At 43.4% G+C, this 72,089-nt stretch overlaps 1 protein-coding gene across 1 annotated transcript; it reads right to left on the reverse strand.

Annotated features, from left to right (window-relative positions):
* Positions 1 to 21,776: 21,776 nt before the first annotated feature.
* LOC124040353 (capZ-interacting protein-like) lies at positions 21,777 to 43,358 on the reverse strand. Its single transcript, XM_046357479.1, has 7 exons — positions 43,103 to 43,358; positions 32,617 to 32,703; positions 30,429 to 30,509; positions 28,839 to 28,907; positions 27,866 to 28,104; positions 26,012 to 26,575; positions 21,777 to 24,087 (listed from the first exon to the last, which is right to left on the reverse strand). Exons 1-5 carry the CDS (start codon positions 43,106 to 43,108, stop codon positions 27,988 to 27,990), a joined length of 360 nt encoding a protein of 119 aa, XP_046213435.1. The 5' UTR covers positions 43,109 to 43,358; the 3' UTR covers positions 21,777 to 24,087; positions 26,012 to 26,575; positions 27,866 to 27,987.
* Positions 43,359 to 72,089: the final 28,731 nt, after the last annotated feature.

Here is a 72,089-nt window from a genome sequence, read left to right on the forward strand (position 1 = left end):
CACGGCCAGGTAGCTGGGGACAGCAAGGAGTCATCATGTCAGGTAGTCCTGAGGCATAGTCCTAGGGCTCAGGTCCTCCGAGAGAGAGAATGAAAGAGAGAAAGAGAGAATTAGAGAGAGCAGGACAGGAGAAGTACTCCAGATATAACAAACTGACCCTAGCCCCCTGACATATAAACTACTGCAGCATAAATACTGGAGGCTGAGACAGGAGGGGTCATGAGACATTGTGGCCCCATCCGATGACACCCCCAGACAGGGCCAAACAGGAAGGATATAACCCCACCCACTTTGCCAAAGCACAGCCCCCACACCACTGGAGGGATATCTTCAACCACCAACTTACCATCCTGAGACAAGGCCGAGTATAGCCCACATTCTGCCTGCCTTGACCACGAGCCTGTCTGCCACTCTGTACCTCCTGGACTTTGGATTAATAAACATTGTAAGACTCCAACCTTCTGCCTCCTGTGTCTGCTTCTGGTTCTCGCCTAGTGTCATGATAGTTTGTAATGAAAATTTGTTTCGCTCATTATTTGAATATGTTGGTAACCCGTTGTATAAAAATGATAATGCCCTCGATGCCGGTGTTTGTTAGATATATTGACTTTGTCTCGGGCCTAACAACAACCGTGCCAATTTAAATAACAAACACCGGCTTTTCAGGCACGGTCACTTAAGTAGACACCGTAGCCTTTAAAAAATGTAGCAAGGTTTATATGGTGCAGAGAAATTTTTTTATTCATTTGTCTACTCTGGTCAAACAAGAATACATGGGTCTGCCCAATTTCCAATTGTGTTATTGGTCAGCACAAACTCGTAATTTGCTGTCTTGGACAGACAGGACTCACTATGGGTTCAGATTGAAGCTCAATTTAGCCACCTTTTTCCTCTAAATAATCTTATGTTTGTGAATCTGTTTCAACATATTTGTGATTACCATAAGACCTTTTAGTATGTACAACACATTAATGACATGGGCAAAATATAGAAAGCACTTAGGTATTTCAAACACGTATTCTTTACTTGTGCCTATCTCTGACCTGCCCAATGTGTTCTTAAAGGTCAACCTCTATAGATGGTGCTTGCTGGGTCTTAGGAGATTTGCTGACCTGATCCATAGTGGATCGAATACAATGAAGTAATTTATCGAAATCCGTACTAAATACAACATCCCTGTTACAGATTGTTTTGAGATATCTTCAAATCGGAAATGCTGAGATCACAGTTATCACAAGTTGAAGAATTAATAAATACATCTATACCTATCAAAGGAATGATTGCTAAGATGTACCTGACATTAAGACAATGTGAATCCGATTTTATCCCTCTTCAAAGGATGTGAGAAAACAATTTAGGTAAGGAATTTGAGGAGGTCTGGCTTAAAATCTGTAATAAGATACACTACCCACTTAACAGTTTGAATATTTTGATTTGATACATTAGGATCCACATTAGCCGTCGCCAATGGCTGTAGCGGGGTGCGTAATTGGTGGCAGAGAAGTCAGGTGCAGGAGTGCCTGTAACCTCCTGTTCCGAGGACGTGAGGGCGACGGTCCTACGTCAGAATGGTTCAGATAATAACTACAGAATGAAGCCAACATCAGCGTGAGCTTTGGTTGCGAATGGTATGAAATTTGAACTCTTATTCACTTTAGAAGTGATACCTCCTAGCCGTAGAGTTAGCAACAGTAGATGCAAACGGAAGGAACAGAACAGACAGAGTATCCTGTCTATCACCCAATGACGTTACTTCAACATTTCCAATTGACAACCAGAGACATTCTTCAAATCTACCACCAACCTTCCGAAGCGCAGCTCAGAGTAAATATTTATTGCATTTTCCTTTTCCAAATGGGCGGTAATTTAGAATGCATAAGATACTGTATTTACGATAGCACAGCTTCTTCCCTTTGTTCCCCAGTCTTTCCGCTCTTTCACTCATCCCAATCCCTTTTCTTTTGTGTAGCAAACTGTCATATCTGTTCCGCCCGCTAGGGAAGTTTTCCTTTATGACGGAATTTGTAATCAAGTTATGATTTAATTATGTGTATGTGTAATTCTGTGTGATTAGTTAGGTAAATAAATAATTAAACCCAATATTGTATTGCTGATTCAACTTGTTAGCCAGGGTTCGTGCAGATAACCAATCATTTACCACTTTCAGATGAGACTGAATTAAGATGACGATTAATATTGACTGCTATTGATGTAAAATTTTACTAGGTCTTTAAGAGTTTATTCGAAAGATAACAGCTCTATAAATATTATTTCATGGTGCCCGACTCTAGTTAATTACATTTACATGAATAGCTCAATCAGGTAATATTAATTACAGAGAAATTATTTTATGGAATAGCATGTCATATCACTTAATCCAGCATAGCCAAAGACACGACACTCTCAACCTGCTCCACTACAGCCCCGTCGATGAGAATGGGGGCATGCCCGGTCCTCCTTTTCCTGTAGTCCACAATCATCTCCTTTGAATTGATCACGTTGAAGGAGAGGTTGTTGTCCTGGCACCACACTGCTAGGTTTCTGACATCCTCCCTACAGGCTGTCTCGTCGTTGTCGGTGATCAAACCTACCACTGTTGTGTCGTCGGCAAACAATGATGGTATCGTGCTTGGCCTGGCGGTCATGAGTGAATAGGGAGTACAGGAGGGGACTGTTCACACACCCCTGAGGGGCCCCTGTTTTGAGGATCAGCGTGGCGGATGTGTTGTTATATACCCTTACCACCTGAGTTTGGCCCGTCAGGATGCTTAAGATCCAGTTGCAGAGGGAGGTGTTTAGTCCCAGGGTCCTTAGCGTAGTGATGAGCTTTGAGGGCCCTATGGTGTTGAATACTGGTGGGTGTTATTTCATAGTTTTGATATCTTCACTGTTACAACACTCCTTCCTTGGCCTCCAACTGCTCTTAAACGTTAGTAAAACCAAATGCACGCTTTTCAACCGTTCGCTGCCTGCACCCGCCCGCCAAACGAGCATCACCACCCTGGACGGTTCCGACCTAGAATATGTGGACAACTATAAATACCTAGGTGTCTGGTTAGACTGTAAACTCTCCTTCCAGACTCATATTAAACATCTCCAATCCAAAATAAAATCTAGAATCGGCTTTCTATTTCGCAACAAAGCCTCCTTCACTCACGCCACCAAACTTACCCCAGTAAAACTGACTATCCTACCGATCCTCGACTTCGGCGATGTCATCTACAAAATAGCTTCCAATACTCTACTCAGCAAATTGGATGCAGTCTATCACAGTTCCATCCGTTTTGTTACCAAATCACCTTAAACCGTCCACCACTGCGACCTGTATGCTCTAGTCGGCTGGCCCTACATATTCATTAGCAGACCCACTGGCTCCAGGTCATCTACAAGTCTATGCTAGGTAAAGCTCCACTTTATCTCAGTTTACTGGTCACGATAACAACACCCACCCGTAGCACACATCCCAGCAGGTATATCTCACTGATCATCCTCAAAAGTCAACACCTCATTTGGCCGCCTTTCCTTCCAGTTCTCTGCTGCCAGTGACTAGAACGAATTGCAAAAATCACTGAAGTTGGAGACCTTTATTTCCCTCACCAACTTTAAACATCAGCTATCTGAGCAGCTAACCGATCGCTACAGCTGTACATAATCCATCTGTAAATAGCCCACCCAATCTACCTACCTCATCCCCATAGTGTTTTTATTTACTTTTCTGCTCTTTTGCACACCAGTATCTCTACTTGCACATCATAATCTGCTCATTTATCACTCCAGTGTTAATCTGCTGAATTGTAATTATTCGCTACTATGGCCTATTTATTGCCTACCTCATGCCTTTTGCACACACTGTATATAGACTTTATTTTTTTTCTACTGTGTCATTGACTTGTTTATTGTGTTATTGGCTTGATTATTGTTTACTCCATGTGTAACTCTGTGTTGTTGTCTGTGTCACACTGCTTTGCTTTATCTTGGCCAGGTCGCAGTTGTAAATGAGAACTTGTTCTCAACTAGCCTACCTGGTTAAATAAAGGTGAAATTTAAAAAAATATATATATATATAAACAATTCTACAATGTAGAGATTTGTTTAAATAAAGAAAAACCCTTGAATGAGTAGGTGTGTCCAAACTTTTGACTGGTACTGTGTCTATACAGTATTTGATTCCAAACTAGCCTACAAATAAATGACCAACTTCATCATAACGAATCAGTAAACCGGTAGAGCACGATACATAAACCGATTGTTTCCCTCAATAAATGTGGCTCTATGGCTTAGTTGGTTAAATCATTTTGTTGATTACAGTCACTTATTGATGTTTTGATATGTGACGTTATACAAACTGAAATAAGACATAGTTTGTCCCTACAGGCTCTCACTAATTAACGCGTGGGAGAAAAGATTGTAGCACTGTCTGTAGCCACTGAGGTCGGGATATTGAAGATATCAGTAATTGATTATATATATTTTTGTTGACATTTAATTTACAGAAACCTACTACATGGAGTTTCATTCGTCAACATCTTCATGTGGAGCCAACACTACTTTTTTTCACAAGGAACAGCTTTGAATGAAATCTTGTTTTGGTAATATAATTGATACTTTTCTTTGTGAAGTTGAGTAGCCTGACTTGTTTGCTACCTTTTTTTGCATAATTTCTTGGAACCATACATTTTGTCAATTCATAATCGATCCAGGGGGCTCTAACAGTTCTCACAGCTGGTGTATGCTTGTCAACAGTTGGTGCTCCTCCTTATACATATCAGACCAACATACATTTTTGACATCTTCAACAAAAGAGTCCTTAGAAAAGTCTCCACTATAAAGGATGTCATCCTGCTTGCTTAGCGAGTACCGCTTCCCCCCGATTCAAACCCCGATTCGACTTGGGACCTCTGCCTTAGTAACACATGACCGTCCTCCCTCAAGTGTCTTAGCCGATCGCGCCATCTCAAAAACGAGCTGCTTCTGGTAATAAGGCACATGGCTCTCCTCTGTTTGTCTCCATCATCTTCGACATCACTCTCCTCTCCCTCCTGAGGTGAATCCTGTCCCCATGTTGTTTTCTCTCAAAAGGAGCAAGCTCAATTTCCACTCACATAAAGGATACTCTGCCGCCACCCTGTGGTGAAGTGTGGAGTTTCATGGTCTAGAACTTAAAATAGCGCCAGTTGAGCTACTAGCACAAAAGCTCATATAAATCGCTAAATACGTATATGTAATATCGGCAGATACAAATATTAAACAATACAATGTATGTCCCAACTCTTTTATGCTACCAGGAGCCTGTCTATGAATACCTGAGAATGCAGTTTGTGCAGGAAAGTCATCACAGCTAATATGCACACACTAGGCCTTGAGTGTGCATCAGCAACCACAGTACTTCTTGAAGCCAGATCGCGGGTCCCTTCACGCGACGTCCAGCTCAGACAAGAATACTGGTCTCCAGTGTTATCGTACATTCTGAGGCCTGAACACACATTTATCATACCATCTTCTCTTTCCCACTTCCTCTTCTCTCTCATCCCTCTCTTTAATCCATCTCTCTCTCTCACATGCCCTCTCTCTGTTGGCTCTCCTTTAAATTGCCTCTCAACCCTCAATTAAATCGCTCACCCCCCCCCCCCCTCCAGGTGGGTGTGTCAGGGCAGGAGAGGGTGTTTGCGTTCAGTGTGTCATAGACATGGCAGTCAGGGTGAGCGATGAACAGGACGTTCATGGGTATAGCGTAAATGTTTAGACAAAACTGTTGTAGTCAAACCAGGTCTCTAAATAAGAAAATAGTTAGGAGCACAATAATATATACTTGTTTTAATTGATTGACTTATAGCATATTGGGCCGACATGAATTCCAGCTCCATTTGAAGCACGTTGTGCTCTAGCAACTAACGTGTAATGTCATCACCGTGCTTCTACACCTTGCTGTTTTGGGGTTTTAGGCTGGGTTTCTGTACAGCACTTTGAGATATCAGCTGATGTACGAAGGGCTATATAAAAGAAATTTGATTTGATTTGATGATCATGTCAACCTAACTAAATCCAAACTATTCAAACCAGAAACTCAGTGGAACTGATGCAAGCCCTCGCCGCCTCACCGCCATACACGTTTCGACTGTACAAATGGTGCTACAGAATTACCTGCCAGTGACTGTTGGCCTACCATCTCACAGCCCTCTCTCCAGGACCAACTCTGTAACTTTGTAACACCCTCCCCCCCTTTTTAATTGATTGTCATAGAAACATAAAAACAATAGCTAAATATTCAAAAAAAGGTCTGACCAACATTTACAACATTTGATTTGCATTAAAAGTAGAGTTATGATTAAAAGAATCATCAATCAAATCATATGAAAATGGATTTAAATATGTCTCTCATCTCTAGGAGACAGAACATGTCTCCTCCTGAGTGGAATAACGGCTGCGTGGTCCCATGGTGTTTGTTTGTACAGATGAATTTGGTACCTTCAGGCATTTGGAAATTGCTCCCAAGGATGAACCAGACTTGTGGAGGTCTACAATTTTGTTTCTGAGGTCTTGGCTGATTTCTTTTGATTTTCCAATTATGTTAAGTAAAGAGGCACTGAGTTTGAAGGTAGGCCTTGAAATATATCCACAGGTACACCTTCAATTGACTCCAAGCTGTTTAAAGGCACAGTCAACTTAGCGTATGTAAACTTGTGACCCATTGGAATTGTGATACAGTGAATTATAAGTGAAATAATCTGTCTGTAAACAATTGTTGGGAAAAATGTCTTGTGTCATGCACAAAGTAGTTTGTTAACAACAAATTTGTGGAGTGGTTGAAACGAGGTTTAATGACTCCAACCTAAGTGTATGTAAACGTTTGACTTCAACTGTATCAGCTTAAGCAAATACAGCTCTTCTTACACACTAATCATTATATTGTTGGTCTCATTGTCATCTACAACACAGAGTACTCACAAATGCTGATGTTAAAAATGAAAAATGAAAGTCACTCAGGAAATGCCCAAGATGAACAGATTTATGTTCAAATATATTTTATAGAGCTTTGACTTAAAGTAATGAAGCCCAGTTCATATATAACAGCAGAGATGAGAAGAGACGAGATACATAGATACATTAGATGTCACGTTCTGACCTTTATTTCCTTTGTTTTGTCATTATTTAGTATGGTCAGGGCATGAGTTGGGGTGGACAGTCTATGTTTGTTTTTCTATGATTTTGGGATTTCTATGTTTCGGCCTAGTATGGTTCTCAATCAGTGGCAGGTGTCATTAATTGTCTCTGATTGACAATCATACTTAGGTAGCCTGGGTTTCACTGTTTGTTTGTGGGTGTTTGTTTCCGTGTCTGTGTTTTTCACCACACGGTACTGTTTTGGTTTTCGTTCGTTTCACGTTTATTGTTTTTGTATCAGTTGTGTTCATGTTGAGTATTTCTTATTAAAATAACCATGGACACTTACCACGCCGCATATTGTTCATTTCAAGCGATGAGGAGGAAAACCTTTACATTAGAATGTTGTGTTGTACAACAGCTGACATTTCACATTCTTAAAATAAAGTGGTGATCCTAACTGACCTAAGACAGGAAATTTTTACGAGGATTAAATGTCAGGAATTGTGAAAAACTGAGTTTAAATGTAGGTGTATGTAAACTTCCGACTTCAACTGTATCTATGTATCTATATATCTTTAGAGTAGTCGGGAGATAGTAACTTGTTAAATAAGTTTTCCCGTGGTGCCCCAAATTTTGAATGAGTTAGTTGTTACATGATTAATTTAATTCAGTAACAATTAAACGTAGTTAATTGATTTAAAAAGTAACAGTCATCACATTAATGATAGTTATGTCGTGAAATGCATGCAACAAACAGGGTACCCCAATTTGGTGGTATCCAATTGTTTTTAGTAGCTGCTATCTTGTCTCATCACTACAACTCCCATATGGGCTCAGGAGAGACGAAGGTTGAAAGTCATGCGTCCTCCGATACACAACCCAACAAAGCCACACTGCTTCTTAACACAGTGCCATCCAACCCAGAAGCCAGCCGCACCAATGTGTCGGAGGAAACACCGTGCACCTGGCAACCTTGGTTAGCGCGCACTGCGCCCGGCCCGCCACAGGAGTCGCTGGTGCACGATGAGACAAGAATTTCCCTACCGGCCAAACCCTCCCTAATCCGGACGACGCAAGGCCAATTGTGCGTCGCCCCACGGACCTCCCGGTCACGGCCGGTTACGACAGAGCCTGGGCGCGAACCCAGAGTCTCTGGCGCCACCCGGGAGTCCCCAGGGTACGCTTTTTAACATGTCAAATAAATATCAGCAAGTCAGGATAGCTATGTACAGCAAAATAACTAACTAATGCAGGGCCACCACTTACCTCTTCGATTTTTGTGGTAATGATGCAATTAGTTGGTTATAATTTTGGGTAGAGCAGACATTTCCATATGTCTGTGCTAGCTGCATGTGTGACATAACTCCACCAGTCCTATTTATGATATCATTTTCAAAGATTCTACCTTTTTCAAATGTTATCAAAAATATGTTTTTTTTAAATCAATTAGTATATTTGATATACTAATATTTGTTGTGTTATTTGTTCTATCTTTTCAGGTGGATTAAACTGAAATTGCAACTAACTTTCTAAGGCTTGTTTTTTAAAACTATATTTTGGAGAGTTAGAGTTTAAATAACTGAAAGTGAGCAGTTGTAATCTGAATAAAGGGAAAAGGGCCATTCTTGAACATAGGGTGAGCCATTTTTACTTATTTACTAGAGAACCAACTTTTGTATAACTGATGCCTTTAGTGAGAGATCTAATGCTTTAATATGTAATAAGTTCTTCCCTCCGAATTCATATTTGTTATATAAAGAGTCCCTTTTAATTTTATCTGGCTTGCCATTCCAAATAAAATTTGAATATTTTTTGTTCAGATAGTTTAAACAGCAGGTGTCGGCAAAACCATATGCAAATAGGTCAACTGTGATTTGAAAAAAATAGTTAATCAGGGGGATTTTACCACAAATACACAGGTATTTTAATTTACATGGTAGCAACATCTGATCTATTTTTGCAAACTTTCTATTAAAATTTATTGGAGTGAGATTGTTTCTTTCGAGATATGTATACCGAGTATGTCCACATCTCCGTTAGACCATTTTATTGGTAAACTACACGGTAATGTAAAAGTATATATTTTTTTGTGATCCAATACATCATATTTGGTTTCAATCCAGAGAGGTTAGAAAAAATATCTAGATCCTCTAGATCCTCTATGAGGCTGTGGAAGGATTCTAATTTTGGTTTAAAAAGAAAACATGAATCATCAGCGTACAATGACACTTTTGTTTTTAAACCACTGATTTCTACTCCCTTAATATTATTGTTGGATCCCATTTTAACAGCTAACATTTCAATGGCAATAATAAATTGATATGCCGATAGTGGACAACCTTGTTTTACTCCTCTTGAGAGTTTTAAACTTTGAGATGTAGCCATTATTTTCTATTTTTCACATAGCGTTACTATACTTAACCCATGTTATAAGAGATTCTCCAAAATTGAAATATCCCAGGCATTTATATATAATCTTCAGTCATATTTTATCAAAAGCCTTTTCAAAATCAGCTATGAAAACCAGGCCTGGTTTCCCAGATATTTCATGGTATTTTATTGGTATTTTATTGTACTTGTTTTATATTATCTCCAATGTATCGTTCATGTAAAAAACCTGTCTGATTAGGATGAATAATATCTGACGATCCTTTTTAATTCTATGCGCTGAGCATTTAGCTAGAAGTTTTGCATCACACACTGAAGCATAAGAGGCCTCCAATATTTTAATGGACTGGATCTTTATATATAGACCACTTGTATCCTGGTTCAGTAATAATGACATCAGACCTTGTTGCGTGTCCAATAATCTACAGTTTATATAGGAGTGGTTAACTTTTTATGCATGCAGGGGCAGTATTGAGTAGCTTGGATGAATAGGCACACATTGTAAATGGCCAGCTCCTCAGTCTCAGTTGCTAATATACAGTGCCTTGCGAAAGTATTCGGCCCCCTTGAACTTTGCGACCTTTTTCCACATTTCAGGCTTCAAACATAAAGATATAAAACTGTATTTTTTTGTGAAGAATCAACAACAAGTGGGACACAATCATGAAGTGGAACAACATTTATTGGATATTTCAAACTTTTTTAACAAATCAAAAACTGAAAAATTGGTCGTGCAAAATTATTCAGCCCCTTTACTTTCAGTGCAGCAAACTCTCTCCAGAAGTTCAGTGAGGATCTCTGAATGATACAATGTTGACCTAAATGACTAATGATGATAAATACAATCCACCTGTGTGTAATCAAGTCTCCGTATCAATGCACCTGCACTGTGATAGTCTCAGAGGTCCGTTAAAAGCGCAGAGAGCATCATGAAGAACAAGGAACACACCAGGCAGTTCCGAGATACTGTTGTGAAGAAGTTTAATGCCGGATTTGGATACAAAAACATTTCCCAAGCTTTAAACATCCCAAGGAGCACTGTGCAAGCGATAATATTGAAATGGAAGGAGTATCAGACCACTGCAAATCTACCAAGACCTGGCTGTCCCTCTAAACTTTCAGCTCATACAAGGAGAAGACTGATCAGTGATGCAGCCAAGAGGCCCATGATCACTCTGGATGAACTGCAGAGATCTACAGCTGAGGTGGGAGACTCTGTCCATAGGACAACAATCAGTCGTATATTGCACAAATCTGGCCTTTATGGAAGTGTGGCAAGAAGAAAGCCATTTCTTAAAGATATCCATAAAAAAGTGTCGTTTAAAGTTTGCCACAAGCCACCTGGGAGACACACCAAACATGTGGAAGAAGGTGCTCTCAGATGAAACCAAAATTGAACTTTTTGGCAACAATGCAAAATGTTATGTTTGGCGTAAAAGCAACACAGCTCATCACCCTGAACAAACCATCCCCACTGTCAAACATGGTGGTGGCAGCTTCATGGTTTGGGCCTGCTTTTCTTCAGCAGGGACAGGTAAGATGGTTAAAATTGATGGGAAGATGGATGGAGCCAAATACAGGACCTGAGACTGGGACGGAGATTTGTCTTCCAACAAGACAATGATCCAAAACATAAAGCAAAATCTACAATGGAATGGTTCAAAAATAAACACATCCAGGTGTTAGAATGGCCAAGTCAAAGTCCAGACCTGAATCCAATCGAGAATCTGTGGAAAGAACTGAAAACTGCTGTTCACAAATGCTCTCCATCCAACCTCACTGAGCTCGAGCTGTTTTGCAAGGAGGAATGGGGAAAAATTTCAGTCTCTCGATGTGCAAAACTGATAGAGACATACCCCAAGCGACTTACAGCTGTAATCGCAGCAAAAGGTGGCGCTACAAAGTATTAACTTAAGGGGGCTGAATAATTTTGCACACCCAATTTTTCAGTTTTTGAGATGTTAAAAAAGTTTGAAATATCCAATAAATGTCGTTCCACTTCATGATTGTGTCCCACTTGTTGTTGATTCTTCACAAAAAATACAGTTTTATATCTTTATGTTTGAAGCCTGCAATGTGGCAAAAGGTCGCAAAGTTCAAGGGGGCCGAATACTTTCGCAAGGCACTGTATGCATATTATTAGTAGTATTGGATAGAAAACACTCTAACGTTTCCAAAACTGTCCAAATATTGTCTGTGAGTATAACAGAACTGATATTGCAGGCGAAACCCTGAGGAAAATCAAAACAGGAAGTGGCTTCTATTTTGAAAACTCCATGTTCCATAGCCTCCCTTTGCTGGATTTAAAGGGATATGAACCAGATTCCTTTTCCTATCGCTTCCTCAAGGTGTCAACAGTCTTCAGACATAGTTTCAGGCTTTTATTTTGAAAAATGAGCCGCATCTGACCTTGTAAATGTATGCATTGTTCCTTAAAGCTAGCCACATCAGTTTTGAGCTTCTTAAACATGGTTTGTAGCATAGTCGTGTCGTCCGAGCATGATGACAAGCCTTGTTCCATGTCGGAGACGGTTTTCTTAACCGTATCCAGTTCAGTACGAACCTGCATGCTTTGCGAGTTCATTCTTGTAAGTCCTTACTGAGTGCCTCCTTGAGTTCCGACCTGCGTATAGTTGAAATGTCTGCTCTGAGGGCAAAAAGAATCTCGGCCTTCAAATCCTCAGTGTTCATTTTTCCCGAGTTGAGTGGAGGAGCCGCTGCTCCCATTTGTTGAAGAACTCTAGCTCCTCGTCTTGGGGCCTAGTCTTTTCTCTTTTGTCAGTGACTCCGCTGAACTTAAACTTTTGCAGGTAATGCGCCATTTACACATTAAAAATCAAATGAAAGTTTAATCAAAGTAAAGCGCGTCATTTCCTAGTTCTTTTTGGGTTGAAGCACAAAGAAAATATTAAATAAATGCAATTTTAGCAGGAGCTCACAAAAACATGACCTACTCCATGGCTTGCTCACCAGCGCCCCTAAGTACAAATGATTCTAACAATATCTGACCTACTTTTAAAAACTTTGTTTTGCATTAAAAGTAAAGTTTTGATTGCATAAAAATAATCAAATAATATGAAGATGCATTTAAATCTTGTTTGCAATAACTTTTGCATTGATTGCCGTAGAAACATCAGGAAAAAGTGCAAATTATTCAACAATGGTCTGGTCTACTTTTACAACCTTTGATTTGCATAAAAATTATAGTATTGATTTCGTAGAAATAATCAAATGAAATAAAAATGCATTTAAGTCTGTTGTTCGCAATAACTTTTGCAATGATTGTCACAGAAACATTAAAGCAAGGAAAAATGATTCCAAACACATTTGGCCTACTTTTACATCCTTTGATTTGCATAAAAAGTCCATTTTTGATTCTATAAAAATGATCAAATAATTTGAAAATGGATTTAAATCTCTTTTTTTGCAATAATCTTTGTATTGATGATCATAAAACGTGAAAACAAGTGTAAATTATTCTAAATAGGTCTGTCCTACTTTAAAACCCTTTGATTAGCTTAAAAAGTCAAGTGTTGATTTGATAGAAATAGTCAAATCATATGAAATTGCTTTTAAATGTATTGTTCACATAATTTTGCATTGATTGTCAAACATACCTCAAAACAAGTGCACATTATTCCAAACACATATGGCAGACTTTGACCTTGTATTTGCATAAAAACTAGTGTTGATTTGAAAGAAATAATCAAATCATACGAAAATGCATTCAATCTGCAGAATGAATAACATAAACACATAACACTGACAGAAGCATTATTTAAACAGAAATGTTACTAACGGCCATCATATTTGACATTAAACCATTGAATAAGATGTTAGAGTGGGTGCATTTTGTCATACCCAAGAATACGTGATGCTGTAATCGCTGCCAAAGTTGCTTCAACGAAGTACTGAGTTAAGAGTCTGAATAGTTATGTAAATGTAATTTACATTTTTTATAAATTAGCAAACATTTGTAAAAACCTGTTTTTGCTTTGTGTGTTGATTGATGAGAAAAAAAATATTTAATCTATTTTAGATTAAGGCTGTAACATAACAAAATGTGGAAAAAGTTGAAGGGTCTGAATAGTTTCCGAACTGTATACAATATTCTGCCTATATGAACAAATACAATATTTCTAGCTATACTTGATTTAATGAAAAGCAGTAAACATCCACATTTAATAACAGACTCGTGAACACAATAGTAAACACACACATTGTTTCACATTCTTTAATAACAGACTTGTAACAAACAAACCAGCAATAGGCTACAGCTCGCTTCCGATTCCATTTCACAGCTACCCCTGGAAACTCAACCTATTGTAGCCTCATGCGGACGGAGGAGTAGCGGAGGAAGGAATTCACTGCTGCTGCAATGTAAGCAGTAAGATACACGTTGTGGCGGTACTTTGTGATTTTATTTTACAGTGTGACTCTGTAGTTCACTGCTTCCTGTACGTAGTCAGTTATCTGTAATACTGTTTCCAGAGCCACTGTGGAAGGAACCAAAAATGTCACAAGATTTTGTGAGCGGAATTTAATTGAATTCTGTAAGTTTTGTTTAATTTGTCTCATATGTGAGATATATGGTCACCTTTGTCATCTCTAGCTAATCATTTACTTATATTAGTGTGGTTGTGGTGGTTTTCGGCCAACAGAGAGGGCCGTTTGCTCTAGTGGTTGCTTCAGTTCACGAGCTCTCGCTGCTGTAGTTCTCACGCTGTGTTGTCAGTCGAATGAGTGACAAGCCAGCAGTGGCTGTACTAAGAGCAACCAGATATAAACTCATTGATTTCCACGGTGAGTGAGTTGTAAAGCACATAATAAGAAACACATAGTTAAGAGGAGTGTAGTTATGTTATTGTTGTATTGTTTTCGTAATGTTTTCTTAGTTAACCCTTTGACACGTACATTGACGTGTTTGTGATCATTGTTGAGTGGTCCCTGCGGCCTATGGAACTGTAGCAACAGAACGTATGACACAGCAAACGCGTCTAAACAGCATTGTTGTCTGAACAGCATCAAAATATTTTTTTTGCACGGATGGAAAATAAAGGTCTTAAACTTTATTCCTCAATTTTTCCATTAAAGATAAATGCGAACTTCATCATCCAAGCATCACACGGAACACATCCACAGCCAAACTCATTCTATAAACCAGTCTAAATAACAGGTTGCGCTGACAAAAAAAACAAAACATAAGTTAGCGTCCTAGACTAGTTTACAATGCATCACATCTCTGATGAGCACTAAAGACTAATGTAATGTTGTTTAGAAAAAAAATGTGTGTCAGCTAAGCTAACAGCAGCAAAATTCTTTATGATGGCAGCCATGTTTGTTTACGTTTGCGAAAACTCCATAATCACAGAATGCGAATTCACTATAATGCCGCATTCAAAACAACTGGGAAATTGTACATCTCCAAATTCCGACTTCAGTGTATTGAAAACCACTGGGAACTCTGAAAATAATGAGCCCTGGTATGGAAAAATATATATTTTGAAAGGTCGTCCAACTTGGAATTACAACTCGGAGCCTCTTCCTAGAGCTCTGACTTTCCGACGTGAACATCACTGATGTCATGATTTTACCTTGCATTTTTCCGATTTCCAAGTTGTTTGGAACGCGGCATAAGACACAAATAAACAAAGTCAAAGATGGTTGCGCCCATTGCCCGGAAATACCAACTTAGTTTGGCCACTTTTCAGCATATTACAAATCTGCATGAGCTTGTTATAGTGTATACACGAACCGGAGCACATGACTTGACAAGTTGTTTACAGTTTTTGACCAATCCCAAAGCAAATAAAATATTATCGACTCACAGATTCATCACCCAAATACAAGCATACTGCCTTACTTTGTGGGGGATTTTCAGGTGCATGGGGGAGGAGAAATGGGGGAAGGTATCGTGGGAGGGATATGATGGATGAAATATTACTATGATTGGGGATTTATCAATAAATGGGGGGCAAACACAGCATAAGTTTATAAACTAAATAAAGTCTAAATATACTGTATAGTTAGTAATACTTGACGTTTATGTAAATGTAACCACGTTTTGGAAGGAGAGCGATAACTGGTCCACCCACGTAACATTCAGCCCCTTAAATGGCGCCAAAGCATAAACCTAGATAATCATGTCTCGCTCCATAGTTTACGACAACCCATTATATCTAAAACCTCGCTTCACTCACGCCACATTCTCTGCATATAATATATCTGGTTAGACGCACGCACCATTCAATCTGATCACCACACGTGCAGCCCAGGCTAATACCAAAGCCTCTTTCAGATGATAATACATGTGATATAGATGACGATAATTATATAATGATCAATAATACTATAGATACTCACCACTACTACTACTACTACTACTACTACTACTACTACTATAGGAAGAAAATGTTATAAAGCCTCATATGAATCAGACATTGCGGTATTGATACAATGTGGGGTGTAGAGAATAGAGACAAAATGCAACAATCAAATTCTAGAACAGAAGCATAGAATTCTGGTACGTGCTAAAAGAACGCGGTACCGGTGACAAACCTAGTGTCACTGACATTAGAGGGGAGAGGTCTGTGCGGAATCACACAGCAGGAAAACTACCAGAGGTCACTATCCGTAGGGATTCCCATATCAGTGGGCAGATAGGGGAGGGAGGGAGGGCAGAGGGACAGGCTCTCATACACCAACCTCATGCACCAGATAAACGGGGGGCTCTGTAAGGGTCACAGAGAACCAGACATCATTGAAGCAGTCATCAAAGCCATCAGCCCAGGGCTGAAGGTGAGGGATATGTTAGAGATCAAGTGTAACCTCACACTTCTAAAACTCAGAACGATCTTAAAAGGGCACTACAATGAGGAAGACACCTCTGATCTATGTCAGAGGTTGCTGAGCATCTCCCAAGAACCCAGAGAGTCAGAACAAAACCTTCTCGCTCTGGATAAGAGCGTCTGCTAAATGACTTAAATGTAAATGTAAATGTAAGGCCATAGAACTAAAAGACAGGCTGCTATTTGCATCAAGGGAAAGGATTGAGAGGAGCAGTACAGCCCAGATGTGATTATGAAGAAGATCCTGAGGTCAGGGTTGTCGTGTGGCAGTTTCAGAACAAGCCTTTCCTGGATGACCTGACAGTCAACAATGAGATGCTCATTAGAGAACAGGGGAATGAGGCTGCGAGTCAGAGGAACAGAACAAGCTAAAGAAAACAACAGTCAAGACAACCCGAGTGAAAGAGCTATAAACAAATGGGTCCGAAAGGCATTCATTCATTCAGCAGGTGAACCCCCCCCTCCAAGACCCATCAGCAGCACAGCCCACCAGAGGTGCCATTGGCTGGTGAGCAGAGGAGAGACCACTGAGCGAGCTCCACACCATTGTGAGGGAGCTGAAAAAGGAGGTGGCCGAGATGGCCGAGATGAGGAAGAGATGAGGAAGATGTGGACGGCATCCATTACCACCATTGACACCAAAGAAGCCTACCAGAGACAGCCAGCGGCAGAGAGAGGGCCACAGAGGAGAGGCCAGGACGAGGGGAAAGGAGACAGCTGTATATCCTGTGGGTGTCATGTATCCCGTGGGTGTCTAGCCCCCAGCCACTTGTAGGGAAACAGGAGAGGGTTGCTGTTGAGTGACCAGCTATAACCCAGCCAATAAAGTCCAGACGCTGTCACTGCTGCCTACAAGGAGAACACAACAAGAACAGGCTGGTGAAATGTAAGGGGTGCTCTGCAGCTATGTACTGTTCAGAAACATGTCAGAGGTCAGTCAGTCATCGAGAACAAAGAGCAGCAGAGAAAGCACTAAAACACCAGACCCAAGAGGAATGTAAGGTCAACTACCTCTCCACAAAACAAAACACCAGGCTTTTAAACCTAGTAGGTAAAAGGGTGTATGGTGAAATGTCATTTCAACAACATACCTGTCTCACCGGGGCACAGGCAAGCCTCATCAACGACGACTGGTGACGCCACTACCTGAATCACACCATCATCCGAGAGATAGACAAGCTACTAGGACCAGGACAGCTCACAGGTATGGCAGCCAATCAGACAATACCATTCATTGGTTGGAGAGCTGTAGAGTTCAGCTAAACAGTTCAGGTGTTTCCAGTCCCATTCTCCAAATACCAGTTATTGTGTCCAGTAATCTTAATGTAGCAGAGGAACCTATCATAGGCTTCAATGTGATAGAGAAGGTAATCAAGGGTCAACAACAGCAGGGAACAAAATCAGACCAATGTTGTAAATGGGGCTAATGCACATATCAGTGAGATAATGAGGGGGTCGTAGTGAAAAATGGCAGACGGAAGACATTTCCTCCTTCAGGGCAAGCTACCACTCTTAGGTGTCGAACACACTTACAGACCTACAGAGAATATGATGTTGGCCCTGATAGTAGCTCACTTCGTGTGTCTGAAGGTCTACACATAAAGGAAGTGCCCGTGTGCTAGTTTGGGAAACATACAGACTGTTAAAGTAGTGTACCCTGATGCAGTGGAGCCAGTGGTGAAAAATCTTGACACAGACACAGAAATATTACACATACAGTACCAGTCAAACGTTTGGACAACCCCCTCACATATGTGACCACCTCTACGTCGAAATCAACAGCATGGCATCAAGCTCACTGCTAAGAAATGTGAACTGTTCAAGGAAGAAGTGAGGTTCCTAGGATGGATTGTGTCAAAAGACGGTTATACCATGATCCAGCAGAGGTGGCTCCTGTCCAGGCCTTGAAGGAGAGACATCAAGCTACAGCAGGGGAAGTCGGGCAATAGGGTTCTTATCCTACAACATGTTGTGTATATGGAGGACTTTTCATTGTACGACCTGCTTGCCGCTCCTCTCACTAACTCACCACCACTGCATGAACCCAAAGACTTCAAAGCAAAAGCAAAAGCATCCAATGGACAGAGGAGCACCAGGATTTGTTAATTCAACAACCTCGCCGACAGCCTGTCCAACCCTCCAGTGTTAGCCTACCCAGACTTCAACCAGCTGACGCATCACAAGTAGGACTTGGAGCAGTCCTATGACAACGTCGAGAGGGCAAGTTGAGAGTAATAATAGCCTATTGGTCCAGAACGCTCACTCGTCCAGAGAAGAACTACAATCTGCATTCGGGCAAGCTAGAGTTCTCGGTGCTGAAGTGGGCTCTGTGAGCCCAGGAGAAAAAGAGAATGACTGAGGCCTATAGAGATAGCATCCAAAAATGAAGTCAAGTCAGCTGACAGTAGAAAGAAGCAGTACGACAAGAGAACCTATGGGTCGGATCTTCAAGAAGGCAGCAGGGTCCTTGTAAGGTACATGAGAGAAAGGTGGAGGGCCAGGCAAAATCCACTCCTACTGGGGAGATTAAGAAGTCTATGTCATCCAGGCGCGCAAAGGTAAAGATAGTCCAGTTTTTGAGAGTGGGAGAGGTGAGATAAGAGTGCTCCATAGAAACCTGTTGTTGCCATGTGACTTTCTAACTGTAGCTGAAACTCCGGAACAACCTCAGAGCAACGACAGAGTAAAAAGAAGACTGTGTAACGGAACAAAACTTAGACCCCATGTGACACAGAACCATCAACACACAGACAGCGAGGAACATTCTGATGAGGAGTTCCAGACAGGACAACTTACCTGGTCACCCACCGAGCCACCATGTCCACCCACACTGAACCACACAGCACATGAGTTCCATCCTCAGAGCACACCAGAAGTACAGAAGAGGTGTCAGTCGCCACAAACAGGTGCAAACTCAGCTGGAGAAGGAGTGGGGAAGGGGAAACCTAGTCAGTTGCACAACTGAATGCATTCAACCGAAATGTGTCTTCTGCATTTAACCCAACCAACATTAACCCGACAAACATTGGTAGTAGCATTGGTAGTAGAATGGCCTTACTGAACAGCTGAGTGACTTTCAACGTGGCATGGTCATAGGATGGCACTTTTCCAACAAGTCGCTTTGTCAAATTTCTGCCCTGCTAAAGCTACCCTTGTCAACTGTGAGTGCTGTTATTGTGAAGTGGAAACGTCTAGGAGCAATGGAGCAGTGGAAACTCGTTCTCTTGAATGATAAATCACGTTTCACCATCTGGCAGTCCGACGGACAAATCTCAGTTTGGTGGATGCCAGGAGAACGCTACCTGCCCGAATGCATAGTGCCAACTGTAAAGTTTGGTGGAGGAGGAATAATGGTCTGGTGCTGTTTTTCATGGTTCGGGCTAGGCCCCTTAGTTCCAGTGAAGGAAAATCTTAACGCTACAGCATATAATGACATTCTAGACGGTTCTGTGCTTCCAACTTTGTGGCAACAGTATGGGGAAGGCCCTTTCCGGTATCAGCATGACAATGTTCCCGTGCATAAAGCGAGTCCATACAGAAATGGTTTGTCGAGATCAGTGTGGGAGAACTTGACTGGCCTGCACAGAGCCCTGACCTCAACCCCATCGAACACCTTTAGGATAAATTGGAGAGCCGACTGTGAGCCAGGCCTAATCGCTCAACATCAGTGCCCGACCTCACTAATGCTCTTGGGGCTGACTGGAAGTAATTCCCCACAGCAACGTTCCAACATCTAGTGGAAAGCCTGCCCAGAAGAGTGGAGGTTGTTATAGCAGCAGGCGTCCACATACTTTTGGTCATGTCATTTTTATCCGACTCGGTCACAAAGCTGCCTGCAAGCCCCCCCCCCCCCACCAAAATGTAATTATTATTTAAAGTATTATTTATTTACAAAATCAGTCTCGCTTTTACAGTTGCTTATGTCTTAAAGACATTAAACAGGGCTTTCATTTCATTTTCAATAATTATAACGCAAGTCTTTGTCATTGATCTATTTTTCCAGCAGAAAGAAAAAACAAGGTGAGATTTTTGGCTAAAAATACAATTCTGATCTTTGGCACACAAGCTCAAAAAGCAGCATTGAAGCAATACTGTTGTCTTATATAGTATATATATATATATAAGACAACAGTATTGCTTCAAAGCTGCTTTTTGATACAGCAGGCTCTGCCACCTAGTGGGGAACAACTGTACATGTGGTGGTGACAGACATAACTAAACAGGTCAACATGGCTGCAGGGCCAGACGGATTACCAGGACCGAGTGTGCACTGACCAACTGGCAACTGTCTTCTCTGACATTTTCAACCTATCCCTGTCTGAGTTTGTAATACCAACATGTTTCCAGCAGACCAGTCCCTGTGCACAAGAACACGAAGGTAGCCTGCCTAAATGATTACCGACCCGTAACACTCATGTCTGTAGCCATGAAGTGCTTTGAAAGGCTGGTAATGGCTCACATTAACACCATTATCCCAGAAATCTTAGACTCACTCCAACTTGCATACCGCCCCAACAGATCCACAGATGATGCAATCTCTATTGCACTCCACACTGCCCTTTCCCACATGGACAAATGAAACACCTACGTGAGAATGCTATTCATTAACTACAGCTCAGCGTTCAACACCATAGTACCCCCAAAACTCATCACTAAGCTAAGGACCCTGGGACTGAACACCTCCCTCTGCAACTGGATCCTGGACTTTCTGACGGTCTGCCCCAGAAGGTAAGGGTAGGTAGCAACACATCTGCCACGCTGATCCTCAACATGGGGGCCCCTCAGGGCTGAGTCCCCTCCTGTACTCCCTGTTCACTCATGACTGCATGGCCAGGCACGACTCCAACACCATCATTATTTTTGCAGATGACACAACAGTGGTAGGCCTGATCACCAACTACGACAAGACAGCCTATAGGGAGGTCAGAAACCTGACCGTGTTGTGCCAGGACAACAACCTCTCGCTCAACGTGATCAAGACAAAGGAGATGATTGTGGACTATTAGGAAAAGGAAGACTGAGCACGCCCCCATTCTCATTGACAGGGCTGTAGTGGAGCAGGTTCCGAGCTTCAAGTTCCTTGGTGTCCACAACAAACTAACATGGTCCAAGCACACCAAGACAGTCGTGAAGAGGGCACGGAAAAACCTATTCCCCCTCAGGAGACTGAAAATATTTGGCATACAGCTGCACCATCAAGAGTCCTCAGACTATTTGCATTAACTCCCCCCTCTTTTACACTGCTGCTACTCTGTTATTATCTATGCATATATCACTTTAATAACTCTACCTACATGCATATATTACCTCATTTACCTCGACTAACCGGTGCCCCTGCACATTGATTTTGTCCCGATACCCCCTGTATATGGCCTGTATATAGTTATTTTACTGCTGCTCTTTAATGATTTATTTCTTATTTTTCTTTAGGCATTTTTCTAAAAACTGCATTGTTGGTCAAGGGCTTATAAGTCAGAATTTCATTGTAAGGTCTAGCTACACCTGTTGTATTCGGCTAATTTGACAAATAACATTTGATTTGATTCGATTTTAACACCCATTTGAAATGATGCAAAAGAAGCAAACAGACCGAAATGGGGAGAGACCTGCCTGAACTTGTTCAATAAGACACAAAGCTCGCTCAGGACACACAGAGCTCGCTCAGGACACACAGAGCTCGCTCAGGACTCACAGAGCTCGCTCAGGACACACAGAGTGCGCTCAGGACACACAGAGCTCGCTCAGGACACACAGAGCTCGCTCAGGACACACAGAGTGCGCTCAGGACACACAGAGCTCGCTCAGGACACACAGAGCTCGCTCAGGACACACAGAGTGCGCCCAGAGTAGGCTATAGCGTTGTCGAATCACACAAAGTTTGTAAAAGGCGGTCATTTTTTAATATTTTTTGTTCAAATTGAACCTTTATTGAACTAGGCAAGTCAGTTTAAGAACAAAATCTTATTTACAATGACAGCCTACCCCGAACAATGCTGGGCCAATTGTGCACCGCCCTATGGGACTCCCAATCACAGCCAGATGTGATACAGCCTGGATTCAAACCAGGTCCATCTCTTGCACTGAGATAGTGTCTTAGACCACTACACCACTCGGGAGCCCAAACAAAAGTCCAAAGTTGCTAAATTTGCTAGATTACCTCCAATTAATGACTATTTGGCTAAATCTAGTTGATGATTATACAGATAGCAGATCAGCCCATGAACAACATAGAGATGAAGAGAGGAAAGTGTTTAAATATCAAGGTATCTTAACGGAGACCAACTGTTTAAAAAATATTTCCATATCTACCCTCATTGGCCTACCATTTGTTGATCACACATTCTCTACTGAAGCTCTCACATCGGCAGCAATAGCAGACTACATTATTAGACTACAGGATTACAGAATAGAGTTAGGAATGTTCATGCAAGACAGGAGTCAGGATTTTTGATTTCAGTGGGATTGGGACAATATGAAAATTGCCTAGGCTCTATATGAGGCTACTACAGTACGTGAGTCCATAGATAAATAATCATCTTGATTTAGGCTACATTATGGCATACTAAATGTTTCTAATCAGGGATAGATGCGCAAACGAATAGATGATCTACCACTTCCACTTGTCCAGCCAGAGATCAATTAACCAAATATACAGACAGAGATTCAGTGAAACAAAATCACATTGATTGATTATCAGACAAGTCACAGGCTTTTGGTCAGGAGTAGGACATGATTGATTATCAGAGTAGGACAGGCTGAAGAGCAAAATTCACTTGTATAAAATGCTAGCGAAATGTTCTGATCAGTTAATATGTGAGCAAACTAGACTAAAGATGATCATTAGCACTCACTTCAATTTAGCTAACATTTCCCCAGCCTAATTGTAACAAAATATCAAAACAGAGATGAAGTGAAAACAAAAAACAAAAATCGAACATTAATTGATTTATCTAATTGATTTATCTAGACCAGGGATTCCCAAACTCGGTGAGGCCCCCCCTGGGTGCATGTTTTTTGCCCTAGCCCTACACAGCTGCCGCCCGCCTCCGCAGCGTTGTTCTCAACACCAGTTTAAATCAAATAGTCTAACGTTTTCTAGAAATCGGTTGTTTTTACTAATCTGCTGATCTACATGTTGTGTATTTTGTGGAAAATGTTATAATTTACCAGGTCTTGTCATAAAATGTTTTGGGGAAATGTGAAGTGGTTCCAGGACAGTCCTGGGATCCCGGTTACCTGTGTTAACCTTTACTAACGACACAGAATCAAGTGGAGCACCAAAACATTCTGTGCAGAAGCAAAGCTATCCAAATAAGGATTTTTTAAAAGCTGTACAGGCAAATCCCTTGCATTAATCTGCCTAAAGATAACAAAGGCACAGGCTGACACCAAATAAGAATTTACAAGAAACATGTCCAAAAATGTGCATAGTTATGTCCCAAATGACACCCTCTTCCCTATATAGTGCACTACTTTAGACCATAGGCCTATTGAACCTGGTCAAACGTACTGCACTATATTGGGCATAGTGTGCCATTTGGGATGGAACCAGAGTGTAGGACCTTCCAGATGCAGAGGACTAAAGGGAGTCCATCCAGTGGCATAGTCTGCAGTCCATACTAGTCTCGCCTTTTCCACTACACTATGTGCTATGGGATGAGGGGAGTTAGTTGCACACTATGGGGGTCTCCCACTCTGTAAGGCAGGGGCATGGTGCGGTTACGGACCATCAGAGCTTGGTGTTCTCCTGAGAGGTGGAAAGATAGCAACACACACACACATGACTGTTAGAGGTCAGCTTAAGGCCGGTATAATACAAGTAATTTCTTAAAGATAATAACAGTTGTTGTGTTATCAGCAAACAGTTTATATTCTGTGCATGGGGATGGTAAAGGATGAAATGAGATGACTTGATGTTGAATATAGTTGTTTCAGAGTTTTTAGGAAACGTCCATAGATGTCCATAGATACAATGAAGTGGGAAGTTTACATACACCTTAGCCAAATATATTCAAACTCAGTTTTAAACACTAATTCCCTGTCTTAGGTCAGTTAGGATCAGAAATGTATTTTAAGAATGTGAAATGTCAGAATAATAGTCGGGAGAATTATTTATTTCAGTTTTTTTTTTTTTTCATCACATTCCCAGTGGGTCAGAAGTTTACAAACACTCAATTAGTATTTGGTAGCATGGCCTTTAAATTGTTTAACTTGGGTCAAACGTTTCGGGTTGGGTGAATTTCGGCCCATTCCTCCTGACAGAGCTGGTGTAACTGAGTCAGGTTTGTAGGCCTCCTTGCTCACACACGCTTTTTCAGTTCTGCCAACACATTTTCTATAGGATTGAGGTCAGGGCTTTGTAATGGCCACTCCAATACCTTGACTTTGTTGTCATTTTGCCACAACTTTGGAAGTATGCTTGGGGTCATTGTCCCTTTGGAAGACCCATTTGCGACCAAGCAACTTCCTTAACTTCCTGACTGATGTCTTGAGATGTTGCTTCAATATATCCACAGAATTTTCCTACCTCATGATGCTATCTATTTTGTGAAGTGCACCAGTCCCTCCTGCAGCAAAGCACCCCCACAACATGATGATGTCACCTCCACAACATGATGATGCCACCCCCGTGCTTCACGGTTGGGATGGTGTTCTTCAGCTTGCAAGCCTACCACTTTTTCCAACAAACATAACGATGGTCAATTAATGCCAAACAGTTCTATAGTTGTTTCATCAGACCAGAGGACATTTCTCCAAAAGTACGATCTTTGTCCCCATGTGCAGTTGCAAACCATAGTCTGGCTTTTTTTATGGCGGTTTTGGAGCAGTGGCTTCTTCCTTGCTGAGTGTCCTTTCAGGTTATGTCGATATAGGACTCGTTTTACTGTGGATATATACTTTTGTACCTGTTTCCTACAGCATCTTCATAAGGTCCTTTGCTGTTGTTATGGGATTGATTTTCACTTTTCGCACACCAAAGTACGTTCATCTCCAGAAGACAGAATGCGTCTCCATTCTGAGCGGTATGACGGCTGTGTGGTCCCATGGTGTTTATACTTGCTTACTATGGTTTGTACAGATTAATGTGGTACCTTCAGGCATTTTGAAATTGCCCCCAAGGATGAACCAGACTTGTGGAGGTCTACAATTTCTGAGGTCTTGGCTGATTTCTTTTCATTTTTGTATGATGTCAAGAAAAGAAGCACTGAGTTTGAACGTAGGTCTTGAAATACATCCACAGGTACACCTCCAACTGACTCAAATGATGTCAATTAGGCTTATTATCTGAAGCTTCTAAAGCCATGACATAATTTTCTGGAATTTTCCAAGCTGTTTAAAGTCACAGTGTATGTAAACTTCTGATCCACTAGAACTGTGATACAGTGAATTATAAGTGAAATAATCTGTCTATAAACAATTGTTGTTACTTGTGTCATGCACAAAGTAGATGTCCTAACCGACTTGCCAAAACTATAGTTTGTTAACAAGAAATTTGTGGAGTGGTTAAAAAACTAGTTTTAATGACTCCAACCTAAGTATATGTAAACTTCCGACTTCCACTGTAATTAGTTCAGTGATCTTGGTTCGTGAAATATCTACCATCAATATCTTGGTGCTCTATTCAATTGGATTGAATAGAGCCCCTGAACGTGAAAGAACACCTTCCTCACCTTCTCTTCGTTGCAGTCTGTATCTCTCTCTCCCTCCTTTTCTTTGCAGGCCAGCTCTTCCCCCTCTTCTTTCTCTCTCTCTGTAGATGACTCCTCCACCGAACAAGTCTCCCTCCCCTTCTCCTTTTCTTCTCCTCCACACCCCTGAACACAATCTTTCACCTCTTCTCCTCTCGACCCTGTTGCCTCCTCTCCTGTCTGTCTCTCCTCTCTCTGGGGCTCCAGCGTTTTTTCGGACTTTGTATTTTCCAGTGGGTCAGTGTCTGTGGTTGATCTGTCTGTTGTGGCAATCTGTTCCTTTGAGTTAACAGGGGTAGATGAGCCTGTCTCTATCTTTGCTTTGGTAGACATAGTGGTGTCTGCTCTTTCGCCATCCTTCTCTTCCACTTCCTTCTCAAACACCTCCTCCCCCTCTCCCTTCTCTTCCTCCCCAACTTTGGCCTCAGGGTCGTCGGGTGTAGTTAGGGGCAACTCTTCACCCGTCACCCCGTCTCCTTCCTCTCCGCTGGACTTCCTGTGGCGTCTCGAAGGTGGGCGTCGCCGGATGGAGAGGCGGGCTCTTCCCTGGAGAGGCAGTGACACAGACCATTAAGAACAGGTATGACACAGGATATGACATAATACACATGCAGACAAACACGCATGCTTAACCCGCACACACACACACACACACACACACACACACACACACACACACACACACACACACACACACACACACACACACACACACACACACACACACACGTGTGTGTACACTTACACACACACACATTTGCTTTACTAACCTTGAAGGGACCAGAAAATGTATTCCAATCCAAATCCTAATTTCCCTAACCCTAACCTAACCTCTAAACCTAACCCCAAACCCTAATTGTAACCCTAATTGCAACCCTAAACATAACCCTTAACACTTTTTTAAATTCATTGTTTTGCCAGTCCCCTCAAGGTTATGTTTAGGGTTGCAATTAGGTTACACACACACACAGTACCGGTCAAAAGTATGGATAGACCTACTCATTCAAGGGTTTTTCTTCATTTTTACTATTTTCTACATAGTAGAATAATAGTGAAGACATCAAAACTATGAAATAACACATGCAATCATGTAGTAGCCAAAAAAGTGTTAAACAAATCCAAATATATTTTAGATTCTTCAAAGTAGATGATGAAACTGGCTCTCATGAGCACCGCCACAGGAAAGGAAGACCCAGAGTTACCCCTGGTAAAGACCCAGAGTTACCCCTGGTAAAGACCCAGAGTTACCCCTGGTAAAGACCCAGAGTTATAATAATATAATATAATAATATAATAATAATAATAATATAATAATATATGGCATTTAGCAGACGCTTTTATCCAAAGCGACTTACAGTCATGTGTGCATACATTCTACGTATGGGTGGTCCCGGAGTTACCTCTGAAGATAAATTCATTAGGTTTTAACTGCACATTAGATTGCAGCCCAAATAATTGCTTCACAGAGTTCAAGTAACAGACTGATCAGAGGATTGCCCAAACTTTTGATTGGTGCTGTATGTGTGTGTGTTTTATTGTCACATACACAAGATGGGTACAGTGAAGCATGATCTTTTACAGGGTCAGCCATGGTCGTACGGAGCAAATTAGGGTTAAGTGCCTTGCTCAACGGTACATCAACCTGATTTTTTTTGCCTTGTCTGCTCAGGTATTCGAACCAGCAACCTTTCGGTTACTGGCTCTAACCACTAGGCTACCTGCCGCCCTAAAATGTTACCACTTGTCTGATGAATTTTCCTTCTTTTACTATCCTTGTGAGGACTTCTGATCCCCACAAGCATAGTAAAACCAAAAACACACACACACTTAGCAGACCTTGTTGATACTGGGCAGTAGGGATCCGTCGGTGGGTGTGGCTGGGACCTCAAAGGTGGCAGGTGTCTCTTCCTTGCTCAGCGACCGAGGGAGGGGTGCCCTGCTGACTGGGGAGGTGGGGGTTACCGTAGTAACAGGAGGGATGGGGGAGCAGGTGGAGGTGAAGGAGGGGGCAACAGTCTCAGCCCAGGGCTCTTAGGAGAGGGCAGGAGGGAACAGGGGGATAAAGCCAGGTTAGCCTGGAGAGAGAGAGAGAGAGGGTGGGGAGAGAGAGAGAGAGAGAGAGAGAGAGAGAGAGAGAGAGAGAGAGAGAGAGAGAGAGAGAGAGAGAGAGAGAGAGAGAGAGAGAGAGAGAGAGGAGAGAGAGAGGGAGAAGGTGGGGAGAGAGGGAGAGAGAGAGGGTGGGGGGAGAGAGAGAGGGAGAAGGTGGGGAGAGAGGGAGAGAGAGAGAGGGTGGGGAGAGAGGGAGAGAGAGAGATGGGGTGGGGAGAGAGGGAGAGAGAGAGAGGGTGGGGAGAGAGGGAGAGAGAGAGAGGGTGTGGAGAGAGGGAGAGAGAGGGAGGGTGGGGAGAGAGAGAGAGGGTGGGGAGAGAGAGAGGGTGGGGAGAGAGGGAGAGAGAGAGCAAAGAAGAAACAGAGAGAGAGAAAGACAGGGAGAGAGATAGTTATTGTAATGTTATTACATACTAAGACATACCTAAGATTCAGAGAACATAGCAGGCATTTAGTGCGGGCTGTCCGTCAGGAAATGGCTGCTCTCTCTTATTATCAACCTGTGAGACTGTAACTGATCCTCTCCATCTGACCTCCCTTCTCTCTCTGCATGCACCTGCACAGCTCACTGACATACAACAGGGGCCTTGAATGCTCTTCACATAACTGTATGGTACAACAAGAGCATATCACTCCAAAATCAACACGCACACAGATTCAGACAAGTACTCACACACACACACGCACACACCATGCTCACCTGCAGTTTCTCAATAAGAGTAGAGTTCCTTTTGGTTTTGGCAGGATGCAGAGACGGGGAGATGGGTTTCTGAAACACAGGTGAGAAACACACACACACACACACACAAGCACTGCATCACTGCATGCTTCTCTGTTTCGTCCTACATATTAACTAACTCCGTCTGTATTAGATACCAGGTTTAGGGTCAACTCTAGATACAGATGATGTACATAGAACTGTACAACACACAGCCCCTCACACTAGAGGTCGACCGGTTAATCGGAAGTCAGGGTATATGCAACAGTTTGGGCTGCCTGGCTCATTGTAAACTAATTTTCCAGAATTCTACGTAATTATGACATACATTGAATGTAACAAGAATATTTAGACTTAGGGATACCACCAGATAAAATGCCACCTTAGGGATGCCACCCGTTAGATAAAATAACAAACGGTTCCATATTTCACTGAAATAATAAACGTTTTGTTTTCGAAATGATAGTTTCCGGATTCGATCATATTAATGACCAAAGGCTCGTATTTCTGTGTGTTATTATGTTATAATTAAGTCTATGATTTGATAGAGCAGTCTGACTGAGCAGCAGCAGGCCCATAATCATTCATTCAAACAGCACTTTCGTGCGTTTTGCCAGCAGCTCTTTGCAAGCAGAGCGCTGTTTATGACTTCAAGCCTATCAGCCTAATGGCTGGTGTAACCAATGTGAAATGGCTAGTTAGTTAGCTGGGTGTGCGCTAAAACTGTTTCAAACGTCACTCGCTTTTAGATTTGGAGTAGTTATTCCCCTTGCGCTGCAAGGGCAGCTGCTTTGTGGAGCGATGGGTAACGATGCTTCGAGTGTGGCTGTTGTCTATGTGTTCCTGGTTCGAGCCCACGTAGGGGCAAGGAGGGGGACGGAAGCTATACTGTTACACTGGCAATACTATAGTGCCTATAAGAACATCCAATAGTCAAAGGTATATGATATACAAATGGTATAGAGAGAAATAGTCTTATAAATACTATATTAACTACAACCTAAAACCTCTTACCTTGGAATATTGAAGTCTCATGTTAAAAGGAACCACCAACTTTCATATGTTCTTATGTTCTGAGCAAGGAACTTAAATGTTAAGCTTTTTTACATGGCACATTTTACTTTCTTCTCCAACACTTTGTTTTTGCAATATTTAAACCAAATTGAACATGTTTCATTATTTATTTGAGGCTAAATTGATTTTATTGATGTTTTATATTAAGTTAAAATAAGTGTTAATTCAGTATTGTTGTAATTGTCATTATTACAAAAAAACGTTTTTTAAATCGTCCGATTAATCGGTATCGGCTTTTTTGGTCCTCCAATAATCGGTATCGGTATTGAAAAATCATAATCGGTCGACCTCATACACACATGTACACACAGACATCAAAAGGGACATGGCATTATAGAACTGTACAACACTGTACAACACACAGCACTACCCCTCACACACGCATGTACACACAGACATCAAAAGGGACATGGCTGTACATAGAACTGTACAACACACAATTGTCAAACAGTCCCCTCAAACACTCACACACTCCTCTCACTCACACACTCCTCTCACCTCCTCGTCCACCTGTCCCTGTGCTGTGGTCTTGGGGAGCTGTAGGGTTCGAGGGGGGCGTCTCCTAACAGGCTTATTACTCTGGAAGAGAAGCCAACACCAAGGGTGTTACTATACCAACAGCCATAATACTATTACACATAGTAATCACATAACACTAACACACACACACAGATCAAGAGACACAAGACCAGAGGCTACTAAACCAACACTGTGCAGCACGTCAGAACAAAATATGTCGACAAGAAACAGCATTACACATAGAACACCTACTCATTCAAGGGTTTTTCTTTATTTGTACTATTTTCTACATTGTAGAATAATAGTGAAGACATCAAAACTATGAAATAACATATGGAATCATGTAGTAACCAAAAAAGTGTGAAACAAATCAAAATATATTTTATATTTGAGATTCCTCAAAGTAGCCATCCTTTGCATTGATGACAGCTTTGCACACTCTAGATATTCTCTTAACCAGCTTCATGAGGAATGCTTTCCAACAGTCTTGAAGGAGTTTCCACATATGCTGAGCACTTGTTGGCTGCTTTTCCTTCACCCTGCGGTCCAAATCATCCCAAACCATCTCAATTGGGTTGAGGTTGGGTGATTGTGGAGGCCATGTTATCTGATACAGCACTCCATCACTCTCCTTCTTGGTCAAATAGCCCTTACACAGCCTGGAGGTGTGTTGGGTCATTGTCCTGTTGAAAAACAAATAATAGTCCCACTAAGCGCAAACCAGATAGGATGGTGTATCACTGCAGCATGCCGTGGTAGAGGGAACTGAATGTACTCAACGGAAATGTGTCTTCTGCATTTAACCCAACCCCTCTGAATCAGTAGCCATGCTGGTTAAGTGTGCCTTGAATTTTAAATAAATCACTGACAGTGTCACCAGCAAAGCACCCCACAAGATCACACCTCCTCCTCCATGCTTCACAGTGGGAACCACACATGCAGAGATCATCTGTTCACATACTCTGTGTCTCACAAAGACACGACGGTTGGAACCAAAAATCTTAAATTTGGACTCATCAGACCAAAGGACAGATTTCCACCGGTCTAATGTCCTTTGCTTGTGTTTCTTGGTCCAAGAAAGTATTTTATTATTATTGGTGTACTTTAGTTTCTTGGCAGCTATTCGACCAGGAAGACCTGATTCACGCAGTCTCCTCTAAACAGTTGATGTTGAGATGTGTCTGTTACTTGAACTCTGTGAAGCATTTATTTGGGCTGTTAACACTAATGAACGTATCCTCTGCAGCAGAGGTAACTCAGGGTCTTCCTTTCCAACGGCGGTCCTCATGAGAGTATCATCATAGCACTTGATGGTTTTTGTGACTGCACTTGAAGAAACTTGAAAAAGACTTGACATTTTTCGGAATGTAGAAAATAGTCAAAATTAAGAAAAACCCTTGAATGAGTAAGTGTGTCCAAACTTTTGACTGGTACTATACATTTCATGAATTAATGTTTACGACTGAGTGTGTGTTTAAGATCTATTTTGGTCAGAAATAAACACGTAAAAAACATCAATGAGGAGCTAAAATTATTCTATTGACACATTACAGTGACCATCTAATGCATCAATGAATGTGGTTGTGTGTTTCAAAGCAGGGCTGACACTGTGTTCACCCGGAAGCACAGTGTCACGCCCTGACCGTAGACTGCTTTGTAGGTTTCTATTTTTAGTTTGGTCAGGGTGTGATGTGGGTGGGTATTCTATGTTTGTAGGTCTAGGTTTTCTTTTTCTATGTGTTTGGCCTGGTATGGTTCTCAATCAGAGGCAGCTGTCTATCGTTGTCTCTGATTGAGAGCCATACTTAGGTAGCCTGTTTTCCCACTGTTAGTTGTGGGTGATTATTTTCTGGTTAGTGTTTGTTGCACCTGTCAGAACTGTTAGTTTATCGTTTTGCTGTTTTTGTTTTTTATTCTTTCTGGATTAAAAGTATTATGGATACGTACCACGCTGCACTTTGGTCCTCCTCTCCTTCCACCAACGAAAGTCGTTACTCACAGATATTCATAGAACCACTTCCTGTGTGTAACTTCCTGTTTCACTTATCGGCGTTTTAACACGTGTAGCTGCTTCAGTACTATCTATCTATCTATCTGAGTGTGAAAGAAGAGAAGAGAAAAGAGAGAAAAAAGAGAGATAGAGAAAAGGAAGTTATAATGACCTCACCCCGTCAGTTCCCGTGGGGAAGGGAGGGGCATGAGCTTTGAACTTTCCAGCCAGCTCCGCCACTGACTTCTTAGGCGGGGCGTCCTCCTGAAACACAGGAAGTACAATATGGCTTAGTCCACACACACAAAGTAAATGGCTGCTGACACACAAAGAGATGAGGTGAGGTCATTGATTTGGGGGAAGCTGGGAATGCTTCCCAAATGGTACCCTATTCAATAAATGTTCAAATATATGCTATTTAGCAGACGCTTTTATCCAAAGCGACTTACAGTCATGTGTGCATACATTCTATGTATGGGTGGTCCCGGGGATCGAACCCACTACCCTGGCGTTACAAGCGCCATGCTCTACCAACTGAGCTACAGAAGGACCATAATCAAATGTTATTGGTCACATACACGTTTAGCAGATGTTATTGTGCATGTAGCGAAATGCTTGTGTTTCTAGCTCCAACAGTGCTGTAATATCTAACCATTCACAACTACACACAGACCTAAAAGTAAAATAATGGATTCATATTAGTATTGGGATGAGCAATGTCGGTGGTATAGAATAAAATACAGTAGAATAGAGTACAGTATATACATATGAGATGAGTAAAGCAAAAATATGTAAACAATATTAAAGTGACGAGTGTTCCATTATTAAAATGGCCAGTGATTTCAAGTCTATGTAAACGGGGCAGCAGCCTCTAAGGTGCAGGGTTACGGAACCGGGTGGAAGACGCCTGGTGATGGCTGTTTAACAATCTGATGGCCTTGAGATAAAAGCTGTTTTTCAGTCTCTATGTCCCAGCTCTGATGCACCTGTACTGACCTCGCCTTCTGGATGATAGCGGGGTGAACAGGCAGTGGCTCGGGTGGTTATTGTCCTTGATGATCTTTTTGGCCTTCCTGTGACATTGGGTGGTGTAGGTGTCCTGGAGGGCAGGTAGTTTGCCCACGGTGATAAGTTGGGCAGACCTCACTATCCTCTGGAGAGCCGTACGGTTGTGGGAGGAGCAGTTGCCGTACCAGGCGGTGATGCAGCCCGACACAAAGCTCTCAATTGTGCATCTGTAAATGTTTGTGAGGCTTTTAGGTTAATCATTTCTGTTGCGCCTTTTTCACCACGCTGTCTTTGTGGGTGGACCATTTCAGTTTGTCAGCGATGTGCACGCTGAGGAACTTGAAGTTTTCCATCTTGTCCACTGCAGTCCGTCGATGTGGATAGGGGCATGCTCCCACTGCAGTTTCCCGAAGTCCACAATCAGCTCCTTTGTTTTGTCGACATTGAGTGAAAGGTTACTTTCCTGGTACCACACTCCCAGGGCTCTCACCTCCTCCCTGTAGGCTGTCTCATCCTTGTTGGTAATCAGTCCTATTACTGTTGTGTCGTCTGCAAAATTGAGTTGGAGGCCTGCGTGGCCATCCAGTCATGTGTGAACTAGGGAGTACAGGAGGGACTGAGCATCCGCCTTTGTGGGGCCACTGTGTTGCGGATCAGCGAAGTGGAGGTTTCAGGACAGGGTTTAGAGCTTAATGATGAGCTTTGAGGGTACTATGGTGTTGAATGCTGAGCTGTAGTCAATGAACAGCATTCTTACATAGGTATTCCTCTTGTCCAGATGGGTTAGGGCAGTGTGATGACGATTGCATCGTCTTCGGACCTATTGGGGAGGTATGCAAATTGAAGTGGGTCTAGGGTGGCAGGTAAGGTGGACGTGATATGATCCTTGACTAGTCTCTCAAAGCACTTCATGATGATTGAAGTGAGTGCTACGGGGCAATAGTCATTTAGTTCAGTTACCTTTTCTTTATTGGGTACAGGAACAATGGTGGACATCTTGAAACGAGTGGGGACAGTAGACTGGGATAGGGATAGATTGAATATGTCCGTAAACACTCCAGCCAGCTAGTCTGTCCATGCTCTGAGGATGCGGCTAGCTTGTCCGGAAGCAAGACGTTGGTGTCTGCAACGTCAGTATAGAGACAGTGGAGTCGCAATTGAACCGCTCAGACACGAGAAATTATGTGACGTTTGCCTGTTTGATTGTCTTACGGAGGGAATAACTACACGGCCATATTCCCAGTCACCTTGCCATGGTTAAATGTGGTGGTTCGCACTTTCAGTTTAGCACAAATGCTGCCATCTATACACGCTTTCTGGTTAGGGTAGGTTTTAAGAGTCTGTGTATTCATCAATGTTATTCTCAGAGGCTAACGGAAACATATCCCAAGTGATCAAAACAATCTTGAAGCGTGGATTCTGATTGGTCAGACCAGCGTTGAATATTCCTTAGCACGGATACTTCCCGTTTGAGTTTCTGCCAATAGGAAGGAGCAAATTGGAGTCGTGATCAGATTAGCAGAAGGGCAGGGAGGGCCTTGTAGGCATTTAGAAAAGTTGATTAGCAGTGGACCCATGTTTTCTCAGATTGAGTGCTACAGTCAATGTGTTGGTAGACCTTCGGTAGCGTTTTTCTCAAATTTGATTTGTTAAAATCCCCAGCTACAATAAATGTGGTCTCAGGATATGTGGTTTCCATTTTGCATAAAGTCCAGTGAAGTTCTTTGAGGGCTGTTGTGGTGTCGGTTTGAGGGGGAATATACACAGCTGTTACTATAAGCAAAGAGTATTCTCTTGGGAGGTAATACTGTCTGCATTTGATTTTGATGTATTCTAGGTTGAGTGAACAAAAAGACTTGAGTTTCTGTATGTTATCACAATCACACCATGAGTAGTTAATCATAAAACATACACCCTGCCTTTGTTTTTCCCGGAGAGTTCTTTATTCCTGTTTGCGCATTGTACTGAGAACCCAGCTGGCTGTAAAGACAAAGACAATATATCCGGAGAGAGCCATGTTTCCATGAAACAGAGTACATTACAACCCCTGATGTCTCTCTGGAAGAAGATTCTTGCCCTGAGCTTGTCTACTTCCAGAGACTGAACATTAGCGAGTAATATACTCGGAAGCAGTGGGTGGTGTGCACGCCTCCTGAGTCGGACTAGAAGTCCACTCCGACTACCTCTTCTCCGCTAGCAGTGTTTGAGATCAGCCTCTGGAATCAGTTCAATTGCCCTTGGGGGTACGAACAAAGGATCCAATTCGGGAAAGTCGTAAAAGTTATTTCCGGCTTTATGTAGTAACACAAAACAAATCCTGGGCTAATAGAGTAAGAATTAACACACAAAAAAATACTGCAAGGTTGCTTAGGAGCTAGAAGCAGAGCTGCCCTATTTGTCGGCGCCATCTTGCCCTGGTCAAAAGTAGCACACAATGTAGGGAATAATGTGGCTTTTGGAACACAACTTCTCCAATACACAACCATACTGACACAACAGAACATTTACATTTATATTTTAGTCATTTAGCAGACGCTCTAATCCAGAGCGACTTACAATAGTGAGTGCATCCATTTTCGTACTTTTCCCATTTTCCACAACAGGAAATGACCTCACACCCTCAGAATGCCTAGGGAAGGATATAGGGGGAATACAGCGAGGAGCATGATTAAAAGAAAACTGAGAGATGGGTATAGAAATAGAACAAACAGTTGGATGTGTTTGCCTGTCTGCCATTATGTCTGTCTATGGATGCTCTCTCTCTCTCCCTCTCGTCTCTCTGTATCCTGTGACCTCACCACACTTATATTTGCCACTCCCCTTTCCTTCTAACTCTGGAACAGTCAGATTACACAGGTTACACACAAACCCCTCTCTCGCTCTCTCTCTCTTTCCATCTCCCTCCCTCCCTCCACCCACCCCTCCTCTCTCTCTCTCTCTCTCTCTCTCTCTCTCTCTCTCTCTCTCTCTCTCTCTCTCTCTCTCTCTCTCTCTCTCTCTCTCTCTCTCTCTCTCTCTCTCTCTCTCGCTCTCTCTCGCTCTCTCTCTGTGTATGTCTGGGCTACCAAGTTTTCCTAGCAAGTTTGTAGCTTTCCTCAATACTCCTGTAAATCTAACATAGAGATAGATGAGAACCACTCTGTGTCTTATGGTAAGTAATTCTGCCATATACTGTGGCTCTTTCTACAGTCTAAGTATGATCTCACCCTGCTCTCTCTCTCTCACTAGGGCAAGACCCAGTTAGATCATGACTACGTCCCAAAAGGGCCTTGGTCAAAATCTGTGCACTATAAAGGGAATATGGTGCCATTTGGGATAGAGCCCAATCCCCTCCCTCCATCCAGAGCTGAGGTCATATCCCTCTCTCTTTCCCCCTTGTTCTCAGCTGTTTTCCCCTGCTCTGGTCAACAAGCACTTCCCTCTCTAGATATCCCCACTGCCCACTCAAGAGAGTGTGAAGAGAGAAATAGGGAAGACAGAGAGATGGAAGGAGAGAGAGAGACAATATTGATTATTATTTTTATTGTGTTCATATTGGAAATCTCAGAAGTAAGCTTTGGCAATATGTACATTGTTATAGCATGCCAATATAGCAAATGCAATTTCATTGAATTTAGAAAGAGAGAGAGAGTGCAAGCCGTGTGTCTGTCTGTGTGTGTGTGGGTGGGTGGCTGGGAACCTGGGGACTTGGGACTGGAGGACATTACATAAAGTGGCAGTGAATAAGGTAAATGACAGGCTGGTGAAAGAGAGAAAGCACTGGCCTGAGAGATGTACTAGGGAGAGGGAGAGAAAGCACTGGCCTGAGAGATGTACTAGGGAGAGGGAGAGAAAGCCCTGGCCTGAGAGATGTACTAGGGAGAGGGAGAGAAAGCACTGGCCTGAGAGATGTACTAGGGAGAGGGAGAGAAAGCCCTGGCCTGAGAGATGTACTAGGGAGAGGGAGAGAAAGCACTGGCCTGAGAGATGTACTAGGGAGAGGGAGAGAAAGCCCTGGCCTGAGAGATGTACTAGGGAGAGGGAGAGAAAGCACTGGCCTGAGAGATGTACTAGGGAGAGGGAGAGAAAGCACTGGCTTGAGAGATGTACTAGGGAGAGGGAGAGAAAGAATGAGAGGGAGAAAGATGAGAGATATCAGTAATAGATTGAGAGTCTGCTGCCTGGAGCACAACCCTTACTCTGTGGTGTTTACACATCTGAAGAGATGGGATAGGTGTGAGCAATATCTAACAATACAGCCTAAGTAGGGTCATCACTATATTAGACCCCCTGTCCCCTGACCCAGATGCCTGGCCCCCCGGACCTGGACCCAGACCCTCAAACCCAGACCCCCTGTCCCCTGACCCAGATGCCTGGCCCCTGGACCTGGACCCAGACCCTCAAACCCAGACCCCACCAGGCTCTGCTCTATGGACACATCCTTAAAGGATGGATTGGATGCCAGGCATGTCTTCAACAGTTTCACTTATTCCCATGGAATTTTCTCTGGTGGTAAAACTTTATATGAGGAAAATGGGATGGCCCTTCTTACTGAGGTGCGTTGTTTAGGGGGGAGAGAGGGAGAGAGACCAGAGCTGTTGACAGTAACAATGTCCCATTCAGGCCTGCTTCTACAGTACAAGACCTTTCTTCCTGTGTATAAGTCCATTTAACACATACACTCAGTATTTGGGACCCATGCAAGGAATTAAACCCACACACCTAGTGTTGCCACTGCCAGTACTATGCTCCACAATGCTCCAAGTTAGCTCACTGATGTGTGTTATAGAAGAGCTTGGGATAACAATATAGCTGGTCTAACCAAACACACTCTCTGAAGGTGGTACTTCAGACATGTATGTACACTCTGTGTGAAAATTGTCTTTAAAAGAATATAAACCAAACTGCACAATGCATCCAGTGAGTGCTGCCTGGCCTTCTTCTGGCATCATTACTCGACACACACCTGTTCCACAGTGCATGATGGGAGATGATGTCACACCATGGCAGACAGCTTCAATACCTGAACTGCTGTTTTTACGATGCTTTTACAACGTTAAATAAACACGCCAGCCTCACGCACTCCCTTCCCAGCCCCGCCCCCCATCCCTCCAGACTTGTTGTTCATTTCGTGTGAGCGTGTGTGTGTGTTAACTGGGCTTGGCAGCACTCCAGCCATAGGGAGAGAGTAAACACTGCAACAGCACAACAAAAACACAACATCTTAATCACTTTACCATGCTGGACCTCTCCCTCCCTCTATATCTCTCTCTTCCTCTATAATCTACACACTCTTCTCTGCTCTCAGTCATGTTGCTATGTGTGTGGGCTCTGGGGAGATGTTATTGGTTGCACCCTTCAAGAAACATCCAGACATAACTAATCTGATCCCTATTTATATGCCTGTATACATCATCCTCACACGTACAGTGCCTTCAGAAAGTATTCATACCCCTTGACTTAAATGTCTCAGAGCTTTCCACACCTGGATTGTGCAACATTTCTTCAAGCTTTGTCAAATTGGTTGTTGATCATTGCTCAACAACCATTTTCAAGTCTCGCCGTAGATTTTCAAGTCGAGAGAGAGAGAGAGCGAGAACAGAGACAGAGAGAGAGAGAGAGAGAGACAGAGAGAGAGAGTCAGAGAGAGAGAGAACAGAGACAGAGAGAGAGAGACAGAGAGAGAGTCAGAGAGAGAGAGAACAGAGACAGAGAGAACAGAGAGAGAGAGAGAGTCAGAGGGAGAGAACAGAGACAGAGAGAGAGAGAACAGAGACAGAGAGAACAGAGAGAGAGAGAACAGAGACAGAGAGAACAGAGAGAGAGAGAGAGAGAGAGAGAGAGAGAGAGAGAGAGAGAGAGAGAGAGAGAGAGAGAGAGAGAGAGAGAACAGAGACAGAGAGAACAGAGAGAACAGAGACAGAGAGAACAGAGAGAGGAGAGAGAGAGAGAGAGAGAGAGAGAGAGAGAGAGAGAGAGAGAGAGAGAGAGAGAGAGAGAGAGAGAGAGAGAGAGAGAGAGAGAGGAGAACAGAGAGAACAGAGAGAACAGAGAGACAGAGAGAACAGAGACAGAGAGAACAGGAACAGAGAGAGAGACAGAGAGAGAGTCAGAGAGAGAGAGAACAGAGACAGAGAGAGAGAGTCAGAGGGAGAGAACAGAGACAGAGAGAGAGAGAGAGAGAGAGAGAGAGAGAGAGAGAGAGAGAGAGAGAGAGAGAGAGAGAGAGAGAGAGAGAGAGAGAGAGAGAGAGAGAGAGAGAGAGAGAGAGAGAGAGAGAGAGAGAGAGAGAACAGAGACAGAGAGAACAGAGAGAGAGAGAACAGAGACAGAGAGAACAGAGACAGAGAGAACAGAGACAGACAGAGAGACAGAGAGAGAGTCAGAGAGAGAGAGAACAGAGACAGAGAGAGAGAGTCAGAGGGAGAGAACAGAGACAGAGAGAACAGAGACAGAGAGAACAGAGACAGAGAGAACAGAGACAGAGAGAGAGACAGAGAGAGAGTCAGAGAGAGAGAGAACAGAGACAGAGAGAGAGAGTCAGAGGGAGAGAACAGAGACAGAGAGAGAGAGAGAGAGAGAACAGAGACAGAGAGAACAGAGAGACAGAGAGAACAGAGACAGAGAGAACAGGAACAGAGAGAGAGACAGAGAGAGAGTCAGAGAGAGAGAGAACAGAGACAGAGAGAGAGAGTCAGAGGGAGAGAACAGAGACAGAGAGAGAGAGAGGAGAGAGAGAGAGAGAGAGAGAGAGAGAGAGAGAGAGAGAGAGAGAGAGAGAGAGAGAGAGAGAGAGAGAGAGAGAGAGAGAGAGAGAACAGAGACAGAGAGAACAGAGAGAGAGAGAACAGAGACAGAGAGAACAGAGAGAGAGAGAACAGAGACAGAGAGAACAGAGACAGAGAGAACAGAGAGATAGAGAGAGAGTCAGAGAGAGAGAGAACAGAGACAGAGAGAACAGAGACAGAGAGAACAGAGAGATAGAGAGAGAGAGTCAGAGAGAGAGAGAACAGAGACAGAGAGAGAGAGAGAGAGAGAGAGAGAGAGAGAGAGAGAGAGAGAGAGAGAGAGAGAGAGAGAGAGAGAGAGAACAGAGAGAGAGAGAGAGAGAACAGAGACAGAGAGAACAGAGAGACAGAGAGAACAGAGACAGAGAGAACAGGGACAGAGAGAGAGACAGAGAGAGAGTCAGAGAGAGAGAGAACAGAGACAGAGAGAGAGAGTCAGAGGGAGAGAACAGAGACAGAGAGAGAGAGAGAGAGAGAGAGAGAGAGAGAGAGAGAGAGAGAGAGAGAGAGAGAGAGAGAGAGAGAGAGAGAGAACAGAGACAGAGAGAACAGAGAGAACAGAGAGAGAGAACAGAGACAGAGAGAACAGAGAGAGAGAGAACAGAGACAGAGAGAACAGAGACAGAGAGAACAGAGAGATAGAGAGAGAGAGTCAGAGAGAGAGAACAGAGACAGAGAGAACAGAGACAGATAGAGAGAGAGTCAGAGAGAGAGAGAACAGAGACAGAGAGAACAGAGACAGAGAGAACAGAGAGATAGAGAGAGAGAGTCAGAGAGAGAGAGAACAGAGACAGAGAGAGAGAGAGAGAGAGAGAGAGAGAGAGAGAGAGAGAGAGAGAGAGAGAGAGAGAGAGAGAGAGAGAGAGAGAGAGAGAGAGAGAGAGAGGCCTATCGGACAGAATGGAACCGTCAGATTACACAAATTACAATCTGACTGTTCCATTCTGTCAGATAGACACCTCTCTCTCTCATGACATCATCATCTGGATCTGCTTATGTGTGGTGGATATGAGGTGGAGTCCAGTGTGTGTGTTGGCAGAGACTAAACATTCAGCTCAAACAGCATCCCAAATACACTCCGAACACACACACACTTTCAGTAAGACCATACCCAGATCTTTACAGTCCTTTACTCCCCTTCCTCTCTTACTTTCCCTCTGTCCCTCTTTCCTTTCTCTCTTTATCCCCCTCTGTCTTGTTTCTCTTTGTCCTTCATTATCTGCCCTCACTTGAGGCAGCAGCGGCCTACACACACACACGGCTGTTGAAGTGGGGTTGATACACACTATGTTGAAGGACTCACATTGCTGGCATTCAGCAGATAATGAAATCACATAGCCCGGAGGCCAGGCGAACGTGGGGGTACACACACACACAAATTAATTCTCATCCTTAAAGCCAGGAGACCAAGTGTATGAGTATAAAACATGCCTTTAGCATGGACTGGACTTGTCAAATGGCACCATATACCCATTTAGTGTACTTTTGACAATCGGGAATAGGGTACCATTTGGGATGCAGACAGTCTTGATCTAACGTCTCGTCTCTGGACAACTAGTCGCCCAATCAATGTCACGTTTCACATCCCACTCATGTATATGTCTACAGCGTGTAGAAGTGTGCAACTCCATGTGTAGAAACCTGTTGCAAAGGCAACGGTTACACCACTTCCTCTGTGTGTGGTGTGTGTTCCTGTCATATTTCCTGTTTGAGTAACGTACTGAACAACATCGATGCAGAGAAGCAGCTACAGTATAGGGTCAGCAAACCAGGAAGTCTTCCTGTGATAGGCTGCCATTCCACCACCACATGCATCTAACTCAAACCAATATGTCTGCTCCAAAATGCTACAACTCTATTCTAACAACTACTACAAGTGACATTCTTTCATCATAGCCTAATGCAGAGGTGTCAAAGTGAATTCCTGGATGGCTGGTTTTCGCTCTTCCCTTGTACTTGATTGATCAATTAAGGAAATTGTTCAGTTCGAAACTCCCCTCACCTGGTTGTCTATTTGTTCACCGTCACCAGGTCCAGAACATATTCAAGTAAACGTACAGTATTATACAGAGCCATGGCTGCATGAAACTCCCTTCTATTTCATATAGCACAGGTGAAGAGCAAACCTTGTTTAAAAAAAAACAGATACAGCAACACCTCACAGCACAACGCCTCTCCCCAATGTGTCATACCTGTTTTTTTGTATGTATTGACATATGTAACTAATGGATGCGGGCACACACACACATTACATGTTAATATGTTTTGTCTTTTTTTCAGTAATGTCTTCTTCTTTATGTCTCGGACCCCAGTAAAACTAGCTGTCACCATTGGTGTCGGGATCGTAATAAAAAAAATACAACATTTTAAAAAGTCTGTCTTAATTGTACACAAATTGAAAGGTCGTAACAAAAACCAGGAATAACATTTAACACTCTGGGCTTAATGCATACAAATTCAGTCATTGGGCTATATGCTTGACAGTCTCTCACACACTGATGGCACTATGAACATTAGAGAAAGAGAGTGAGATGTCATGACAAGTGACAACATGCATGACAAAGTTTAGTTCAGTGAAATGTACGGGCTAAAACTAAGCCCAGGCCTGGTTGTTATGCTCCTCTGTAATTCAAAACATATGAATCATCTAAATCTGCATGCTATCAGTTTGGTCCTTACAGATCACACAGAGAGTGTCATGTCTTGTGCAGGTTATTAGACTACATAGCCGATGAAACTCAACTCTACCATTTACGAGTTTAGTCGGCTATAAACTACATTGTACTGGACAGCACAGAATCACAGATATAATTATATATGTAAATCAACAACTTAACTCTTCAACACAAACAAAAACCGATTTTAAAACACCCCAAAACTCGGTTTACCTCCATCCTCTGCTGCAGCTGCCTTGACTGTCGTCCCGTTCGCAGCAAGTTTCAACTCCCTCTAAAAGTTTTATTTTGGGACTTGTCAAAGTTGCGCTCGGTCTCCTCTCCTCACACCCTTCTCTCTCCTGCCAGGCCCGTGTATGTGAGCTCAGCGAGAACCCTTAGTCGGCTGGAAAGGTGCTCTCTCTCTCCCGCTCTCTCTCTCTGCGGTTATATTTAGAAAGCACTCTCACAACATTTCCAGAACGTGTGACTAGAGTGAGAGTGAGTGAATCAACAGTAGCCTGTTGGTCGTTTTCAAACTGTAGTGTTGCGTTGCATGCATTTTCATGCTGAGCCGATGCTGAGATTTATACAAAGTGATTGAAGTTAATTTTAGGGATGCGTAATGACGCAGGTGTAGCTACCAGTGGAGGCTCCTCAGAGGAGGAAGGGGAGGACGATAATACTCAGTGAATTTCATAAAAATAGTGCAACATTTAAAAATGTATCCTTTTTACTATACTGAATATATTAATGTCACCAAATAACTGATTAAAACACGTATTGCAATTAAGCCTCAGCAGTACCCTCTAGGGTAGCACCATTGTGAAGCTGGAGGACAGCTAGTTTCCATCCTCCTCTGGGTATGTTGACTTTAATTCAAAACCAAGGAGGCTCATGGTTCTAATTGAGGACTTCCGGGGGATGTCATCTAGAGCATGACTGATTTATCGGTTTACCAATATTATCCTTTTACCAATGTGTTTGTATCGCATTTAATCCATTGAAAATTACCGATATCAGATGCGGAGAAAACGCTATATTTGCTCTTTGTGAAGGGTATTCCTCAAGTTCGGTCTTTCAAATGTTTTCAGAGACACTAAAAAAACTTTGCAGAAAAGTAGCAGTTCGTAACTTAGTTTTGAAGTATGGGTTCATTGTCACTTGATAGGGATTGGTCCAAATTCACATTTCGCCAATCGCCACCCCCATTTCCATGACGAGTGCTCGCTAGCTAGCCAGCTAACTAGCTGTGTGAGACTACTTGACACCATCACTGAGGTTTAGTGCTATCTAGAATCCTCTTAACACTTACCGTAACCATGTGTATGGACGTCCGAAGGATCTAAGATTGCACCGCGGCAACGCTTGCTGCAAGAGGCAGCGGCAAATTTTGTGATTTATGTTTTTCAATTCAACTGAATTCAGCCGCTACAGCCCTACAATCGATGAAAACATAGGACACATTTTCAATGCTTTAATATTTAACTATTTCGTTGTTTTCTGCATTGATTTTCAACACTGGACCCCCTCAGGGGTGCACGCTCAGTCCCCTCCTGTACTCCCTTGTTGACCCACGACTACATGGCCAGACACGACTCCAACACCATCATTAACCTGTTGAGTGTAGGGGGCAGTATTTTGATGTTTGGATGAAAAAAGGAACCCAAATGAAACTGCCTATTTTTCAGGCCCAGAATCTAGAATATGCATATAATTGTCAGATTAGGATAGAAAACACTCTAAAGTTTCCGAAACTGTCAAAATATTGTCTGTGAGTATAACAGAACTGATATTGCAGGAGAAAACCTGAAGAAAATCCAACAAGATAAAATAATCTCACTGTTCCATTGCATGCCTTCCCTCCATTTAAAGGGATATCAACCAGATTCCTTTCCCTATGGCTTCCACATGGTGTGAATAGTCTTATTCTGAAAAATGAGCGAGAATGATCACATCGCGTCAGTGGATGGCTGGGTGCCAGCTGAGTTTTGCATGCGCAACAGCTTGGAGCAGACCTTTTCTCTCTCTCTCCTATTGAAAAAGCTACAGTCTGGTTGAAATATTATCAATTATTTATTGTAAAAACAACCTGAGGATTGATTATAAAAAACGTTTGACAGGTTTCTACGAACTTTACGGATACTATTTGGAATTTTCGTCTGCGATGTCGTGACCACTCGAGCCTGTGGATTTCTGAAAACGCGCTAAACAAATGGAGGTATTTTGGATATAAAAATTATCTTTATGGAACAAAAGGAACATTTATTGTGTAACTGGGAGTCTCGAGGGTGCAAACATCCGAAGATCATCAAAGGTAAGCAATTCATTTTATTGCTTTTCTGACTTTCGTGACCAATCTACTTTGCTGCTAGCTGTTTGTAATGTTTTGTCTGCTGAGAGATATGTCCTAACATAAACACTTGGATAGCTTTTGCTGTAAATCTTTTTTGAAATCTGACACACCAGGTGGATTAACAAATCAAATTTTATTTGTCACACATACACATGGTTAGCAGATGTTAATGCGAGTGTAGCGAAATGCTTGTGCTTCTAGTTCCGACAATGCAGTGATAACCAACAAGTAATCTAACTAACAATTCCAAAACTACTGTCTTATACACAGTGTAAGGGGATAAAGAATATGTACATAAGGATATATGAATGAGTGATGGTACAGAGCAGCATACATTAGATGGTATCGAGTACAGTATATACATATGAGATGAGTATGTAGACAAAGTAAACAAAGTGGCATAGTTAAAGTGGCTAGTGATACATGTATTACATAAGGATGCAGTCGATGATGTAGAGTACAATATATACGTATGCATATGAGATGAATAATTACATTTACATTTACATTTAAGTCATTTAGCAGACGCTCTTATCAAGAGCGACTTACAAATTGGTGCATTCACCTTATGACATCGAGTGGAACAGTCACTTTACAATAGTGCATCTAAATCTTAAAGGGGGGGGGTGAGAGGGATTACTTATCCTATCCTAGGTATTCCTTAAAGAGGTGGGGTTTCAGGTGTCTCCGGAAGGTGGTGATTGACTCCGCTGTCCTGGCGTCGTGAGGGAGTTTGTTCCACCATTGGGGGGCCAGAGCAGCGAACAGTTTTGACTGGGCTGAGCGGGAGCTGTACTTCCTCAGTGGTAGGGAGGCGAGCAGGCCAGAGGTGGATGAACGCAGTGCCCTTGTTTGGGTGTAGGGCCTGATCAGAGCCTGGAGGTACTGAGGTGCCGTTCCCCTCACAGCTCCGTAGGCAAGCACCATGGTCTTGTAGCGGATGCGAGCTTCAACTGGAAGCCAGTGGAGAGAACGGAGGAGCGGGGTGACGTGAGAGAACTTGGGAAGGTTGAACACCAGACGGGCTGCGGCGTTCTGGATGAGTTGAAGGGGTTTAATGGCACAGGCAGGGAGCCCAGCCAACAGCGAGTTGCAGTAATCCAGACGGGAGATGACAAGTGCCTGGATTAGGACCTGCGCCGCTTCCTGTGTGAGGCAGGGTCGTACTCTGCGGATGTTGTAGAGCATGAACCTACAGGAACGGGCCACCTCCTTGATGTTGGTTGAGAACGACAGGGTGTTGTCCAGGATCACGCCAAGGTTCTTAGCGCTCTGGGAGGAGGACACAATGGAGTTGTCAACCGTGATGGCGAGAATGTAGGGTAAGTAACATTATATAAGGTAGCATTGTTTAAAGTGGCTAGTGATATATTTACATAATTTCCCATCAATTCCCATTATTAAAGTGGCTGGAGTTGGGTCAGTGTCAATGACAGTGTGTTGGCAGCAGCCACTCAATGTTAGTGGTGGCTGTTTAACAGTCTGATGGCCTTGAGATAGAAGCTGTTTTTCAGTCTCTCGGTCCCAGCTTTGATGCACCTGTACTGACCTCGCCTTCTGGATGATAGCGGGGTGAACAGGCAGTGGTTCGGGTGGTTAATAATAATAATAATATATGCCATTTAGCAGACGCTTTTATCCAAAGCGACTTACAGTCATGTGTGCATACATTCTGGTTGATGTCCTTGATGATCTTTATGGCCTTCCTGTAACATCGGGTGGTGCAGGTGTCCTGGAGGGCAGGTAGTTTGCCCCCGGTGATGCGTTGTGCAGACCTCACTACCCTCTGGAGAGCCTTACGGTTGAGGGCGGAGCAGTTGCCGTACCAGGCGGTGATACAGCCCGCCAGGATGCTCTCGATTGTGCATCTTGTGAAGTTTGTGAGTGCTTTTGGTGACAAGCCGAATTTCTTCAGCCTCCTGAGGTTGAAGAGGCGCTGCTGCGCCTTCTTCACGACGCTGTCAGTGTGAGTGGACCAATTCAGTTTGTCTGTGATGTGTATGCCGAGGAACTTAAAACTTGCTAGCCTCTCCACTACTGTTCCATCGATGTGGATAGGGGGGGTGTTCCCTCTGCTGTTTCCTGAAGTCCACAATCATCTCCTTAGTTTTGTTGACGTTGAGTGTGAGGTTATTTTCCTGAGCCCACACTCCGAGGGCCCTCACCTCCTCCCTGTAGGCCGTCTCGTCGTTGTTGGTAATCAAGCCTACCACTGTTGTGTCGTCCGCAAACTTGATGATTGAGTTGGAGGCGTGCGTGGCCACGCAGTCGTGGGTGAACAGGGAGTACAGGAGAGGGCTCAGAACGCACCCTTGTGGGGCCCCCGTGTTGAGGATCAGCGGGGAGGAAATGTTGTTGCCTACCCTCACCACCTGGGGGGCGGCCCGTCAGGAAGTCCAGTACCCAGTTGCACAGGGCGGGGTCGAGACCCAGGGTCTCGAGCTTGATGACGAGCTTGGAGGGTCCTATGGTGTTGAATACCGAGCTGTAGTCGATGAACAGCATTCTCACATAGGTATTCCTCTTGTCCAGGTGGGTTAGGGCAGTGTGCAGTGTGGTTGAGATTGCATCGTCTGTGGACCTATTTGGGCGGTAAGCAAATTGGAGTGGGTCTAGGGTGTCAGGTAGGGTGGAGGTGATATGGTCCTTGACTAGTCTCTCAAAGCACTTCATGATGACGGAAGTGAGTGCTACGGGGCGGTAGTCGTTTAGCTCAGTTACCTTAGCTTTCTTGGGAACAGGAACAATGGTGGCCCTCTTGAAGCATGTGGGAACAGCAGACTGGTATAGGGATTGATTGAATATATCCGTAAACACACCGGCCAGCTGGTCTGCGCATGCTCTGCGGGCGCGGCTGGGGATGCCGTCTGGGCCTGCAGCCTTGCGAGGGTTAACACGTTTAAATGTCTTACTCACCTCGGCTGCAGTGAAGGAGAGACCGCATGTTTCGTTGCAGGCCGTGTCAGTGGCATTGTATTGTCCTCAAAGCGGGCAAAAAAGTTATTTAGTCTGCCTGGGAGCAAGACATCCTGGTCCGTGACTGGGCTGGGTTTCTTCTTGTAGTCCGTGATTGACTGTAGACCCTGCCACATGCCTCTTGTGTCTGAGCCATTGAATTGAGTTTCCACTTTGTCTCTGTACTGACACTTAGCTTGTTTAATAGCCTTGCGGAGGGAATAGCTGCACTGTTTGTATTCGGTCATGTTGCCAGACACCTTGCCCTGATTAAAAGCAGTGGTTCGCGCTTTCAGTTTCACGCGAATGCTGCCATCAATCCACGGTTTCTGGTTAGGGAATGTTTTTATCGTTGCTATGGGAACGACATCTTCGACGCACGTTCAAATGAACTCGCACACCGAATCAGCGTATTCGTCAATATTTTTATCTGACGCAATACGAAACATGTCCCAGTCCACGTGATGGAAGCAGTCTTGGAGTGTGGAGTCAACTTGGTCTGACCAGCGTTGGACAGACCTCAGCGTGGGAGCCTCTTGTTTGAGTTTCTGCCTGTAGGCAGGGATCAGCAAAATGGAGTCGTGGTCAGCTTTTCCGAAAGGGGGGCGGGGCAGGGCCTTATATGCGTCGCGGAAGTTAGAGTAACAATGATCGAAGGTTTTACCAACCCTGGTTGCGCAATCGATATGTTGATAAAATTTAGGGAGTCTTGTTTTCAGATTAGCTTTGTTAAAATCCCCAGCTACAATGAATGCAGCCTCCGGATAAATGGTTTCCAGTTTGCAAAGAGTTAAATAAAGTTCGTTCAGAGCCATCGATGTGTCTGCTTGGGGGGGGGATATATACGGCTGTGATTATAATCGAAGAGAATTCTCTTGGAAGATAATGCGGTCTACATTTGATTGTGAGGAATTCTAAATCAGGTGAACAGAAGGATTTGAGTTCCTGTATGTTTCCTTCATCACACCATGTCTCGTTAGTCATGAGGTATACGCCCCCGCCACTCTTCTTACCAGAAAGATGTTTGTTTCTGTCGGCGCGATGCGTGGAGAAACCCGTTGGCTGCACCGCATCGGATAGCGTCTTCCCAGTGAGCCATGTTTCCGTGAAGCAGAGAACATTGCAGTCTCTGATGTCCCTCTGTAATGCCACCCTTGGTCGGATTTCATCAACCTTGTTGTCAAGAGACTGGACATTGGCAAGAAGAATCCTGGGGAGTGGTGCGCGATGTGCCCTTGTTCGGAGTCTGACCAGAAGACCGCCTCGTTTCCCTCTTTTTCGGAGTCGTTTTCTTGGGTCGCTGCATGCGATCCATTCCGTTGTCCTGTTTGTAAGGCAGAACACAGGATCCGTGTCGCGGAAAACATATTCTTGGTCGTACTGATGGTGAGTTGACGCTGATCTTATATTCAGTAGTTCTTCTCGACTGTATGTAATGAAACCTAAGATGATCTGGCGTACTAATGTAAGAAATAACACGTAAAAAAAACAAAAAACTGCATAGTTTCCTAGGAACGCGAAGCGAGGCGGCCATCTCTGTCGGCGCCGGAAGCTAAGCTGTGTTTTGCTATATTGCACTTGTGATTTCATGAAAAATAAATATTTTTTATCATTTAATTTGAATTTGGCGCTATGCAATTCAGCGGATGTTGACGAAAATGATCCCGCTAACGGGATGGGTGCGCCAAGAAGTTTTAAGTTTGCAGATGACACAACAGTGGTAGGCCTGATCACCGACAATGACGAGACAGTCTATAGGGAGGAGGTCAGAGACCTGATCGTGTGGTGCCAGGATAACAACCTCTCCCTCATCATAATCAAAACAAAGGAGATGATTGTGGACTACAGGAAGAGGAGGACCATGCACGTCCCCATTCTCATCGACGGGGCTGCAGTGGAGCATGTTGAGAGCTTCAAGTTCCTTGGTGTCCACATCACCAACAAACTAGAATGGTCCAAACACACCAAGACTTCTTCCCCCTCAGGATACTGAAAAGATTTGCCATGGTCCTCAGATCCACAAAAGGTTCTACAGCTGCAACATCGAGAGCATCCTGACTGTTTGCATCACTGCCTGGTATGGCAACTGCTCGGCTTCCAGAGGGTAGTGCGTACGGCCCAGTACATCACTGGGTTTTAGCGACCTGCCATCCAGGACCTTTATACCAGGCGGTGTCAGAGGAAGGCCCTACATTTACATTTACATTTAAGTCATTTAGCAGACGCTCTTATCCAGAGCGACTTACAAATTGGTGCATTCACCTTACGACATCCAGTGGGGCAGCCACTTACAATAGTGCATCTAAATATTTTAAGGGGGGGGGGGGGGGGGGGTGAGAAGGATTACTTTATCCTATCCTAGGTATTCCTTAAAGAGGTGGGGTTTCAGGTGTCTCCGGAAGGTGGTGATTGACTCCGCTGTCCTGGCGTCGTGAGGGAGTTTGTTCCACCATTGGGGGGGCCAGAGCAGCGAACAGTTTTGACTGGGCTAAGCGGGAACTGTACTTCCTCAGTGGTAGGGAGGCGAGCAGGCCAGAGGTGGATGAACGCAGTGCCCTTGTTTGGGTGTAGGGCCTGATCAGAGCCTGGAGGTACTGAGGTGCCGTTCCCCTCACAGCTCCGTAGGCAAGCACCATGGTCTTGTAGCGGATGCGAGCTTCAACTGGAAGCCAGTGGAGAGAGCGGAGGAGCGGGGTGACGTGAGAGAACTTGGGAAGGTTGAACACCAGACGGGCTGCGGCGTTCTGGATGAGTTGTAGGGGTTTAATGGCACAGGCAGGTAGCCCAGCCAACAGTGAGTTGCAGTAATCCAGACGGGAGATGACAAGTGCCTGGATTAGGACCTGCGCCGCTTCCTGTGTGAGGCAGGGTCGTACTCTGAGGATGTTGTAGAGCATGAACCTACAGGAACGGGCCACCGCCTTGATGTTAGTTGAGAACGACAGGGTGTTGTCCAGGATCACGCCAAGGTTCTTAGCGCTCTGGGAGGACACAATGGAGTTGTCAACCGTGATGGCGAGATCATGGAACGGGCAGTCCTTCCCCGGGAGGAAGAGCAGCTCCGTCTTGCTGAGGTTCAGCTTGAGGTGGTGATCCGTCATCCACACTGTTATGTCTGCCAGACATGCGGAGATGCGATTCGCCACCTGGTCATCAGAAGGGGGAAAGGAGAAGATTAATTGTGTGTCGTCTGCATAGCAATGATAGGAGAGACCATGTGAGGTTATGACAGAGCCAAGTGACTTGGTGTATAGCGAGAATAGGAGAGGGCCTAGAACAGAGCCCTGGGGGACACCAGTGGTGAGAGCGCGTGGTGAGGAGACAGATTCTCGCCACGCCACCTGGTAGGAGTGACCTGTCAGGTAGGACGCAATCCAAGCGTGGGCCGCGCCGGAGATGCCCAACTCGGAGAGGGTGGAGAGGAGGATCTGATGGTTCACAGTATCGAAGGCAGCCGATAGGTCTAGAAGGATGAGAGCAGAGGAGAGAGAGTTAGCTTTAGCAGTGCGGAGCACCTCCGTGATACAGAGAAGAGCAGTCTCAGTTGAATGACTAGTCTTGAAACCTGACTGATTTGGATCAAGAAGGTCATTCTGAGAGAGATAGCGGGAGAGCTGGCCAAGGACGGCACGTTCAAGAGTTTTGGAGAGAAAAGAAAGAAGGGATACTGGTCTGTAGTTGTTGACATCGGAGGGATCGAGTGTAGGTTTTTTCAGAAGGGGTGCAACTCTCGCTCTCTTGAAGACGGAAGGGACGTAGCCAGCGGTCAGGGATGAGTTGATGAGCGAGGTGAGGTAAGGGAGAAGGTCTCCGGAAATGGTCTGGAGAAGAGAGGAGGGGATAGGGTCAAGCGGGCAGGTTGTTGGGCGGCCGGCCGTCACAAGACGCAAGATTTCATCTGGAGAGAGAGGGGAGAAAGAGGTCAGAGCACAGGGTAGGGCAGTGTGAGCAGAACCAGCAGTGTCGTTTGACTTAGCAAACGAGGATCGGATGTCGTTGACCTTCTTTTCAAAATGGTTGACGAAGTCATCTGCAGAGAGGGAGGAGGGGGGAGGGGCAGGAGGATTCAGGAGGGAGGAGAAGGTTGCAAAGAGCTTCCTAGGGTTAGAGGCAGATGCTTGGAATTTAGAGTGGTAGAAAGTGGCTTTAGCAGCAGAGACAGAGGAGGAAAATGTCGAGAGGAGGGAGTGAAAGGATGCCAGGTCCGCAGGGAGGCGAGTTTTCCTCCATTTCCGCTCGGCTGCCCGGAGCCCTGTTCTGTGAGCTCGCAATGAGTCGTCGAGCCACGGAGTGGAAGGGGAGGACCGAGCCGGCCTGGAGGATAGGGGACATAGAGAGTCAAAGGATGCAGAAAGGGAGGAGAGGAGGGATGAGGAGGCAGAATCAGGAGATAGGTTGGAGAAGGTTTGAGCAGAGGGAAGAGATGATAGGATGGAAGAGGAGAGAGTAGCGGGGGAGGGAGAGCGAAGGTTGGGACGGCGCGATACCATCCGAGTAGGGGCAGTGTGGGAAGTGTTGGATGAGAGCGAGAGGGAAAAGGATACAAGGTGGTGGTCGGAGACTTGGAGGGGAGTTGCAATGAGGTTAGTGGAAGAACAGCATCTAGTAAAGATGAGGTCGAGCGTATTGCCTGCCTTGTGAGTAGGGGGGAAGGTGAGAGGGTGAGGTCAAAAGAGGAGAGGAGTGGAAAGAAGGAGGCAGAGAGGAATGAGTCAAAGGTAGACGTGGGGAGGTTAAAGTCGCCCAGAACTGTGAGAGGTGAGCCGTCCTCAGGAAAGGAGCTTATCAAGGCATCAAGCTCATTGATGAACTCTCAGAGGGAACCTGGAGGGCGATAAATGATAAGGATGTTAAGCTTGAAAGGGCTGGTAACTGTGACAGCATGGAATTCAAAGGAGGCGATAGACAGATGGGTAAGGGGAGAAAGAGAGAATGACCACTTGGGAGAGATGAGGATCCCAGTGCCACCACCCCGCTGACCAGAAGCTCTCGGGGTGTGCGAGAACACGTGGGCGGACGAAGAGAGAGCAGTGGGAGTAGCAGTGTTATCTGTGGTGATCCATGTTTCCATCAGTGCCAAGAAGTCGAGGGACTGGAAGGAGGCATAGGCTGGGATGAACTCTGCCTTGTTGGCCGCAGATCGGCAGTTCCAGAGGCTACCGGAGACCTGGAACTCCACGTGGGTCGTGCGCGCTGGGACCACCAGATCAGGGTGGCCGCGGCCACGCGGTGTGGAGCGTTTGTATGGTCTGTGCAGAGAGGAGAGAACAGGGATAGACAGACACATAGTTGACAGGCTACAGAAGAGGCTACGCTAATGCAAAGGAGATTGGAATGACAAGTGGACTACACGTCTAGAATGTTCAGAAAGTTAAGCTTACGTAGCAAGAATCTTATTGACAAAAATGATTAAAATGATACAGTACTGCTGAAGTAGGCTAGCTGGCAGTGGCTGCGTTGTTGACTTTGTAGGCTAGCTGGCAGTGGCTGCGTTGTTGACACTACACTAATCAAGTCGTTCCGTTGAGTGTAATAGTTTCTACAGTGCTGCTATTCGGGGGCTAGCTGGCTAGCTAGCAGTGTTGATTACGTTACGTTGCATTAAAAGAACGACAATAGCTGGCTAGCTAACCTAGAAAATCGCTCTAGGCTACACAATTATCTTTGATACAAAGACGGCTATGTAGCTAGCTATGTAGCTAGCTACGATCAAACAAATCAAACCGTTGTACTGTAATGAAATGAAATGAAACTGTGATACTACCTGTGGAGCGAAGCGGAATGCGACCGGGTTGTTGAGTGCGAAGGTTCTATTCGGTAGACGTTGGCTAGCTGTTAGCTAGCTAGCAGTGTCTCCTACATTAAGGACGACAAATAGCTGGCTAGCTAACCTCGGTAAATTAAGATAATCACTCTAAGACTACACACTCTAAACTACACAATTATCTTGGATACGAAGACAGCAAAGACAACTATGTAGCTAGCTAACACTACACTAATCAAGTTGTTCAGTTGAGTGTAATAGTTTCTACAGTGCTGCTATTCAGTAGACGGTGGACGTTGGCTAGCTGGCTAGCTGCCGGGCAGATAGCAGTGTAGACTACGTTAGGACGACGAAATACGATAATTACGCAATTATCTTTGATACAAAGACGGCTATGTAGCTAGCTAAGAAGAAATTGCTAAGATTAGACAAATCAAACCGTTGTACTATAATGAAATGTAATGAAAAGTTATACTACCTGCGGACCGAAATGCGGATGCGACCGCTCGCTCCAACCCGGAAGTTGGAGCGAGCGGTCAAAGACCCAGCCACCCTAGTCATAGACTGTTCTCTCTGCTACCACATGGCAATCGGTACCGGAGCATCAAGTATAGGTCCAAAAGGTTTCTCAACAGTTTTTACCCCCAAGCCATAATACCCCAGAACAGGAAATCAAATGGCTACCCGGACTATTTACATTGTGTCCCGCCACTCCCCCCCAACCCTTCATTTACGCCGCTGCTACTCTCTCTGTTTATCATCTAATCATAGTCACTTTCACTTTAAATTCACATACATATTACCTCATCTAGCCCAACTAACTGGTGTCCCCGCACTTGGACTCTGTACCGGTACCACCTGTATTTAGCTTTTTCATTGTCATTTTACTGTTTTGTTTTTATTTGGTATTTTTTATCTATTGTTCACCTAATACCTATTTGTTACTTAAAAATTTCACTGTTGGTTAGGGCTTGTAAGTAAGCATTTCACTGTAAGGTCTGCACCTGTATTCGGCGCACGTGACACACTTTGATTTGACCCAGATGCAGACATAGGAGGCGGACAGTTTGATTCTCCGAATATTTATTATAACAAATGCAAAGGACAGGTCAATGGCAGGAAGAGGTTCATAAATCCAAGACAGAGTCAATCAGGGACAGAACGGCAGGCATGCTCAGGTTCAGGACAGGCAGAAAGGTCTAAACCTAGACTAGAAAACACAACGTCAGAACAAGTGAAACACACTGGTAAGACCTGCCAAAATAAGACGAACTGGCAACAGACAAACTGAAAATGCAGGTATAAATACACAGGGGATAATTGGGGGAGATGGGAGACACCTGGTGAGGGGTGGAGACATGCACAAGACAGGTGAAAGAGATCAGGGTGTGACACCATGCTCATAAAACTATTTGAATCCTCCCTAATCTTAAACGGCCCTGGTAGCTACTGTAGGCTACAGGCCCTATCTGTCAAAACATGTCAAGAGCTCCACTGCATCTCTGCTGGGGCAGGAGAAGGATAGTGAAGCCCAATTCTGTAACGCACTGAACTGCAGACCTAATGGAGGTAACACGTTTATTCAACTCCAATGAATCAACAGTGCATGGATAAATGATCAAACTAGATACTTGAAAATATTCAACAAACTAATGGCATTACAATGCAATGTCCCCAAAGTATATTTCTGCTAGGATCATAATAATATTTTAAACACTGCTTTATTTAGGTTATTTAATTAATCACGACTAATCATCAAGCGGTTGATTAGTTGAAGCAGGTGTATAAGTGCTGGTCAGGAACAAAAATGTGCAGTCCATTGGAGCAGGCTTTATGACTATGGGCCTTGGATTGCACTTTTGTGTCATGTTGGGTCGGGAGTTATGCGCAGGAATGCATAAGAATTTTTTATTTCTTACCCAAATTATGGAGTGCTGTGTAAAGGCACGGGGACAAAGACCAAACAAACACTATACAAAACACAGGGTTGAAACCCAAACAAAAGAGCGAGGAGTACCTCGAATAAATAACACACGCCCACAGTGATTAACCCACGGGAGGAGACCTATAATCATCTGCACAATCCACAATGGCATAAAAGCCAAAACACACAGCACAGGTACTCACACACACCAATGGACATTGTAACAATAATCGACAGGACACTGGTAAACCAAGGGCACACTTATACAATTACTAATCACTGGGAATAGGGACAAGGTGTGCATAACGAAAGTTCCGTAGGGATCTGACATTTTGGGACGATTCCATTGGCTTCCATAGCATCAGGCAAGCTCAGTCAATTGTCTGAGAGAAAACCAACAGTATTTCAAGGTGTGTAGAAACATTTGTCTCTTCTCTCTAACTGAATCTTTGCTCCTCACAGGAAGTTGAGTCACTGAACTGCTTTCACTTCTGCTTCTTACACACTGTGAAAGTTGTGAGTCGTCAGCACAGACCCAGACAACAGTCCATCACAACAACACCCCCTTAACCAGAGCTGGAGAGAGACATATCTGCACTCTGGACTGTGGTGAGACAAATACAACAGGAGAAAAAGCAGAAGCAGGAGAAGAACAGAGCATCAGAGGAGAGGATCAGACTGCTGGAGGAGAGGGTGAGGGGGATGACATGTAACAGATGTAACAGAGAACAACCCACTAGAGAGGTGGCTACCCCTGCAAAGAAGCCAGCAGAACAGCCCACCTCAGCTCCTGACAAAAGTCTCGACACCACAGCAGAACAGTCCACCCCAGACCCTGACCACGTCAACATCGCAAGAGGACAGACCAATGAAGAACACCAAGCCCCCTCGGAGCACCCCCCCCATCAGCCACACTGATAGCCCTCCTGACAACCCCCCCCCCCCCTCCCCCCTCCCCCCCACACACACACACACACACACCGATTGAGGACATACATAAGACACAGATTGTAATCCTTATGGACTCAAACTGGAAATATGTTTCTGAACACAGTACGTTTCTGAACACAGTGTCCAAACACCCAGCGCACCCTAGACCTTCTGGCTGAGGACCAACTAGGTTCACCTAGCTACATAATAATACACACAGGCACAAACGACCTGAGAGCACAGCAGGAAAAGGTGGCCACAGCACTCAAGGGACTGATTGAAAAAGCTTCTTCCACTTTCGCCAATGCACAAGTGGTTATCTCCACCCTGGTACCATGAAAATATGTCCACCCTGCTATCATACAGCAGGTAAACGCAAGTATTTCCCGTGACTGTGCATCAAAACCAAATGTCTACCTGGCCCACCACTCCACCCTGGACTTGAACAACCTTTATGACCAGGTCCACCTATACAGGGCAGCAGTGCCCACCTTCCCTCGGACCCTATAGGACATCACTCTCAAACGCAGCCCCAACACTTCACACAGGAGCAACAGGTCAAGAGACACCTCGCCCAGACCAGCGAGGCACTCTCCTAGTTGGTCCTTCTGTAGCTCAGTTGGTAGAGCATGGCGCTTGTAACGCCAGGGTAGTGGGTTCGATCCCCGGGACCACCCATACGTAGAATGTATGCACACATGACTGTAAGTCGCTTTGGATAAAAGCGTCTGCTAAATGGCATATATTATTATTATTATTATTACATGCAGGACCCCCCCCCCCCGGAGTTACACATAGAGGACCCACCCCGAGAACACCACCAGCCACATTCACAGCCCCACCCCAACCAATCAACATCCCCCCCAAGTCAACCATGCCCACATCCCATTTAGGCCCCCTCAGATCAGACCTATGCCCTTTCCTGCCCACCCCATGCATCCCACCCCCGCATAAGGGCCTCAACATGGAAGTCACACATACACCCAGGCCATGAGCAGGCAAACAGACCCAACCCCCACTCTTACACTAGCCCAAGCCAAAGGCATTTACCAGATGCTAAGCAGGCTCTGCTCACACTTACTGGCCTGAGGCCAAGCCACACGACCAAGGACACTTTATGGAACACAAAGCCTTGACTATCTCATTCTGGAATATCCCAGGCCTGAGGTCATCTGCCTTTGGCGTGAAGAGCAGGAACCTGGACTTCATCAAAGAAATCTGAATACAGACATTGTCATCCTACAAGAAACATGGTATAGAGGAGATGGACCCACTTGTTGCCCTCTAGGTTACAGAGAGCTGGTAGTCCCATCCACCAAACTACCAGGTGTGAAACTGGGAAGGGACTCTGGGGGTATGCTAATTTGGTGTAGAGCAGACCAAACTCACTCCATTAAATTAATCAAAACAGGAACATTTGGCTAGAAATTCAAAAGGAAATGATCTTAACAGAGAAAATGTCATCCTGTGTGCTACCTATACTCCCCACTAGAATCACAGTCTCCAGCGTCAGGTATTTTTGCAGTTCGTTCCAGTCATTGGTAGCAGAGAACTGGAAGGAAAGGCGGCCAAAGGAGGAATTGGCTTTGGGGGTGACCAGTGAGATATACCTGCTGGAGCGCGTGCTACGAGTGGGTGCTGCTATGGTGACCAGTGACCTGCGATAAGGCGGGGCTTTACCTAGCAGAGACTTGACGATGACCTGGACTCAGTGGGTTTGGTGACGAGAGTCAAGCGAGGGCCTGCCAATGAGAGTGTACAGGTCGCAGTGGTGGGTAGTATATGGGGCTTTGGTGACAAAACGGATGGCACTGTGATAGACCGCATCCAATTTGTTGAGTAGAGTGTTGGATACTATTTTATAAATGACATCGCCGAAGTCGAGGACCGGTAGGATGGTCAGTTTTACGAAGGTATGTTTAGAAGGATGCATTGTTGCGAAATAGGAAGCCGATTCTAAATTACATTTTGGATTGGAGATGCTTAATGTGAGTCTACAGTCTAACCAGACACCTCGGTATTTGTAGTTATCCGCATATTCTAAGTCAGAGCTGTCCAGAGTAGTGATGCTGGATGGGTGGGCAGCTGTGGGCGGTGCTCGGTTGAAGAGCATGCATTTGGTTTTATTTGCATTTAAGAGCAGTTGGGGGCCACGGAAGGAGAGTTGTATATAATAATAATAATATATGCCATTTAGCGGACGCTTTTATCCAAAGCGACTTACAGTCATGTGTGCATACATTCTACGTATGGGTGGTCCCGGGAATCGAACCCACTACCCTGGCGTTACAAGCGCCATGCTCTACCAACTGAGCTACAGAAGTTGTATGGCATTGAAGCTCGTCTGGAGCTTAGTTAAATTACAGGTTGTAATCCAACAAAACAAGAAAAACGCCAAGGGGGTGAGTACTTTTGCAAGGCACTGTAGTTGGGAAGGTTCCTGTCTCTTTCTGTGGCTAAACCAACTTGGCTCGTAATTTAACAATTGTATTTGCATTTACAGATGGCATACACAAGGCGCATTACAGTTCATGTTCCAGAAGGCATTTCTGCCCAAAAAAACACATCGATTTAAAAAATGCTTTGCGTTCAAATGCCTCTCATGTGAAGTAGGAACCCGCGACGACTAGTTTCTGTTTAGCTAACTGCTTTTTGTCACTCTAAACTCTGAGAAGAACCTGTACATTTTTATTGGTAGAAGATATTTTTGTTCAAATGCCAAATTTGAATAGCAGAGATGTAGAGGAAGATTAAATACTCTAAATTTTTGTGACTTTGTAAAGTGCACACTGGGAGTCCGGAAGCAATTTCAAGGAGTGAATTGAATAAATATACTCCCTGAACCAGATGAATCATGGGAGCCTGTCGCGCCTACCAAGTCTTGTGAACCTGTCGAGCCAGCTGAGGCATCCTCGATAGACTCAGCAATAGATGCTTGACGGGCCAACCGGGTCTTGTCAACCTGACGTGTCGGCAGAGGCATGGAAGCCTGACAAGCCAGCTGAGGCATCCCTGGTTGCTCCGGTAGCGACACCTGAACCCTACGTCACCTACACTAAAAAAAATATTTTAAAAACACTCCCTGATGCTTCCATTTGGTGAAGCGTTATTCTGTAACGTGTATGCTGGGAGTCGGGAAGCCAGTTCAGGAAGTGTATTTAACTCTTTTGGGATAGGGGGCAGCATTTTCACTTTTGGATGAATAGCATGCCCTGAGTGAACTACCTCCTACTCTGTCCCAGATGCTAATATATGTGGTATTGGATAGAAAACACTTTGAATGTTCTAAAACAGTTTGAATGATGTCTGTGAGTATAACATAACTCATATGGCAGGCAAAAACCTGAGGGAAATCTGAGGTTTGTAGTTTTTCAAAGTTTGGCCTACCGAATACACAGTGTCTATGGAGTCAAGTTGCACTTCCTACGGCTTCCACTAGATGTCAACCGTCTTTAGAAACTTGTTTCGTGCTTCTACTATAAAGGAGGGGCTCATGAGACCTGTTTGAGTCAATGGTCTGGCAGAGTATCTCAGGCTCGTGACACGCGCTCCCAACAGAGTTAGCTGTCATTCCAGTGCTTTTCTTCAGACATAGGAATATTCCAGTTGGAACATTATTGATGATTTATGTTAAAAACATACTAAATATTGATTCCATACATTGTTTGACTTGTTTCTACGACCTGTAACGGAACTTTTTGAGTTTTTATTACATTTACATTTAAGTCATTTAGCAGACGCTCTTATCCAGAGCGACTTACAAATTGGTAAATGACTATTGTAGTTGGAAATGGCAGATTTGTTATGGAATATCTACATTGGCCGTACAGAGGCCCATTATCAGCAACCATCACTCCCGTATTCCAATGGCACGTTGTGTTAGCTAATCCAAGTTTATCATTTTAAAAGGCTAATTGATCATTAGAAAACCCTTTTGCAATTATGTTAGCACAGCTAAAAACTGTTCTTATGATTATAGAGGCAATAAAACTGTCCTTCTTTAGACTAGTTGAGTATCCAGAGCATCAGCATTTGTGGGTTCGTTTGCAGGCTCAAAATGGCCAGAAACAAAGACCTTTCTTCTGAAACTCATCAGTCTATTCTTGTTCTGAGAAATGAAGGCTATTCCATGCGAGAAATTGCCAAGAAACTGAAGATCTCGTACAACGCTGTGCACTACTCCCTTCACAGAACAGCGCAAATGGTCTCTAACCAGAATAGAAATAGGAGTGGGAGGCCCCGGTGCACAACTGAGCAAAAGGACAAGTACATTAGAGTGTCTAGTTTGACAAACAGACACCTCACAAGTCCTCAACTGGCAGCTTTATTAAATAGTATCCTCAAAACACAAGTCTCAACATCAACAGTGAAGAGGTGACTCTGGGATGTGGCCTTCTAGGCAGAGTTGTGAAGAAAAAGCCATATTACATTTACATTTAAGTCATTTAGCAGACGCTCTTATCCAGAGCGACTTACAAATTGGTGCATTCACCTTATGACATCCAGTGGAACAGCCACTTTACAATAGTGCATCTAAATATTTTAAGGGGGGAGGGGGTGAGAAGGATTACTTTATCCTATCCTAAGTATTCCTTAAAGAGGTGGGGTTTCAGGTGTCTCCGGAAGGTGGTGATTGACTCCGCTGTCCTGGCGTCGTGAGGGAGTTTGTTCCACCATTGGGGAGCCAGAGCAGCGAACAGTTTTGACTGGGCTGAGCGGGAACTGTACTTCCTCAGTGGTAGGGAGACGAGCAGGCCAGAGGTGGATGAACGCAGTGCCCTTATTTGGGTGTAGGGCCTGATCAGAGCCTGGAGGTACTGAGGTGCCGTTCCCCTCACAGCTCCGTAGGCAAGCACCATGGTCTTGTAGCGGATGCGAGCTTCAACTGGAAGCCAGTGGAGAGAGCGGAGGAGCGGGGTGACGTGAGAGAACTTGGGAAGGTTGAACACTAGACGGGCTGCGGCGTTCTGGATGAGTTGTAGGGGTTTTATCTGGACGAAGTGCTCGCACCTCATGAAGATGGATTACTGGGCTGAACACGCTAACAAAAAGTGGCTATTTGGACATAAATGATGGACTCTATGGACCTTTATGGAACAAATCAGTCATTTATTGTCAAACTGGGATTCCTGGGAGTGCCTTCTGATGAAGATCATCAAAGGTAAGTGAATATTTATAGTGTTATTTCTAACTTCTGTTGACTCCAAAATGGCAGATATTTCTCTGGCTGGATTGGGCTCTGAGGGCCGTTCTCAGAATATGCTTTTTCCGTAAAGTTTTTTTAAATCTGACACAGTGGTTGCATTAACTTTTTATGACTGCAGGGGCAGTATTGAGTAGCTTGGATGAAAAGGTTCCCCATTGTAAACTGCCAGCACCTCAGTCTCAGTTGCTAATATATGCATATTATTATTAGTATTGGATAGAAAACACTCTAAAGTTTCCAAAACTGTCAAAATAGTGTTTGTGAGTATAACAGAACTGATATTGCAGGCGAAACCCTGAGGAAAATCAAAACAGGAAGTGGCTTCTATTTTGAAAACTCCATGTTCCATAGCCTCCCTTTGCTCCATTTAAAAGGGATATGAACCAGATTCCTTTTCCTATCACTTCCGCAAGGTGTCAACAGTCTTCAGACATAGTTTCAGGCTTTTATTTTGAAAAATGAGCCAGAACGATAACATCGCATCAAGTGGTCACATGAGTTTTGCTAGCGCAACAGAGTTTGGATAGGTATTGCTTTTCCCTCTCCTACTGTGAAAGACATTTGCGGTTGATATATTATCGATTATATATTTTTTAAACAACCTGTGGATTGATTATGAAAAATGTTTGACATGTTTCTGTGGACATTATGGAAACTATTTGGAATTTTCGTCTGCGTTGTCGTGACCGCTCTTTCCTGTGGATTTCTGAACATAACGCGACAAACAAACGAAGGTATTTTGGATCTAAAAATAATCTTTATGGAACAAAAGGAACATTTGGATGATTTCACTCACGAGACTCCCAGTTACACAACAAAGATCATCAAAGGTAAACTATTCATTTGATTGCTTTTCTGATTTTCATGACCGAGCTACCTGATGCTAAGTGTACCTAATGTTTTATCGTGCGATCGGTAAACTTACACAAAATCTTGGATTGCTTTCGCCATAAAGCATAATTTCAAAATCTGACATGACAGGTGGATTAACAAAAGGCTAAGCTGTGTTTTTCTATATTGCACTTGTGATTTCATGAATATAAATATTTATTGTATGTAGCGCTATGCTATTCAGCGGTTGTTGATGACACTTATCCCGGAATTGGGATTGCAGCCATAACAAGTTAAGGAGAAGTCTATCTTTAATTCTGTGAATAACACTTATCTCTTTTATCAATGTTTATTATGAGTATTTCTGCAAAATCACCGGATGTTTTGGAATCAAAATATTACTGCACGTAATGCGCCAATAATGTAAACTGATATTTTTGGATATAAATATATAAATATGCACATTATCGAACAAAACATACATGTATTGTGTAACATGATGTCCTTTGAGTGTCATCTGATGGAGATCATCAAAGGTTAGTGATTAATTTTATCTATATTTCTGCTTTTTGTGACTCCTAGCTTTGTCTGGAAAAATGGCTGTGTTTTGTTGACTTGGCGGTTATCTAACATAATCATATGTTGTGCTTTCACTGTAAAGCATTTTTTAAATCGGACACGATGGGTAGATTAACAAGAAGTTTATATTTCATTTGCTGTATTGGACTTGTTAATGTGTGAAAGTTACATATTTCAACAAAAAGAAATTCAGCGGAATGTTGTCGATGGGTTCCGCTAGTGGAACGCCTGCCCTAGAATGGTTTTAATAACTAAATGAACATAGAACAAAACAAGAAACACAGGTAGAGTACAGACATGAACACTGGAACAGAAACAGTAAAGCGTAGAGAAAGAACCAATGGGAGTTACAAATATAGGGAAGGTAATCAGGGAGGTGATGGAGTCCAAGTGAGTCTGATGAGGCGCTGGTGTGCGTAACGATGGTGACAGGTGTGCGTAATAATGAGCGGTTCCCACCTAAAAAGTCAGAAGTATGACGAAGATTTAAAGTCGGGACTTTTGCTTCGCAAGTCACACCTAATAATATGAGTATGTAAGAAATCTACAGTTGTGCATTGCTTTGCATGCACTTTAATAATAAGTATGTTGTAGATTTAAGTGTGGGCTCTTGCTTCACAAGCCCTACTAATAATAATAAATAGTATGTTGAAGATTTCAAGTGGCAACTCTTGCTTCGCAAGCCCCATTTAATAAATAATTGAAGTAGGATGAATAACAGTAGTGTTTACATAACCAGATACACAGCCTTCAGTCTATGGTCTAGCTACTTTTATACTCACCACCATTGGGGACCAACGAACTCCAACCACCTATTTCGCATGGTAGTGTACTAGGGTCCTTCGGCAGAGCATGCAAACCATAGTTGGCTGTGGTCAATCCGTATAAGGCTATTCAGTCTCGGCCGTGATACTTTAATTAAACAAGTTGGGGATGATGAAACAATGGAGTACCCCCATTCAATGAAGGGAAGCAAAGTGGTAGGAGGGGCGATTTGCACGTAGTGCTTGCCAAAAGGGGGCATGAATTGTTGACAATTGTAATCCAAACCCAACTTCAATTTACTCATTGTGACGCACTCAGCTTCCACACTCTGTTTTTAGAAGAAACTGACATTATGACCAAAATTCTCCTATTTAATAATAATTTATTACATTTGTAAAGCACTTTTCATTATACAGAATAATCTAAGTGCATTACACATTACATATTTACACTTGTAGTAAATGTTGACACTGGAATAACTGTTTCTGATTTAAATCGATGCTACAGGTCGTTTTCCAAGGGATTAGTTTCTTTTTAGGGGCAGTCGCTCGAATATCTTCGGCAGTGAGTGAGAAAACAAAAGGCCTTCATAACAATTACTGGAAAAAATTCTACGGATATTTTTGGTACAAAGGTGATAATGAAAGTGTCTTATTTAGTACTGCAGTTTAACAGAAGAGAAGAGGAAAATTTGACTTCTCTATGGGGAGATCTATGGGAATTGTCATTTTGGGCTCAGCTTTAGCTAAACTGCCATACCGAAAGTGCCCTCTGAGCACAGTGGAAAGTGTGCTTCCAGATCGGAACCATGGCCCCCTGGGCCAGAGGAGGGCCTCAGGCTCCCAGCCTACTGCAACACAAGCAGTCCAATTGATATTTTTTCACTCTGAAAAAGATCTGATGTGACCATTAGTTGAAAAAATATCAGAATTCGGCTGCCTGTGTAAACGCAGCCTCAGTATACTGTCTCTGAGACATACACGTTACTCAGAAAGAAATCCTACCCAATCCATAGGTTTAATGGCAGATGCTAGATATTCAGTGGACATAAAATTATCTAAGATCACAGAAAATAAAAGACAAACTAATTCCAGAGAACTTTATTTGGTATTCAAGCCCCAAGGTGACAAAATAATGAAAAAGCAAACTTTGTAAAAGGGGTAGGAGGAACCAGGGAGACGCAATCCAGAAAGCCACACCAATCACTGTTCACACAAACAAACTGTCAGATTTATTTTGATTGAATATTGAGTATTTTTTTACCAAACAAAATTGCTATTGTTTCTCAAACTTCTGCAAATAATGTATTTAAGATTTCCAACAATGTGATTGTAAAAAAGGATCACAGACAACTGTGTAGAAACGTTAGTCGCTAGCTATGTCTTGTCGTATGTACACAGCAGTGTAAAGGTCGAAATGTTATTCCTCCTTACCTATTGTAAACATAAACCATCGATAAATTAATAAACTAAACGGCTTATTTTCAAATTAATTTACCACATATAAACGCAAAATGCAACAATGTCAAATATTTTACTGAGTTACAGTTCATAAAGAAATCAGTGTAAATGAATTCATTGGGCCCTAATCTATGGATTTCACATGACTGGGAACACAGTTATGCATCTGTTGGTCACAGTATCTGGCGTGAACACCATTTGTGACCACCATTCGCCTCAAGCAGCACGACTTCTGCTTTGCATAGAGTTGATCTGGCTGTTGATTGTGGCCTGTGGAATGTTGTCCCACTCCTCTGGGCTGTGCGAAGTTGTTGGATTTCGGCAGGAAGTGGAACACGCTGTCGTACATGTAGTTCCAGGATCGGATGAATGGCAGTTTTGGAAACTTTAGAGTGTTTTCTATCCTAAGCTGTCAATTATATGCATATTTTAGCATCTTGTCCTGACAAAATAGCCTGTTTACTTTGGGAACGTTGTTTTTCCAAAAATGAAAATAGCGCCCCCTAGTTTCAAGAGGTTAAAGCTACACTTGTTGTGAATCCAGCCAACATGTCAGATTTCCAAAAGTCTTTTCGGCGAAAGCAAACGATGCTATTATCTGAGAGTAGCACCTCCGTAAACAAAGACAGAAAACATATTTCAACCCTGCAGGCGCGACACAAAACTCCGAAATAAAAATATAAATCATGCCTTTGACGAGCTTCTTTTGTTGGCACTCCAATATGTCCCATAAACATCACAAATGGTCCTTTTGTTCGATTAATTCCATCGATATATTTACATTTACATTTAAGTCATTTAGCAGACGCTCTTATCCAGAGCGACTTACAAATTGGTGCATTCACCTTATGACATCCAGTAGAACAGTCACTTTACAATAGTGCATCTAAATCTTAAAGGGGGGGGGGGTGAGAAGGATTATTTTATCCTATCCTAGGTATTCCTTAAAGAGGTGGGGTTTCAGGTGTCTCCGGAAGGTGGTGATTGACTCCGCTGTCCTGGCGTCGTGAGGGAGTTTGTTCCACCATTGGGGAGCCAGAGCAGCGAACAGTTTTGACTGAGCTGAGCGGGAACTGTACTTCCTCAGTGGTAGGGAGGCGAGCAGGCCAGAGGTGGATGAACGCAGTGCCCTTATTTGGGTGTAGGGCCTGATCAGAGCCTGGAGGTACTGAGGTGCCGTTCCCCTCACAGCCCCTCATATATATCTAAAATGTCCATTTATTTGGCGCATTTGATCCAGAAAAACACCGGTTCCAACTTGCACAATGTGACTACAAAATATCTCAAAAGTTACCTGTAAACTTTGCCAAAACATTTCAAATTACTTTTGTAATATAACTTTAGGTATTTTTTTAAGTAAATCATCGATAACGGGATGGGATGATCTGTGTTCAATACAGGAGGAAAACAAACTGTAACTATCTTTCTGGTCATACGCCTCTATCTGACAGTACACTTCAAGTTACCCTCGTTCTGGATGGCCATACTTCTTCATTACACAAAGGACAAACCTCAACCAATTTCTAAAGACTGTTGACATCCAGTGGAAGCGGTAGGAACTGCAAGAAGGTCCCTTAGAAATCTGGATTCCCAATGAAACCCCATTGAAAAGCGAGTGACCTCAACAAACAAAAAAGATCTGAATGGTTTGTTATACTCACAATGATTCAAACAGTTTCGGAAACTTCAGAGTGATTTCTATCCAAATCTACTAATAATATGCATATCTTATCTTCTGGGAATGAGTAGCAGGCAGTTGAATTTGGGCATGCTTTTCATCCAAAATTCTGAATGCTGCCCCCTATCCTAGAAGAAGTTAACAAGGCACACCTGTTAATTTAAATCCATTCCAGGTGACTACCTCATGAAGCTGGTTGAGAGAATGCCAAGAGTGTGCAAAGCTGTCAACAAGGCTAAGGGTTGCTACTTTGAAGAATCTCATATAAAACATATTTTGATTTGTTTAACACTTTTTATGTGTTATTTCATATTTTTGATGTCCTCACTATTATTCTACAATGTAGAAAATAGTCAAATAAAGGAAAACCCTTGAAGGAGTAGGTGTGTCCAAACGTTTTACTGGTACTGCAGCTGAATAACACATACTGTAAGTTATTTATGCAACTTTAGTTGTGAAACAAGCTTTGGGCATATGTTTTGATTTTCAATACATTCTAAGGCTGCATGATGCAACTCTAATGATGATTTGAAAAAAAGTTGTATGAAAGGCATGAACTATGCTTATATGTTTTATCGCAGGCTGAACACACTTCATCAGTCTCTCATTCCCAATTTGACAAGCACTTAATGGCTCAATTTTCCCGGCGGCATCCCCTTTGTGTGGCTGTAATGCCCCTTAAACAATCCCATGCCTTTTGCGATCAGCCCTTCAGCTGAAAACAACAAATATAATTCCCTTCTCCCGGCTGCATGCTCCGAAGCACCTCTCACTCACATGGCTCTCTCAGATACACTACATGGCCAAAAGGATGTGGACAGCATAGCAGCAAAGGGAGGACCAACTCCATATTAATTTCCATGGTTTTGGATTGAGATGCTCGACAAGCAGGTGTACACATACTTTTGGTTATGTAGTGTATCTTATCTTAATTCTTATTAACCAATGCCTGTCACATGATTGGGTCCTTCTCACAGGCTACAGGTGAAGACACACACATCGGGGACGCAACTGCGCAAGTCCTTATCCAATTCCGAGGTGAGTATTGAAGATGTTGGAAGAACTGTCCACATTTACTTTTCGGCAGCCAACAATATGAGTAGGTCTAACGAACAGCAAAAGCACTAGACGATGTCAATCTACTATCCCCCATAGTACAAAGGTCGACCTACTCTATTCTGTGTTAGAAATAAATATTCCAAGCATAGTCTGGGACAGTTGTGGGCTGAAATAGATCCCAAATTAATACAACCACTAGCATGAAAAAAGCTATTTTAAAGCAATGTGGCTGACGCAACAGATCAGAACGTTTAGCTTAAAATGTTGATCAATTATTCGGCCATTTCTTCACATTATAAGCACAGCAATGTGCACATGGCAGTAGGCAATGAGTGCGAATGTTCCAAAATGCAATCAATTCGTGGGAAAACACCATTCTCAGAAGCGACCGCAAATGCATTATGCATGTAATTCTTTTATTATAAAAGGTGCATTCTTGTGGTGATCTTCCAAAAAACTTGAAACTCATGAGCTGCGTATGTATGCCAGTTCGGCTCTACACCCGATAGCAGATCAACATGCTCAATTCTAAGAAGTTATTTGGCCACTTTAATTGTGATACAAACCTTATCAAAACATGTAGGCTTATGGGCTGGGCTATTTGAGGTGTGAGACTATGATTTGAAAAAGTGACACAAAAAAAGGCATGCACTGTTTCTTGCCTTACTGCACACAAAGCTGGGCATCATTCACAAGTGATAATATATCATTGACAAGTGATAGGATAATATTGTCAACCATCAGACTGTTCTTGATTTAATCTTGTCTTTACACTAAATAATATGTGTGTGACATTTTATTTTAGAATAGACTATTATCATGCACCTGTCTCGAAACAGTCTATGTGCACTTAAATAGCGAATGGAGGACGCTTTCCCGTAGTTCGTTTTCATGCCAGCCCTGTAGGCTATACTGCTGTTGTAAAGAAGAGCAATGTCGGACAACTGTAAAAGCTCAAACCAAGTTTATTCACCCAATGTGTCGGACAGCTGAACAGACAAATACATGTTTCCAACCAGCACAAGTAAACATACCCCAATTTAGGTGAAAAGTCCCCTCCTTCCCTCTAAACATCTTTATTGCTAGGCAGTTAAGTGATGCGGGCAATAAACTGTTCCTTCTCCCTTAATGTGGCCTGACCTCAGCCCCCATTCCTCACTAAAACACATCTCTCCACCCTTATCAGTGACCGTAACCATGTGATTGCCTTTCCCTTATTCAGTTAAATTCCAAGCCCCTGGCTCATATCCAACCTTAATTGACACCACCATATACATTTCTCCTACAGATAACCATTCACTTCTGGTGTAGCAACCAGACTGTGGCCCTTCTCCTTTCCATAGGATACCTGATTTCAAACACTATTTCAAGTTTAGAAGTCCGAACCCATCAGTGCTTAAAGAACCACCCATCCCGGATCCGGTATATTTGTCATCAGCAACGCTGAATAGCAGTCATATTACTCGAAAATATTCATATTCATGAAATCACAAGTGAAATATAGCGAAACACAGCTTAGCCTTTTGTTAATCACCCTGTCGTCTCAGATTTTGAAATTATGCTTTACAGCGAAAGCAATACAAGCATTTGTGTAAGTTTATCAATAGCATACCAAAACAATAAGTACACCTAGCATCAGGTAACTTAGTCAAGAAAATCAGAAAAGCAATCAAATTAATCGTTTACCTTTGATGATCTTCGGATGTTTTCACTCACGAGACTCCCCGTTAGACAACAAATGTTCCTTTTGTTCCATATCCAATTACCTCCGTTAGTTTGGTGCGTTATGCCCAAGAATCCACTGGAAAGAGCGGTCACGACAATGCAGACAAAAATTCCAAATTATATCCATAATGTACACAGAAACATGTCAAACGTTTTTCAAATATCTATTCAATAATATATCAACCGGGACAGTTGGCTTTCCACTAGGACCGGGAGTCCTAGCGCACAAATCACTTGTCCACTTACGCAATGTGGTCGTTCACGCTCATTCTTCAAAATAAAAGCATGAAACTATGTCTAAAGGCTGTTGACACCTTAGGGAAGCCATAGAAAAAGGAATCTGGTTGATATCCCTTTCAATGGGCAATAGGGATGCATAGAAACACAGGGGTTTCAAAATCAGAGTCACTTCCTGATTGGATTTTTCTCAGGCTTTCGCCTGCAATATCAGTTCTGTTATACTCACAGACAATATTTTTACAGTTTTGGAAACTTTAGAATGTTTTCTATCCTAATATGTCAATTATATGCATATTCTAGCATCTGGTCTTGAGAAATTACTTTGGGAACGTTATTTTTCCAAACATAAAAATAGTGCCCCCTAGCTTCAAGAGGTTAATAAGTTGAGAAATAACTATAGTAGGCCTAGCCTATAGAAAGCTGATGGGATCCTCCTCCTTGTAATAGAGGATATCAAAACTTTTCTCACGCAATTGTATAGCCTTAAAAAAATGTTGCTCAACATGAGCAGGGCTCTCATTAAGTGATTGATTAGATTTGAGATCACATTTGCAATGATGTCAGAGTGATTAAGGGGACAATATAGTGCTGAGTACCAGACAGTTAACAAGTTTGGTAGGCTACTAATGACCAGCAGCAGCATCAGAGCTTGGTGAAGCCTAATTACTGTGACTAAACGGTCATGTGGAATTTGACTGCCTTCATTTCTCGTGACTGCCGGTGTGGCAGTAATACGGTCACTGTAACCGCTCTCCACGCAACTTATTCTTCAACTACTTATCTCATGTTGTGGAAGTTTATTCTGGTGAAGTTTGAAACATTTATATAATTATTTTGTAGAGATTGATGAAATAGTTATCTTAGCTATGGCTCTAATAGTTTACATGTTAGCTACGCAAAGTGTGTGTTGTTTTCTCACGTTAGATCATGCTAGTTTTGTATAAGAATGCATAGAGCTCTTTTGGTTGTATTAGTCAAAAGATGGATTGTGTCTATGACAGTACATACTGTTCTGCATTAGCCGGCAGCATTACCACCCTGCATACCACTGCTGGGTGGTAATGTTGGAGGGCCAGTAGGAGGCACTCTTTCCTCTGGCTTAAAAAATGTCTCAATACCCCAGGGCAGGGCGCTGTCTATTGGATGGGATGTTAAACAGGTGTCCTGACTCTCTGAGGTCATTAAAGATCCCATGGCACTTATTGTAAGAGTAGCGGTGTTAACCCTGGTGTTTTGGTGAAAATCTCAATCTGGCCCTCAAACCATCACAGTCACCTAATCATCCCCTGTAACTATTCCCCAGGTTGTTGCTGGAAATGAGAATGTGTTGTCAGTGAACTTACCTGGTAAATAATAATAATGTTAAATTGCAATAGTGGCCTTTTTAGCTGCCATGATGTTGTATAATACTGTAGTTTTAAGGACTTTGAGTAATTGTTCCCTCTTTGTCCAAGTTTCACCATTTCGCAGTCAAACCTGAGGACAAATGGATATCCTGTCTTCAGAGGTTTGATGAGGGGAATACGTTTACAGGGTATCTGCAGGTTCCATGAATTTGAATTTATGACTAATGCCACTTGCCACCTCCGCGGCCTCCGCAATGGATTAGTCTACTGAGACAGGCATGAAAGAAAATGTATATATTTGCAACTGCCTACAGCTTGTTCAATGAACCATAAAAAATGTATGAAGGTGCACCTGTGGAACAGTCGTTAAGACACTAACAGCTTACAGACGGTAGGCAATTAA

This window comes from Oncorhynchus gorbuscha, linkage group LG01, assembly GCF_021184085.1.
Source record: "Oncorhynchus gorbuscha isolate QuinsamMale2020 ecotype Even-year linkage group LG01, OgorEven_v1.0, whole genome shotgun sequence".
Lineage (NCBI taxonomy): Eukaryota > Metazoa > Chordata > Actinopteri > Salmoniformes > Salmonidae > Oncorhynchus > Oncorhynchus gorbuscha.

Excerpts from the sequence above, each read along its gene's own strand:
- LOC124040353 (XM_046357479.1), bottom strand. Across the intron at positions 30,510-32,616 it reads TCCCCACGGGAACTGACGGG|AGTAATAAGCCTGTTAGGAG; the intron begins GTGAGGTCATTA and ends CTTCTCTTCCAG. Across the intron at positions 28,105-28,838 it reads CTCTTATTGAGAAACTGCAG|GCTAACCTGGCTTTATCCCC; the intron begins GTGAGCATGGTG and ends CTCTCTCTCCAG.